At 45.6% G+C, this 71624-nt stretch overlaps 3 protein-coding genes and 1 long non-coding RNA gene across 4 annotated transcripts; 2 read left to right on the forward strand and 2 right to left on the reverse strand.

Moving 5' to 3' along the window:
* Positions 1–5230: 5230 nt before the first annotated feature.
* Positions 5231–11110, forward strand: KCNE2 (potassium voltage-gated channel subfamily E regulatory subunit 2). Its single transcript, XM_046647981.1, has 2 exons — positions 5231–5297; positions 10727–11110. The coding sequence occupies exon 2, from the start codon at positions 10739–10741 to the stop codon at positions 11108–11110; it is 372 nt and encodes a 123-aa protein (XP_046503937.1). The 5' UTR covers positions 5231–5297; positions 10727–10738.
* Positions 11111–17647: 6537 nt separating this feature from the next.
* Positions 17648–18911, forward strand: LOC124231561 (uncharacterized). The gene is made up of 3 exons (XR_006886595.1): positions 17648–18029; positions 18102–18184; positions 18819–18911. It is a non-coding gene; the product is annotated as an uncharacterized LOC124231561 (long non-coding RNA).
* An 18129-nt stretch (positions 18912–37040) lies between these two features.
* On the reverse strand, positions 37041–37772 carry LOC124231299 (uncharacterized protein C21orf140 homolog). Its single transcript, XM_046648010.1, has one exon. The coding sequence runs from the start codon at positions 37770–37772 to the stop codon at positions 37041–37043; it is 732 nt and encodes a 243-aa protein (XP_046503966.1).
* A 14604-nt stretch (positions 37773–52376) lies between these two features.
* Positions 52377–53601, reverse strand: SMIM34 (small integral membrane protein 34). Its single transcript, XM_046648336.1, is given in 2 exon segments — positions 52377–53508; positions 53511–53601. Coding segments are annotated over 2 exon segments (519 nt in total). The 3' UTR covers positions 52377–53080.
* Positions 53602–71624: the final 18023 nt, after the last annotated feature.

The raw sequence follows: 71624 nt of genomic DNA on the forward strand, positions 1-71624 counted from the left end.
TGGTGGCCCCGCACAACTTAGATAATTAAAAATGCTCTGAGGAAAATAAAACACAGTGGCTGGTGACTGGGGTGGACACCAGTGTTACAAATTGAATAGGCAGGAAAAAAACCTTTCTAAGAAGATGTCATTTGAAGTAAAGAAGAAGTGAGTTGTGCTAAGATGTGTAGGAAGAGCATTCCAGGCAGAGGAAACAGCTGATGCAAAGATGCTGTGGTAGCTGAAAAATGGCCCCTCAAAGATGTCCACGTCCTAGTCTGTGGAGCCTATGAATTAAGTTATCTTATGTGGTGAAAGGGACTTTGCAGTTGTGATTAAATTAATAGCCTTGAGATGAGATTATCCTGGGTCATCTGGGCAGGCCATGTACAATCACAAATGTCCTTATAAGAGGAAGGCAAGAGGGTCAGAGTTGTTAGTAAGAAATGTGATGATGACAGCAGAGATTGGAGTGATACAAGGAAGGGGCCATGAGCCAAGGAATACAGGCAGCCTTTAGAACGTGGAAAAGGCAAGGAAACAGGTTCTCCTCTAAGAGTGTCCAGAAGGAACCAACTCTGCTCACACCTTGAATTTAGCCCAGTGAGACCCACTTAAGACTTCTGACCTCCAGAATTTTAAGATAATAAATCTGTGTTGTTTTAAGCCACCAAGTTCACGGTAACTTGTTACAGCAACAATGAGAAACGAATACAGTTGCTAAGGCAGAAAAAAGAGGAGCGGGGAAGCAGGATCAGGCTAGGACCGGAAGATGAGATTAGAGAGGGCACCAGGGGTTACGTCCTGGTGGGCTGCACTAAAAATTCTGGATTTTACTCTGAAGGTGCTGGGAAAGCCATGGGGAGTTTTAAGTAAGGGATTAGCATGTTCTGGCTTATGTTTCTAAAAGATCTTGCTGGTTGCTCTTAGAGGTGGATGAATGGGGACAAAGAGTGGAAAGCTGAAAGCAGTGAGCAAGTCATGACACAGTCCAGCCATGAGCCAGGGTGGTTTGAAGAGAAGCAGACTGAGTTGGGATGTGTTTTGAAGTGTCAAATGAAGACAGAAAACCACCAGAGCAGTCGGAAACAAAGCTGAATTTATTGCTTGCCAGGCGAAAAAGACAAGTCAAAGGGCCTGCCTGTGCAGAAATGGAAAGAACTAGGTTAAGGGCAGCAATGAGAAAGTACAACAAAGAAAAGGCAAGATTCTGAGAACAGGTGTCTAGTTGGCTCATGAGAAGGATTGTAACTCTTCTTTTCAATTGACCATTATGCTAATTTTTGACACAAAAGCGTAGGCACAGTTTTCAAAGAGATTGGGGTAGGTTCTATGGTTCTGGTAGGTTCATTGCCAGTGGGAATGCTCAAGGCTTGGAGAGATTTCTCTTTCATGAGAGGCAGTCAAAAGTATTTTCTAGTGGATTAGATGTGGGTGGTGAGGAAAAGAAAGAAATCAAAGCTAATTCTTAGGGTTTTGGCTTAAGGAACTGGGAGGATGGTGAGGCCACTTTACTGTCACAGAGTACAGAGGAGGAGCAGATTTGGTGGGAGAATTGAGTTCTGTTTGGACTTTTGAAGTTGAGATGTCCATTATACATACAAGTGGAAATGTCAAGTAAGCATTTGGATATTTGAGTCTGAACTTTAGAGGAGAGGACCGGGCTGGAGATGTGAATTTACAAGTCACCTAAATAAACATGGAGTTTTAAGAAATCAACTCTATCGTGGTATAGTTTACATAAAATTACATGTACCCATTTTAAGCACATAGTCCTGACAAATGCATGCCCCCAGGCAACCACCACTAAAATCAAGCTCTAAAACAACTCAGTCACCCCCAAAAAGTTCTCTCTCAATCCTTTGCAGTCAACCTTCCCCTCATCTGGCCCCAGGAAATGACTGATCTGCTTTCTATCATGATAGATTACTTTTGCCTCTCTGGAATTTCTAGAAATGGAATCATGCGGTACGACCTCTTTTCTATCTGACTTCTTTTGCTCAGATAACGTTTTTGAGATTCATCCGTGTTGTTGCACGTATCGTTAGTTTATTCACCTTTATTGTTGAGCAATATTCTATTGTATGGATATACCATAATTTGTTTACCCATTCATCTGTTGAGGGATATTTGGATTAGTCCCAGTTTTCAGCTATTACGAATAAAGCTATGATGAACATTCATGTGTAAGTCTTTGTGTGGACATACTTTTTTCACTTATCTTGGGTAAATACCCAAAAGTGAGATTATTGGGGCCACATAGTGACTTTCTAAGAAACTGCCAAACTGTTCCCACGTGGTTGCACCATTTTACATTTCCACCAGCAAGGCATGAAAGTTTCAGTTACTCCACATTCTCATCAACACTTCGTGTTGTCCGTCTTTTTAAAATTTAGCCATTCTGGTAGGTGTATAGTGGGTATCTCATTGTGGTCGTAAGTTCATTTTCCTAATGACTAGTGATGTTGAACCACTGAGGAATATAGAAAGAGATACCCCCTATCAAAGGTAGCTTTGATGTCTAAGAGATCAAAGGTAGCTAAGCAAAGATGAAATAACTATTCACTCCATGAAAAACAAAAACTTGTATAGGAGAGATGTAATTACAGCTCACTACTTGGGACATCAAAGAACAATATTTCTATCATCATAGAAATGCAAACTCTGAAGTTGGACTGAACCCTAAATGGTGACACAACTATCTGGGAGGGTGTGGAGGAGGGATGAGGATATGGATGTAGCGTCATCAATTCTGTTGACTTACGGTAACAGTAGGTCCGTGGATAGAGCCCATGCGGGGTATCTCGTAGCAGGATTCGCTTGAGGCAGAGAGACCCTAACTGATTTGAAGTTCTCCAAAGGCAATTACCCCCAGTTTCTGCATGCCCCATCATTTATCATTAGCTGCTGTGTTTCAATTAAGGAGTCTCGTTAGCCTGCTGGTTTGTATCCATCGTGGGGCCCTAGGAACAGTTCTGGCAGCTTGAAAGGCAGACTCGATTTTAAACAAAGTCTCCCACAGCTCTTCTCTTTTGAGGGAGTTTTGGTTTTTGTTAGTGCCGGATGTCAGAGTGAATAATATCCAATTTCAATCCAAAGGCAGACTCGGCTCTCTGGGTTTGAAAGACATATGCCACGTGTAGGCAGAGGAGCTCTGAAAAGACGCGGGCTGCAATTCGATTTTCAGAGAGAACATTTGCCTTTATCTACCTTGCTTTCTGGGCAGATACCATTTTACTTTCCTGCTGGGGGCGCTGCAGAGTGAGTCTGAGAGCCTTCTGCAGAGGTCAGGGGGCTGACCCCTGTCAAGGGGAAACGTGAAACAGTCCGTTCCCCCTTCCGTTTTCTTCTCCAGCTGTAACTATACTTGGATCATATGTACACTTGCTTATGCATCCATTTCTTCAGTCCCCATCTCTTTCCACTCATGTGAATTGCGTATCAGGGCATGGGGAAGAGCTATCTAAAAATAAACCATTAAGGACCTACTCTTCACTCGGCGCTAGAACATTCTTTTCCTCGGTGAGGTCTGGTCAAACTCTGCCTCTCACTGCCATGTCCTCTTGCTTATTTCTCTTAAAAATAATAGCAAAAATTAATATGTAGGGGGCACTCACTTCCCTACTATGAGTCAGGTTCTGTAATAAGTGGTTTATATCCATCATCTCATCTAATTTTTATGGCTATCCACTAAGGAGGATTCTTACAGATGAAGGATTCAAAGATCAGAAACGCTAAGTAATTTGCTCACCTGGTTTTTCAGCCTCCAAAGCCGAGCTCTTAGCCTCCAGGACATATCGCTTTCCAATTCTGCCTCTAGTCACCAAAGTGTAGACTTGTGCACTCTTTTGATTCTCCTCACCTTTGCCCTAGGAGAGTTCAAGACGTGAAGTCAAACAGCCAGGGCTACTTGAAGAGTGAGGGAGATGGGCCTCTGTTCCTTGTTTCCACCAGCAGGTGGCATAGTCACCCCAGTAGAACTTCCCACGGAGCCATTTGAATGTCTTCCTTCCATTTCTGAGGAGACACCTTCAGCCCAACTGGACCGTCAAACCATTCCTTTCTTTCCAGTTGGGTTTGCCTTATCTTGTTCAGTGAAGACAATCGACGAGGACAAATGGTGTGGAGTTATAGGGGTCCTTACTTCTTCACATCATACCTACCATGTTAACTACCATAATTTGGAGATAATTTAAAATCCTAGACACCCAGTGTTCTTCAAACCACATTGTTCAGAGCACCACTTAATGAGGAAATCCAATTGTAAAACAAAGTCAACCTTCCTTTACACAGCTTCAAGGTCACGGTCATGGCCAGCCCTACGACCCTCCAGTGATTTTAGAGAACTGTAACTTCTGCAGCCGCCATGCAGGGTTGAATTCAAATCCTGGCTCTACCTCTATCATCCTGAGCTCTTGACCTCTCTGTGCCTGGATTGCCTCCGCTGTCAAGGTTATAGTACCTTCTCCAGCGGGTTGTGGCAATAACTACCTGAGGCTAATACAATAAAAGCATCTGAGAAGGCCCTGGCACGTGGTAATACTCAATAAGTGTTAGCTCTTATTAAGCACCGCTCTGCCAAATTCCAAGGACTTCCACCATGATAGAAAAGGATCTTTTGGTAAGTAGAGTTTGGTTAGCTCTTTTGAGGTGTTTACATACTTTGCTGGACTTGCTTCCATTTCCTCCGTATAGTAGCCAGTTTCTATTTCAAAAGATGATAATGTTCTTATAAAGTCATTTGGAAATTGTCCAAGAGAGGCATATTTAAACAAAATTTGCCTTATGCAGAGGTGGTCAGAACAGGGTCACTTGCCTTGAATCATACTGGCCTTCCTCTCAACCTACGCCAACCACCCAGGGATGCCCACGTTCGTCTCATCTCTCTGGGATGCTTTCTCTCCAAGCAAGTTCTGGCAAGAAATGGTGCTGTCCATTGAGACTTTTCCTGGGAGGGTCAGTCACTGTGCCCAGGCACTGTGCTGGATGGAGCTGGCATTACGGGGCCTGAAGAGGGAACTTGTGCTGCCTCTGCCCAATGCCAGACTCCAAGCAGGCACACCCCATCAGGCTCCAAGGTTAATTCCCAAATGCCGGTCAGTGTTTGACTTTCCACATAAGATTAGATTAAACATTTGGGTTCATAAAAGCCTAGGATTGCCGGCTGCATCTAGCAAGGGCTTAATTGGCTGCGAGTTGAGAGTGCCCAGCCCACTGAGATTTATGCACAATCCTAAGAGCTCGACAACACCAACAAGAAGGTTCAGATCAGCCTAGCTTTGTAGCAAGGAATTTCCCACTGCCCACACACTGCCTCGGTAAGTTTCCATTGCAAATTCTTTATTTTTTGAGGAATTAAGTAATGAAGCTCTCTATTTTCCTTTTCCAGAAAATTATAAAAGGAATGATTTTTGTGGCATAATACCTAGCCCTTCGTTTCTTCCTCCCACTCTCCCCCCTCCTTCCCTCCCTCTCTTTCTTTTTCCTCTTCTTCTTCTTTTTTTTTCAGTAGTATTTCCTTACTCATTCCTTCAGTAATTGCCTTTGGATGAAATTTTGGAAGTTTTTTTATGGGAGTTTCATGGTAAATGTAGATAAGTGTATCTTTTTTCTATTCTTGATATAAAAATGAAAGACTTTGCTGCCTTCTGCAGGCTCAGGTGATGCTAATGATCCACCATGTTTCAAGAAGACAGAACTTTGGATCTGGGGATCAAGTGGGTGTTACTTTCCTCATAGTGTCCAGATTGCCCTTGTTATGAATTACACACACTGTGACAGGCACAGCTGGAATAAGGGAATTATTATGTGTCCAAAGAAAGGGCAGAACTAATTGACGTGCATGAGCTCACCCATGGTCTCGGTCTCATTTCTTTTGCCCAGTTGAGCTCACCAGCCACAGGCGATATAAACAGGGAGTTATTGGAACGTGTGACCTCTGCTAGGACAGAGTGGGTGCTGGGTGCTAGGCTGGGTGACTTGGGTTTCTAGTCCCCAAGTTGCACGTGGCCAACATGCAAACCTTGTGACCTTGGGTCAGTGATTGAAGCTCTGTGGGCTACAGTCACTCCACCTGGCAAGTGAATAGTCCAGCCTAAATAATCTCTTGGGGCCTATCCTGGTTTTTGAGCATGAATTATTTATTGAAAATGCCCCAAAATATAGGACTATATATATTAGGTCAAACTATATGAAGTTGCCAGTATTTGACCATTTTTAACTTATATAAAGAGCAATTTAATATGGTTTAATGGAACATTAATAATAGTTGCCTTCACATTACTGAAGTAAACACCAATTATGGTATTCTCTCTAGAGGAGGGAGAAGTATGTATACCAAATATAGTGAAGGTCTACCAGCTAAACAGTTACTCTGGATATCAGAAATGTAAATTTATTTGAATATGTTTTAGCATAATGTCCACCAATGAAACTGCTTTCACACACTGTGGTTTGTTTTTTCGTGTGCTCCTGGAACAGACAATGGACTGCTCAGTCATGTCTCATGCAACAGAGTTCAAAAACCGAATCCCCCTTGGACTTGACTTTTTCAGCCTGGCCAGGGGTCAGCACTTGGGGACTTAACCCCCTTAGGACCTTTTCGGCTCTGTGATTAAGCCTCTCCTGATCTGCCTAGCAGGGGCCTTTGTCCACGTTAGAAGAGCTAAGAATCAGTGGTATTAGCGCCAACAGGTCGGTGAATGCTACCACACCCGCACCTTCAAACAAACCCAAATGACTCCAGTGGAATTGGGCACTGACGTCCCTCATCTCAGAGAGATTTTTTGCAGAGATTCTGGAGGGGCTTTGGGAGGCTCAGGAGGCCCCTGAAAGTGAATGTAGAGCTTCGTATGTGCATATGTACACTTTTCAAGGGATCTGTGAACTCTTCCTCTCCCCTCCCCTGAAAATGAGTTAAGAATCACTGTTCCCCTAGTTTCCAGTCGAATTCCACAGGACGCGGAGAGAAACACTCATTCATCCACCAAACATTTAGTAAAGGCCACTATGTCCCAACCACGACGTTGGGCCCTGGGATTCAAAGACAAATAAAACAGTCTCAGCCCACCATCAGCTCAGGCTCTCGTGTAATGATGATTCTAATGACTGACGCTCTCTGAACATCAGTTTCCTTGTCTCTAGAGTGGAGGTAATAACCCCAATGTCATGGCGTGGTTCTGAGCATGGCATGAATGAGCACACAATAAACGGGTAATTGAAAACAAGCAAGCAAACATGGCAGTTTGCAGAAGAAGCACAGACAAGGGGTCTCCAACCCAGACTGGGAAGCCAGGGAAAGGCTGGGGGTGAGTTTTCTGAAACTACAAGAGCATACCACTTTCTCGTGCATGTGAGTCAGGAAACATTCAGCTCCTTTGTCCTGGAGAAACTGCATTTCTTTCTTCTTCTGCGGGACAACATAGGCAAAGGCATTGAGAAGGCCAGGGTTACTTCAGTGCTCCCTCCCTTCTCCTTTGGGACCCAATTCCCTCCCCCTCAATATTTAAAGTGCCCCATCCTCATTCTGGCTGTGGACTCTCAGCCTTCCCTTGAGGCACCCCATCCCAGATGGGCTTGCTAAGCATCGAAACATACCTCTCCATGTCCCCATTCCTCAGAGCCCTGAAGGAAGGGGACTAATGACTGAGCACTTCTTATGAGTCAGGCACTGACCTGGGTTTTCCACAGGTGGTGAAAAGCTAACCAGCTGCTTTGATGAAAACATTCGCAGAAGGATGTTGGCAGTGAGTGTGGCCTGTCCTATTGCCCATCCCCTATCACACTGGGACCTTTACTTCCTCCACTCAGAGGAGCCACTGGTGAACTCCAAGCACAGCTCACAAAGGAGACACATGGGAAGCGGGGTGGGGAGAGAAGCTCAAGTCACTTAGGAGCTTGCAGCGCCACCCTCTCTCTGGGGGAGCCCAGATCCAAGGCAGGGCCTCATGAGGCCCAGTGCATACTGGAGTTGCTTCAGAGAAGTGCTATCCAACAAGTGAAAGTAGCTAGAATAATTCCAATATTGACAGGATCTCAGAAAGAACCCTACAAGGGATCTGAGTCTCTACCTGGAAGAGGTTCGTTCTTCCCCTTCTTGGTTTCTTCCTCCTCCACAGTTGTTCAGGACACGCCCCCATACCAGCTTCCCTCAATGCCCATCCCTGTGACTTTCCTCTGCCCCATTACCAGCCCTTTATTTTGTAAACTTAGATCTTCTGGTTCTTTTCCAGTTGTCTCTATGTTCTACCCATTTTCCAATTTGGCTTCACAAAAGGAAACTGAAATCTCTCTGGAGGGTGAGCAGGGGGACAGATAAGCTGGCAAAATCACAATTTGCTTCATCGGATGATGAGGTGGAGAAGGGTTGGCCGAGACGGAAGGTAGGAACGCTCGCAGGTGAAGTCATCCTGCCCCGTCGCGTTTGTAAGACCAGACCCGACACAGCACAGAGGGTGTGGGTAGTTGTCTTTCGATTGATGAAACAAGGGTGAACTCCCCCAAAATGAGTAGACTTTGTCTCTCCAAGGGTTAGGAGCCAGTGGTGAAGTCTTGAGTAGGATTAAAGCCACTTATCTACACTCTTTCAGTGAACTGTATTATTTTAAGTGGGGAAAAGCACGTCTCTATTACATTTCTTGGAATATGAGCTTGGCCTGGCTTTGAGGCAATCATCTACTTGTTAAGTTTCTTTTCAACCCACTAGGCTTTGCGTGGAGGTGAGAAGGAGAGGAAGATCTTAGAGCTCTTTGAATAATAGAACTTAAAACAGACTGAGAAACATATATTATCTTAGTGACAGTAACTCTCAATGTGGGAAGTGTTGGGAAGGCATGTTCTGTGGGAGAAAGACCTGGAAGTTTGTCTGTCCCCCTTTCCAAGGCAGGGAGGTCTGAAACATCTCTTTTCATAGGCGGAAAGGAAGACACATGTTAAAGAGAGGGGACACTCCTTTCAGAACAGTATCAGGCACACCTGTGGTTGGGTCCTTTGGGCTTGTATTGACTGGGTGGACCTGCAGGTCCCAGCCAATCACAGGTTTCCTTCCTGCCTGTAGTCCTTCTGGTTCTGTTCACACCTCCATGCCCATTTATGAACCAGGTTCAGCTCGGTCCTCTGAGCTCCTTTATCACTTGTTCATACCTGTCACAACTCTTGGGACTTCGCATTGTCATCTGTTTGCATCTCTCCCACTACACTGAGCTTCCACAGACAGAATGCTCGTATTCATCATCTCGGCATTTCCAATGTCTAGCATGTCCCTGGCACATTAATTTAGTCATCAGACATTCATTGGGTGCCAACTATGTGTCAGGTTCTGTGACCGACATTGGGCTGGGCCAAGGTAGACAAAGGGGCTTTGAGGCCTGTCCTCATGGAGATGACAGTCAAGAAGGAAAGATGAGACCAGAAGCCAATAATCACACACACGCAGACACAGACACACACCAGTGATTGATATGCACAATTGCCACATATTGCAAAGAGTGCTTTGAGGAAAAATAACAAGATGCTCTTGGAGAAAAGCGGTGGTGGGAACCAACTAAGAGCAGGGCCAAGGAAGTTTCCTTAGAAGTGACAGTTAAGCTAGGACTGTAAGGGGCAGAGGGTAGCAGAGGGACGAACAAGGCAAGAGTATTCTACTTTGAAGGAATAGAATATGCAAATATCCTGAAGCAGGAGAATGTTTATCGACTTGCAGGAAGGAAGGCCCAGTATGACCAGATTGCTGTGAGTGTGGGGTAAATGGGGAGGTGTTCAGGGATCGGCTCAGGTCTGGCCAGGTGCACCCCGATAAGAAATTAGGATTTTATTTTAAGAACAACAGGACGGTGTTGCATTGTTTTAAAAGCAAGGGAATGATACCACCCTATTTCTGTCGTAAAAAGAGCATATTGACTGCTGTGCAGGACAGACGTGCCCCCCATAAGATGGCTTCAGGGAGAGCTGTGTTGGATTGCGTTGTATCATCCCCGTGAGAGATGTTGGCAGCTGGGCAGTGATAGTGAGGATGGAGAGGAGAGCTGGATTTGAGAAATACGAATCATCTCTCAGGTTGTTTCTTTGTATCGCTTACCTAAAATACTTCTTTCAAATTTGGATGTACATACTCATCTCTTTGGGATATTTGGAAAAAGAACTGCCTAGACACAGGAGATGAAACAAACCACAAAATCTGTCAATGCTCTTGCAATCTTCTGCCCCGTAATTCTCTAAAAACACGGGACATACATGAGTCACTGTTTCATTCAACTGGTGTTTGTTGAACGCCTGCTATGAACAAGGCATTGTGCTAGCCGTTGTGAGGTTACTGATCTATTTAAAAACAAAGTAATGCAAGATTAGTGATGAAAATTTGGAACATTAGAAAAGTATAAAAAAGAAAAAGAATTTTCTTTAAACATACCTCCCACTATCAACATTTTGAAACGTTTATTTCCAGTCTTTTCCATTTTCATAGGCATGTACACATTTATTTACGTATATAAATTGGGAGCATACTATATATAGTTTTATCTCTTCCATTAAACTTTTATTGCAAGATGTCAAGTATGCAAAAAATTCATAAAATGCATACGAAACGTTTAAAGGATAACAAACTATGCACTCAATCAATCACCAGCCAGGTTAAGAAGAAATAATATTACTTCCCCCTCGGATGCCCCTCCCTCCATCCCTTAAGGTAGCCAAATGCAGAAAGGATCCGTTTTCTTAACCTTGTTCAACTATCTTATGATTTAAATTGCAGCAGAAGGGCAAGATGCCCACTTTATCCAATTTGACACAGACCCTGGAAGATGTCTTCAAAAAGATTTTTATTACCTATATGAACAATTGGCGCAGGAACACGACAGCTGAGCAAGAGGCCCTGCAAGCTAAAGTGGACGCTGAGAATTTCTACTATGTCATCTTGTACCTTATGGTGATGATTGGAATGTTCTCTTTCATCATTGTAGCCATCCTGGTGAGCACGGTGAAATCCAAGAGACGAGAACACTCCAACGACCCCTACCACCAGTACATCGTAGAGGACTGGCAAGAGAAATACAGGAGTCAAATTTTGAATCTAGAGGAACCAAAGGCCACCATCCACAAGAACATTAGTGCAACCGAGTTCCAGATGTCGCCTTGATAAGCAAGAGAGCCATAAAGCCAACCCGTGACATCCAGGCACGAAGGGATGCCCGTGCCATGGAGCAAATTCAAATTGTCATTGCTCAGAAGACATTAAGTTCCCTGGTCTTTGTTGAGAATTTCCATGGAGATCATGTGGTTGGTCAATTAAGACAGATGACATTTCAATCTCAGTGATTCGTGCTTCTCGGCAGAGCAAAATGTTTGATGCCGAAGACCTCTTTTACTTTCTGTACAATGTAAATGTCATTTTAATCAATGTCAACAGTGAAAATAAAGCCAAATTTGAAGTAAAGTGCCTGGGCAGTGGCAGTGAGGGTAGAAAGGAGAGATTAACAAATCACCGGACGTTCTTTCTCATGAAACATTATTTTGTCTGTGACTAATTCAATTTATAAATAACCCAGATGTATTACCCAGAAGCTGAGGTTCAAAAATCTATCACTTGCTACTGGATTGACACAGGAGCATTTCTTTATTAATTCATGAACGTATATTTTGAAATGATGAATGAACAGAATCATGGGGTTACTTTACGTGTATTGTTTTCCTGGCATTTAGTTTATCTGGAAGTCTGAAGATAGAACAAACATTTCACAAGGGAAAATAGTCCACACCAGAGATGCAGAATCTTTAAGAACTACCCAGTGCAACAGAAACATATTTTTAAACGAATACTTAAAGTTTTAGAGAAAATTAACTTTTAAAAGTTCTCATTATTTTAGAAAAAATATGAAGTTGTAACATTACTTTATAAGCAACCTATTCTTTTCACTCAATTTATTTTCTATTTACAATTACTTATTTCCACTTATGTTTTGAGAGACGAAAGGTATAGAAAGTGTCTAAATTGCTGATGTCTGTTGAAAAGCTAGACAGTATCTTCTTAATATTTTGCACCTTGGGGTTCACGATATCATAGGATGTCAGGGAGGCACCTCATATTCTCATCATATCATTTCATTTATAAATAGGAATCTGCAGTCCAAAGATTAGGTGCCTTCATTCATTAATTCGATAAGCAACATTTAACATCTGTCTACTTGGGTCACCGGCCTAGACCCCAGAAATCTAGAGATGAACGAGACTCCCTGAGCTGGAGGAACACACTGAGTAGAGAGGGAGTCCTATACATAAACACCATGATGACATAACGTGACAAGGTTATGAGAGAGATCAACACAAAGTGGGCAGAGCTATTGCAGGGAAACGAGGGGAGGCCTAATGTGGGTCATGGTCTACTCAGCAGCTGAGAGTAGGAAGTCAATGCAAGACAGAGGTATGTGGCTATAGCTTCGTGCCTCCTAGCTGACCCTTTTCTCCTCCCCCATGTCCTCATCTGCTCAGACAAGGCAGGGCAACCGTGAGCAGGGCCTCAAGTCTTAGGGCACTAAGACAAAATTCAAAATTGGAGCCCTTCTTCAAGGCATGCTTGTAGGACATCTTACATCGACTACAGGCTTTATCTGTTTAGAGTGAGAGATTTACAGTATCTGTTTCCTAAAAACAAACGTGTAATTATACTAACACAAGCATTAAATACAGTGTTAGGGAAAGTCATTCATATTCCAAGAGCAGATATGGCAAGAGTGGCTTCCTTAGATCAGAAACCCAGAAATGCTGTTCCACAGGGAAAATTCATCCCAGTGCGCCCCGAGCAGCAATCCAGGCTAAAAAATCCAGGCCTTGGGTTGGATCCCAGACAGGGATCCGAGGTTTCCACCAGCTGACAAAGACTGTCTTCTTGACCAAACTTAGTCACGCTCCTCTGAGCACTCTTCTCCACTAGGCCTCAACCTTGGCCTATAACAACTGCAGACTCAGGGCTGGCCTGCTGGTGCAGTGGTTAAGTTCGCACGTTCCACTTTGGCGGCCTGGGGTTCGCCAGTTTGGATCCCAGGTGCGGACATGGCATGGCTTGGCAAGCTGTGCTGTGGTAGGCGTCTCACATATAAAGTAGAGGAAGACGAACACGGATGTTAGCTCAGGGCCAGTCTTCCTCAGCAAAAAGAGGAGGATTGGCAGTGGATGTTAGCTCAGGGCTGATCTTCCTCAAAAAAAACAAAACAAAACTGCAGACTCTTGGCACAAATGGTTTCATCCTCCTCCCCACACTAAGAGACTGGAACAAATACTAGCATAGTTTCTAACAGCTCAAGGTTACATCTCTAAGAGGATCCTGCCCCCCTTAGAGTATCTGCCTGAGAAAGCTCCATGCTGCCAGAAGAATTTACAGTTCATTCCAGCCAAAACCTGGTGGTAGGCAAATCAGCCCCCTGAACCCCCTCTTGGAGCAGTTACTTTAGAAAGCTTTCCATTATAAATCCTTTCTCTCCCACTTTTGAGACGTAAATCTTTTATCACCCAGAACCATCTTGTCTCTTCGAAATGCCCACATTCAAGGAGGGAACTCTCCCTGCCCGGTGGGCACCTTGCTCTAACTTGCACCACTGCCTCTGGTCATAAAGACAGAAATTCGTTTCTCCTCCAGGTAAGTGCCTATTAACAAACCCAGATCAGATTGACCAATTCCCCGCTTTTTGTAAGTTTCCACTTCCTTGATTCTGCTCAAGTGCCTCCACTCCCTCAGTCTCTCTTTAAAATTCCCAATTACTTCTGCACAAATCAAAGTCGAGTTTAGTTCATGCTGGACCCTCCTTCCCATTGCAATAGTTCCTGAATAAAGTCTATCCTTAACACTTTAACTCGTGCCTGGCTTTGTTCATCTTTGACACACGAAAACAAATTGAGGGACAAAAATCTAGCTTTTCCCAATTAAGTTCATTTTATTATCATCACTGAAAGCATAGGGAGTGACACAGATGGTAATCAGCCACTTTACTTTTGGGGAATAGGAATTGCTGAATCTTTACAAGCATGTTGGGTATACAGTTGTGGAAACCATCTATCCTAGTTTGCCACTCCAGCATCAATTCCCATCAGACCCAGGCTTGCCACTTTCAACTCGGCCACTAAGGATGCCAATTCAAACAACTTGCTGTTTTTCTTTTCCATCCCGTTTGCTTTCAGAGTTACTCCTGCTTGGTCTACTGGCTCCACAGAACCCGAGTCCTACCTTGTCCTTACAGGGTAGCTCAGAAGCGATTTGACAAAGTGCTCATGGTAGTGGCTGCCCTGATGGAGTCTAGATCCAGATTACTGAGACAGGTCCCAGTTCCAGCACTTGCTGACTTTAAAACCCTGGACAACTCCTTTAATCTCTCTATGTCTCCATCGCCTCACCTGTGAAACGGTCATAATGACATTATGTCCTTTACAGGCTTGTTATGAGACTTCAGTAAGACAAGAGTCTCCAAGCGCTTAGAACAAAGCTATTTTTGTCACTTTCTCCAGGAAAACTTCGCTTGTTGACAGAACTAAACCCCCTACCCCTCGGTCTGTCCTTTCCTTTGCACTCCCTAGCATTTTGTACCTCATCATCACACAATGTCATAACGGGATCGGGAGTTAGACCGCCTGGGTTCAAACCTAGATTCTGTCGCTGCAATTCGCGCGTTGTCTTGTGTCAGCCACTTAACCTCCCTTTGCCTCCGTTTCCTCATCCACAGAAGAGTGAGCCGAGCCGTGGTAAGAGCTCTGTGAACATTCCTGCTCGATCCCTTGTATTTGCGCGTCCAGTTTGCGCTCTCCCCGAGCAGGGACTGAGTATGCTCAAACTCTGCATGCGTTTACGAAACATTTGTTGAATGAATGTATCTGAGAACAGTACCAAGCACCCTGCCGCTATCCCAAAGGAAAATGCATGCATTTTGTCAACGAAGATGAACGCTGTTTGGAAACTTCTGGGGACCCACGTGTGCTCAGACAGCTGCGAGGAGCACTCAGGGAATGAGGGACAGGCGAGGACCGAGGGGCCCCGCGACGCCCCGCCCTCCGCCAGTCCTCCTCCAGCTCGGATAAATTCGGAATGAGAACACACCCCAGGAGCGGGCTCAGGTACCCGACCCACTCCCAGCTGCTCCCCACCGGGCCAATCCCCATCCGCAACCCGCGCCGCAGCTGCATAAAGGCCGCCCAGGCTACTGCGCCGGCGCGGGGTGGTGTGCCTACGAAGGCTGCTGGGCCCACTGCGCCGGCGCAGAGCGGTGCACTTCGGGACTGGTAGTTCCCCGCGGCATTGTGGGAGTCGTGGTTTGTCTGCGGGCCGGGCGCTGGAGCCTCCGCGGCCTGGAGCTGTAAGTGGATGACGCCCGGGTCAGCGGGATCCTGACCCGAAGCAGGACAGCTCTTTGGGGACCTGGGGAGTCCGGCTGGCGGCTCGCGTTCACGCTTTCTCTCCAGGACGCCCGCCAGCTGGCCCCCGGCTGTGGGTGGGGACCTGGGGGTTGACGGCCACCCCGGCCCGCACCCACGGAGCGCCCCTGCCTGGCCGGGTCATCCAGGCGCCGCGAGATCCGCCGACCCGGCGCCGGGGGCGGCGTGTTTAGGCCGGCACGCGGTCCGAGCGGGGCCCAGAGGCAGCCAGAGGGTGTTGGTGTCCGAAGGGTTTTGGGGGACGAGCGAATGTTCCGGACGCCGTGTTCTGTGGAAGGGTGAGGGATGCAGTGGCCGCCCTTGGCCCCCATCCTGGGGTCTGAGCAGGGCAGGTGTTCCTCTCCAAGTGTCGGGCTGAGGCCCAGCCCCTCTGGCCCTGGGAACCCCGGCTGACCGGGCTGTGGGGCTCAGAGGTCCACCAAGTGATGCCCAAGCTTCGCATTGAACCTCCCCTCCCCCAACCAGCCCTACCTCAAATGATCAGGTGAAGAGTTGGGGAGAAAAGGGTAGAGACTGGGAATGAGAACAGCTTCGCAAAGTTCACACTAAGGACACAGCCTAACTAGTGGCTGGAATGAGCTTAGACATCAAGAGACAGACGGATCCTTGAGTTTGTTAGGTGTGCCAAGAAGAAAACATAGTTTGTGGCCAATCCATTCTCCGTATTGCTTTAATCGGCCTAACCAAAATGAGTGAATAAGTTTTTCTGTTTTCTAGGAGAAATCTGGCAAAGGAAAAAATTAGGATATTTTTGCAGTAAATGAAATAGAATGATTTCTATCTAAGCCATTGGTTCTTGAGTTTTAAGCTGATACTGTGGATAGTTCCGGGGAAGTTTAAAATTTGCTACACTTCATAGATTTTATGCCTCACCAAATTGTCCCCATCTTGTTGGTTTTTGCAGTTCAGCCCTCACATGCCAGCTGCCTCCTGTTTCTAATACTGCATCTGGTGTACATATGGCAGCCAAGCAAATAGCCTGCGGATATTTTTAGCTTTCTCAGTTGTCCTCATTTGCTGAAGTCCTGCGGGGTGCTACAGAAATGGCTGAGTTGGAGCATGTAATTGAAGGGAGATGGGGAAAGGTTATAATTTGGAGGCAGTGGGTGGAAATGAGCCAGCTTGCTCTGCCCTCTCGTCTCCTACCCTCACGGGACCCCTTTCACTACTTGCAGGTTGATATTAAATGTTTCTTTCCTGAAGAGCTTGAATTTATTGCTCTAGGTATGACGTCGAGGCAGCTGCCAGTGTATTTTTCCAGTCAGGTTCTGTGATATCAGAGACAGTGGTGACTTAGGAATTTCAGAGTTGTTCTTTGGATTCTGCTTTTAAAAATAAGAACGCTTTGTTTTAAAGAGATTAGTGACTTGCTCCAGGTCACATGCCCTGCCGTTGGTGTCACCAGGAATAGAGTCCGCATCTGCAGTTCTCCGGGTCCACAGGTGGTTCTTGATACCTTGTCCTTTTGTCTTGCAGTGACTGCTGTTTGCCGTGCATGCCCCTCATGTATGTTCCTCAGCTTGGCATGTCCATTAGTGGCAGGAGGGATATTTGTCATAACAATAATGGTTATTTATTTAGTGCTTTCTGTGTGCTGAGTGTATACAATCCACTCTCTGAAGGAGAATTCATAGATGGGGAGCTGAGGCTTAGAGAGGCCCAATGGCTTGTCCAAGGTCACACTAGTAAGCATAGTACATGTTTGCCCAATGGCTGGACCACTGGGTGTTCTTTTAGTTTATTTCCTCCTCTAAGCTTTTTGGACCTATTTGTTGTCCTTGACCTTGGGAATTAATCTCTTACCTACTTCAGTTCGCTAGATATGTAGTTTGGCCCCAGAAAATTTGTCAGGAACAGCCAAACTCAGTTATTGCATTTGTACAAAACTCAAAGTAGAAGTTTTAAAAATAAAATTTCCATGACCTTAAACATTTTATTTTGATTTACAAATGGGTAAACCCTGAGACTATTAGAGATTACTCGAAGTGAAAATTCCAACAGCAGGTTGTAACATGTTAGGAAAGTATTTCTCCAGTGCGCATCAGCATCTGCTGCTACTTAAAGATGAACAGGCCATTTATACACAAAGGTAACAGGCACCTTCAATCGCTGTCGTCACATTCAAACAGGTGTATGGTGTAAATTCCTGTCCTTGGCTTATCTGACTTTGAAAAAGTTATGGGGAAAACCTGGCTATCTCGTGCCACCTGCCAGCTTGTTTTCATGATCGTGTGTGACCTTGAATAGATGAGGTATGACCTTTTTATATTCAGATGCTTTTGTAAGCGAAAGTTTTTCTACAACATCTTTCCTGAAGTTCATCTCATCCCCATTCTAAAGGTCTGTGGAATTTTCTGCTGCTTTTCTGAATTCTAAGTGCATTGAAAGAAGCTCCCTGGTGATTGTTGAATGCAGAGCTCTCTGCCTGCATCAGGTTAAGACTCGGGAGCCGCGTGGATGGGTTCGAATCCCGGTTCCCACCGTGTGACCCTGGATGCATTATGTAATCTTTCTGTTCCCTCGTCTCGGAAGTGGAGACAATAAACTCTCCCTCGTAGGACTGCTGTGAAGGCAGAACGAGTTCATGCATCTGTGCACTTCAGCATGCCCGCACGACAAAGGGAAGCTGTGATTATTGTGCTGTAAGTGCCGAATTTCAGAAAACCTAGGGGCCCTCGAGCCCATCTAGTTGACACCCCTTTCTTCATTTACAGATGGGACCGAGGCCCCCAGAGGGAAGTCACTTTCCAGAGTGTGTAGGTTCTCCATCCAGAGCTCGAGTCTTCTGAGTCTTGGGGTATGTGTCGTATTCTAAAAATGGTGGCATGCAGGGCCTCAGAGCAGATCCTGTGCTCCGCTGTGTCCCTGCCGTGTCACTTCCTGCCTCACCTCCTCCTTGGTCTCCCTCACGTTTTAGAGGGAATCCTAGATAGGAATTTCTTTCTTAGGACAGTTTTTTCCCCCTGTCATTTATTCCCTTCCCTCCAGATGTTTTTTAAAAACCTAGATTAGCTTAATTAACACTCAGAGGACCTGAGCACCAGAAAGGCACTCAGCCATAAACCGGCTCTTAGGGCAGGAGTGGGTGGAGGAACAGATTCTGGACCCGGGCTCTCGTGTCCTCAGATGGATGGGAAGGAGCATGTGTCGCCTTAGGAGCAGCGCTGCCCCGTCCACTTGGGCCCAGGCTCCCAGCCCTGGTGAAGGGCAGCGAGGAGATCTTTCTGCCCAACAAGGGCCAAGGCTGTCTCAGCCCTCACCTGGGCCATCTGCTTTCCACCGGGCTCTGGGTCTTGTGGGAACCCTTAACCCTCCTCTCTACAGAGCTTGCTCTCTTTGCTCATCTGCCCTCTCTCCATCAAAGAGGAGTCTTCCTAAGGTGGTCTGCTCTAGAGAGCCCAGACTGACCTGTTTCTTCTCTTCTCCACCAGAGCAGTGGGTCCTGGTCTTCCAGCTCCCTCTCCTCGTGTGCCTGTCTGCGTGGACCTCATTGATCGGGAGTGAATTCACGGCTGGTCCAACATGAACTGGAAGGTGAGAATAGTTTTAAACACTTAGGGCTTGGGTTTGTTCTTTCTCCTGATTCTAAGAATTCAGAATGATAGTTTTGTAGAGGTAAGTTGATTAAAAAGATTAAAGCAGGAATCATAACATTTAATCTTTTAAGTTAAAACATATAAATGTACATTTGTTCATCAGACTTTTGGAGGCAGGCGAGGCCTTTTCTTTGCCAGGGTGTCCACTGCCTCCAGATCTGCCTTACTTCACTTGCAAAAACCACGCCTTTGAAGTTTCACCTACAGTGTCACATTTTGCTTTCTTTAAAGTGGATTAAGATCTTACAAAGCAATCTGTACACAAAGTCTTTCCAGATTGTAATGCTCTTCCCTAATCTTTTATATTTGTGTTGCCAACAGCATTTTTTTTCCAACTCAAATTAAGCCTTTCAAAGCATTCGGTTAGTTTTCATGGAAACAACTTTTTCTTTTATGTGGTCATATTGCATAAGTATCAATGTTTAAATAAATTATCTGTTATAACATCAGGTACACTTAAACTGACTGGGGAATAAACACCACTGACCCTTGTGAAACATGAGATCAGCTGGTGGGAGCAGAAGTTCAAGGGCAGCTGAAGAGGTTCCCATTAACCATGGGCAGCAGTCTGCGGGTCTTAGAGAGGGAGAGGAGAGTGCCCCGTTAGATCTCTGAAGTAGCGGGGTGAGCTTGGGAAGTTGGCTAACAGAGCAGCCCCTAAAATACGTGTTTATTGTAGATTCTTTGAAAAGTATGAAATCAAATAAAAATCATACATTGTCTCACCATCCAGAGATGGCTGCTGTTAACAATTTTGGTGTATTTTCTTCCAGTATTTTTTTCCATATATATAAGTTTAGTGTGTGTACTTTCAAATTTAGGTTCTTGTTGTACATGTTTTTTCAATTATTATAAGCATTTCCTTGTTCAAAACATCCACCTGCTTTCTGTTGCAAGAACTGGAAAGGTCTGGAAGCAGGATCCGGGAGCTAGGAGAGTACAGACCCTCCCTCCTTCTCCAGCTCCTTGGGGCACGGGCTTGGGGTCCCTGCAGGAGGGCTGTGGGGACTTCTCCAGAAGAGCCTGGTTGAAGTGAAGGAGGCAGAGTGAGGATTCTGTGAAGGGTTGAAAATTAGGCGAATTTGTTAATCAGGTAGTGGGGTTCCAGAGCTCACAGTGAGACGGTGGGAGAGAGAGGGTGTAAGGGGAAGAAGCAGAAGCACTGGGGGTGGGAGTTAGGGCAGGACTTCTGCCCGCTGCAGCGCCGAAAGGACGGCAGGCAGTAACTGTGCTACAGGCCATGTCAGCAAGGTCAGAGCGCTGTGCTTGGTGCCGCAAAGGCTCTCACACTTCAGCATCAAAACCACTGTGTTAATAGGCCTCTTGTGGCTCCCACCCCTGCGTTTCTGATCGCGTAGGCCTGGGGTTAATGAGTTCCCAGCTGATGCTAATGTACACCGGTCTAAAGCAATGCACAGAGGAAGCTTTCTTTTTAATGGTGGAGTGACATCAACCCACTTGACCCCCCAGGCCAGTCCTGCTTGTGGCAAAAGGACTCCTTTCTGTATCAGGAACAAAATCCACCTGGACCTTCCCAGCTTTAGGCAGACACACAGCACCATGGCTGCCAGGGAGCAACGTCATGTTTAAAAAGGGAGCCCTTCCCTTTAGCATCAGAAAGGAGTGGCCTCTCCTTGTGCCCTGACTGCTCGGAGCCCCAGGAGGCTGGAGGATTATGTAGCCCCCGGTGCATTCCCTCTCTGCCTTGGGGGCCTGTGGCCGTCAGTCAGCACTGCCCGTGCATTGGCAACAGAGTGTAGCCTCATTCTTTAAAGGGTCAGCCATTCTCATTATGCAGGTGTTGGGGTTTTGTTTAAAAAAATTGGTGTAGATCTAGTCCACCCCAACAATATTTTACTCATTTACCGCCTTGAGGGTTTGCATGTTTTGAAAGTTAATGTGAGAAGGGGTTTGTTAGAAGGAAATCAAAGGAAGAGATTCAACACCACTGAAGCCTGGTACCCCAGAGGGCAGGACCGGGGCCCCTTAGTACGCAAGAAGGCCCCTTTGCTTCAGCCCTTGTAGCATCCTTGACCTCTCCTGCCTCTGCTCTGGCCCCCTCTCAAACCTGAAACTTCTGCCTCTTGTCACCTCTTCTCCATTACCTTTAAAAAGAAAGTAAATACCAAAACCTCTTAGCTGTGCCCATCTGTGGATGTGTTACCATTTCAGTGGATTTTCTAACTTCTGATTGAGAGAGACATTACTGTAGCTGCTAAAGCTAAGTTTCGTGTTTAGCTCACGCGGGCGACACCCTGGGCTGTGATGTGGGCTCCATCACGGTAGGACTCTCGTGGCTCATCCGTAGATCGAGAGACTTAGAAGATGGTAGCTCTTCCAATATGAACAGGGCTCAGTTAGCCTAGAAAATCCTAGTGAACATAAAAAGAGGTGTATTTCAACAAACTCGTGATTTTTGCCTCCAAAGAGACAAATAACATTTAACATTCTTTTCTTTCATAGCTGATTTATAAACGTGGAGTCAAGCCTCTTCTCTCTAAAATGAGAACCTTCCAGAAAGTAAATGACTTAGAGGATGATTTGGAAGAGGTGGGGAGGTTGGCCATGGGTCTCAGGAGGAAGGACCTGGAAACCAAATCAGCATTCTAAGCTGCTTATGTTTGTCGAGATAGAAAGTTTCACTTATGTAACTTTTTTAGTCTTTTGTATTGTTGCCAGAGTGATCTTTCTGAAGTGCATATGTTCTGTTTATTCTCGACTGTTAAAATGATTTTGTGGTTGAAAACTATTACCTAGTGACTCCGAGTGTTCTTGTGTTCCTATTGTTTTAGTTAAATTAAACCAATTTAAGTATTTGGAGTCCTCCTTTTGATACCTGTTACGTTCCTACTGTGTCACATTACAGCCTTCCTCAAATGTCCGTAAGGAACCCGTTCAGTAACTTCAGAGGTGGTGGTTCCAGCTGCCTTTGGTAGGGTCAGTAGCCACGCCGTCGTTGATTTGCATAATTTACTTGTGAAATTGGTGAGGCTCAGGGAGAGCGGCATGTCTGTTACAGTCGTGTGTGGCGATGACGAGTTCAGGCTTTGGGGCAGTCGGAGCACAGTCAGACCCTCACCTTTCTGGACTTGACGTTCTCTCAGCCGTAAAATGAGGACAGTCTGTCTGCCTCGTGGGGACACTCTGAGGATTAAAGGGAGAAGTCTGTGTGAGGCGCTTAGAGCACAGGAAGCTCCCAGTGGGTGGTAGCTGATGCTATAGCTTCCATATGTGAAATCTTCATCTAGGTCTGAGTCATAAAGAATTAGAATAAAACTATAGGAACATACGTGTACATAATTTCTCATTTCATTAATGCCATTTCATTGAAAATCAGGAATCAGTGGAAAGAAGCCTGGCACGGGGGTTAGAATGTTCTGTCCCAACTCTGGCCTCATCAGGAATTAGCTGTGTGATACTGATTGATGTCTCAACTGCCAGGAGCTTTACTTTCCTTGTTTATAAAACAAGGTGGTAGACTGAGTCATCTTTAAAATCCTTTCCTGCCCTTCAGGTCTGTGAGCATATTGTTCTCAGCTAAAGTTTTCACTAACTAGTTTCAGATTAACTGGAGCTACACTGTTAGGGGGAGGACAAGTGTACTCCCTGTAGTAGAATCTCATTCTATGGGTGTTACATATCATACGTGGTGTTTGGCAATTTAACTAATGATTTCATTAGAATAAGTCCTACCTAGTCCTTTAGAATAATGATCATTCAACAAAAGTGTACCTTTTTGCTTTATTTGGGAAGGTTTTTTTTTTTTTTTGCTTTAGGAAGATTCACCCTGAGCTAACGTCTCTGCCAGTCTTCCTCTATTTTGTATGTGGGCCACCACCACAGCACGGCTGCCAATGAGTGGTGTAGGTCTGTGCCCGGGAACTGAACCCAGGCTGTCAAAGTGGAGTGCACTGAACTTAACCACTAGGCCATAGGGCTGGCCCCAGGTAGGAATTTTTAATCGCACCAAAAACTCATAATTATCCTTCAGGTCATACTAATCATGTTGACAAATCTAGCATAGTTTTTGCCTTGAGATACTATTGTGGTAGATAGAATTTCATAAGAAAGCTCACTCGTGCAAAGAGGAATTCAAATCCCCGCTTGTTCCCCAGACTTCATGTTAGCCAATGGCTTAAAACTTCTCTCCAACAGAAAATTACAGGAACAGTAAATAGTGGCCATGTTTTAATGTTTTAAGTTTTATTGTATTTTATTTTTGTATTTATTTTACATTCAAGTACGAGTGCTCATGGGTAGCTGGAACCAAGAGGAAATTGTGTACTAAAGTAGAAGAATCCAGAAGGAAGGTCTGGTCCAGCCTTCCTTCACAGGTGAAAAGGAAAAAGCTCAGAAAAGTCAAGTGACTGACCCAGGTCGCACAGTCAGTTGGTGGCAGAGTGGAGCTATCACCCAGGCTCCCTGGCTCTGGCTCCTTGCACTGGACCACGTTGCTGCATCAGAAGCAGAGGGCCTGGGTGATGGGCAAAGTACTTGGTCAGGTCACGAGAGACCAGCGTTATGACGTCTGTAGTCTACTGGTGGTCCTCTTGGTGAAGCCAGCAGCCAGGGGGTGATGAAAGGCAGAGCTCAAACCAGACTGTCAGTGATGTGGGGACAGGCACCGTGTCTGTCCTGCTCACCAGTGAAGCCCCAGCACCTGGCCTAGCGCCTGTTACATAAGAGGTGCTCGGTAAATGTTGACTGACGGAACATAAAAGAAACACTCCTTATCAACTGCAGAACGTTGAGAGTGGTTTCTTTCTTCTTTAAGGTGCTTGAGCACGTGCCCCTGCTGCTGTATATCTTGGCAGCGAAAACATTAATTCTCTGCCTGGCATTTGCTGGAGTCAAAGTCTACCAGAGGAAGAGACTGGAAGCAAAACAGCGACAGCTGGAAGCTGAGAAGCAGCAGCAGGCGGAGAAGAAAGACAACTAAAGGGAAATCAGAGGTACTGGGACTTTGCAAGTGTGAACTGTACGGTGGGTCAGGGTGGGCCGTCCTCGGATGTGAGAGCTCAGAGAACCCCACGTCCCTCGGGTCTGGAGGTGGCTGGGGGCTCGGGGCCCCGCCTGTCGTCTGAGGTCGTCGAGCTGCTCTGGATGAGGCGAGTGCAGATCCCAGCCCTTGAGCCAGGGCACATGTGTGATCCGTCCGCGCCTCGGCTCTGAGCCTGCCTGGTTCTCCCTTAGCGGGAGTGCTGGTGCTTTCCAGCTGCTGGGCCACAGCACTCCTGGGAATTTCATGAAAGCGGTGGACCTTCTCCCCGGAGAAGTGCACATACTAGAAATACCTACAAGTGTGTGTAAAATTCCTCCCGGGTCATTTGAAACCCCTGCCTGTGCCTGAGATCAGAAACCCTCTGTCTTCAGGATGAAGTCTGACTCCCGGGTACGGCGTGTAAATCCCTTCCCAGTCCAGGTCACATTTGCGCTTCTGCTGCCCTCTCCCCGTGCTCCTGCAGGCCACTGCTTCACCACAGTAGACTGCCAGGCCCCTCTGCTGCTGCTTGTTGGCTCCCTGGCCTAGAGGGCCCTTCCCAAAGACGACCTCACCAGGCGCGAAGTCTTACTCCTCGTCGTAGCCCAGTGCCCACAGCGCACACAGGGTGCCCGGAACGTGTTTGTTAAGTACATCAAGGCACCAGGAAGTTGTTATTAAGCCCAGTGAGAGAGTTATCATATGACAGTTAGCAGTCTCCTTAATTCTGGTGTGCTGTCCAATTTCTTCATTTATCAGGTTGAATTCTGTGCTTCTCTAAAAGTTAGAGGATTCAAATATCATGGTAGGTGGTTCCAGATCAGTGATTCCCAAACTTGGCTAGCAGTCAGAATTGCCTAGGGTGCTTGCTGAAAATTCAGATTCCGGGGCTGGCCTGGTGGCACAGCAGTTAAGTTCGCACGTTCTGCTTCCGTGGCCCGGGGTTCGTTGGTTCGGATCCCTGGTGCAGACATGGCACCGCTTAGCAAGCCATGCTGTGGCAGGCATCCCACATATAAAGTAGAGGAAGGTGGGCACGGATGTTAGCTCGGAGCCAGTCTTCCTCAGCAAAAAGAGGAGCATTGGCAGCAGATGTTAGCTCAGAGCTAATCTTCCTAAACAAAATAAATAAAATAAAAATGAAAATACAGATTCCCAGGCTCCAGCCTCAGAGAGATTCCTTTTGCCTCTGGTTGGGTCTGGACATCTGTTCTTACGTAGTCCTCTTAGCAACAGGTCACTGTAGGAACCACAGGGCTGGTGACATCCAAAACCCCACCCACGCTGAGCTTCCATGCTTCTGGAAAGGTGACCTCCCTTAGAGTACCTGCAGACTTGTCGAGGGTATGGGCAGACTTGTTAGTCATAATAGTGGTACTTACTGAATGGTTATTCTGTGCTGGCATTTTGCTGAGCGTTTCATACACAGCGGTGTTGTGTCGTATCCTCCTCCTGACAACTCTGTGAGGTCCATGCAGATTGAGAAAGTGGCTCACACTGTACACGGTGAGGAGCAGAACCAGAACTGGCCCAGGTCACACACCCCACCACCGGGCCGCACCCCTGGCTGCACCACCTCGCTGAGCGCAGGGCCGTGAGCTGTGGGAAGGCCCGCGGCTCCCTGGTGCTCCCCTCCTCTGTCACCTGCCCGGCACCACTCCCTGAGCCTCGGGGAGCTGCACACTTCTGCCAGGCAAAGGAGGTTACTGTGGTGGAATCTCGCCTTTTTTTGTTTTTAAGATGTGTTATGGACTGAAACTCAAGAGTAGGCACTAGGGTGATGGAAAAGGGAGCAGTTAGAAATTAAGAAGGGAGAGGGAAGGCGGTTCTATTGAAATCTTGACTGAATTTCCGTTCCAGACATCATTTTGTGTGTTAACCCAAGAAGAGGAACAAAGATTGGGTGTGTGGTCATAAACGCTTCTTCTATCCCACAAACACCCACAGAGGCCTGCAGTGACATGGGGACCATGGCTCACACGGCTGTGCTTGGAGCTGGCCACGGGCTTCACATTCCCTCCCAGGGGGCAGCTCCTCAAAGCCTGGAGCCTTGTTTTAAACAAAAGGATTTCTAGATGGAAGGAAATTAGGACACTAAAAATCTGTTCATTAATAAATGAACTCCAGTGGTTTCTGTTAGTTAATCTAAATGGCTGAACACAGGGGCTAACGCTGAGCAAGTGAAATGTTCACTATTATTTTATTAGACATTTCATGCTATCCCTTTGGTCTTCCTTTCTAGATTTTGTAATTTAAATGTCAGCTTGAGGGGACTCCAGCTGAGAAGAAAGAGAAGAAAGACTTAATTATTGAATCATGGGTCAGATGATAAACTCCCAAACTATAGCTTTAACTTAAAATAATGTGAATTTTTATGTGCTTTTGAAAGAAACAGTATTTTGTTTACTGAAATAAAATACCTTTGTAAAAAAAGGTGTCTCTGGTCTTTGGAATAAATCAAAGTCTGTCTCTCTGTCTGTCTGTGTGTCTCTCTCTCATACACACACCCCCCTCTATGTTGTGAGAGGAGGGACTTCTGCAAACTCACCCTCTTCCAGCATTTTCTCACTGTGGGTCCCAGATCACAGTCCTCCACAGAGGACTGGGCCACAGGAGAAGTGGCGTTGGCCACGGGGGATGGAAGCCTCGGCCTGCTCGCCGTCCCCCACCCCTCCGTCCCTCTAGTCTGCCCCCTGCCATACACCCCTTTTCTTCTCTTCCCTCCCACAAGCACTGTCACCCTTGTGCGCGTGTTTTCATTGTTGGGGTGGAAGGAGTTTGTCCAGGAGCGTTGATGCCTCTGCCGATCTGTGAGGGTCCTTGTATGGAGGATCACCGTGTGCCCATCTGCCACGATGGGTCCCAAGTCTTGAGGGACCCAAGCGCTGAGTCCTGTGGTGAGGGAACAGGCAGAGCCCGTGAGCTTTGTCCTCTTCCCGCCGGTTCGCTTGTTGGGGTTTGCTGAGAAGAGAGGAAGGGTGGACACACCGAGGGGACTTTCAGATCGGAGAGCAGGGGGCCTGATAAGACTTTTTGACTTGGCACCTAACAGACTGAGCTCTCTATTAAGAGGTTCAAGTTCTCTCACTTTTCGAGAGACCAGAGAGGATGGGGAATGAGAAAGCAGTCACCAAAGCTGTGAATGCGGTGGAGCGTTGGGTTCCATTGCCACTGGCCATGTGGAAAATTTGTGTGACTGTGTATTAATAAATGTCTACCGTGTCCCGGCCCAGATTGGTAGAAGGTGGAATTTTAAACGTGAGAAGTAGAGGGAATTTTATCTTAAATTTTCCTGTTTGCTGGATGCTGTTAATCACAATTTAGAGAGCAGGATTCACATGGAGTCAGAATTATGAGTGCAGAATAGACCCTGACTCTACAAACTGCAAATCCCAAAATAGTCAAAAGGGGGCTTTCCGTTAAGCTTGCACCCCAGCCTTCCTGCGAGTCTTTGCCCGGGAGCCTCCGTCCGCCGGGGATCTCGTGGAGTGTGAACGAATGGCCAGAGCAGAGGAGTAATGCCCTTGGGTTTCTGTGACCTGGCCCCCAAGCTTCCCTCACCTACTCAGGTGGGGCCCAGAACGACCCTGGGTCACGGCCGACCCTCCTGTCATCGTCAGAGCGCCCTCTGCAGCCTGGCAGGTGACCTGCCCGCCCTGCTCTAGAGACGCAGCCTCTGCTTCCTCTCTCTGCGGGACTAGGGTGTCACTGGTTGCCAGCACGCCTGGCAGAACCCCCACCTCTGCGTGCCCTTTCCTCCCACTGCGCTCCTGCCCGTGTGCCTCATAAATCCGAGGGGGAGGGGCTGTTGGCTTTTCACGAAGAACCTTAATATGCCTAACCAGTAGATGTTTATGTTTATTTTAAACACAGGTGCTTTTCTAGGCTTTGGGACTTAAAACTCAGTTTTGGAATTTGCGGAACATCTGGCCGTCTTGGAAAATTTGTAGAGGATGACCTAAGAATGGGACTAAACCGTTGACCACATCCGTGGGTTTTCTGTAAACAGTGTGTGGGGGTTTTTTTAGTTACCTTTCTTATACGCTTTTCCACCACTAGGGGGAGGTGATCAGTCACCAGTTGGAGTTATTGATAGCATTCCACTCCATATACATGAAGTCAGTCGATTTGTAGTTGACTTTAAATAATTGGTTGGATACACGCATGCATGGGTGGATGTAGGTGGATAGATAGATGATAAAGCCCACAACTAGGACTCCATCTGGACTGCACCCATCCGGCCACTCTCTGACCATAATCGAGCATAAGTCCACAAGAAGGAGAAGACCCTGGGTGGCTGAAAGGTGTTTCAAAGACATAAACGGAAATCCATGTCCTCCATCCACAAGAGGGGCCTAGGATCCCAGATCCTATTCAATCTTATTGGACACGTTCCTAACACATTTTTTGGATTTTCAAGCTTACAACATACTAGAAATAGAAAGGAAGAAAGGCTGTTGGCAGCAGAAATACCTTAGAGCAAGAGAGACAGTCTTTAAGCAGCAGACTAAGAGAACTCATGGCGTGATTGCCCAGTGCCGGATCAGGAACACCACATATTACGAAGTGACGTTCGTAATGATGAGCTTAGTCATTAAGAAAAAGGTTAGGCTGTGTTTATATACTTTGCTTAACAAGGCAGAGACACATGTAATGTATTTCAGGAACTGAATAGTTCCAACAAAAAATCTGGGGTGCTTTAAAAAGGGTCACCTCCCCCCAAGCTATGTCCAAATTCTCATTCTAGGGAAATGTGGCTGTCTGCAGGACACATTCCTAACGGTTTTCAGGCCAGTCTCCCTGGCTGGATTCCGTGGACGTTGGTTGAGCTCGGCTCTGTGGAGCAGGTCTTGTCCTTGTTGGACTGAAGCCGGGGGTCACAGAGTCTAGAGGGAGAAGAGAGTTGAGGCTGGGGTCTAAGGCGAGCACGCACGAGAGGCTGTCTAAAATGCAGACCCCTGGGCTGGATTCCAGATCCACTGCATCAGAACCTGTCGGGGAGAGACCAGGAATTTGCGATTTGATCACCCCCAGGGGATTCCGACCAGGTGGGCCTTCGACCTCCTTTTGAGGTTTAAACAGAGGGCAGAGGGAGATGAACCAGAAGCTGAGAGCGGGAGAGTGCAGAGCAGGAGAGCGTGAAGGTGGCGTGAATCCTCATTCTGCCCTTGTCCTTCCAATCACTTTATACCTGTACCTCCAACAGTTGCTTCATCCCTTCTCACAAGTAAGGAAACTGAGGCACAGAGAGCTTAGTCACCCTGTCTGTCGTCCCCCAGCTGGCGAGAGAAAGAGAAAAGATGTAGGCCTGGTGGTCCAGCTTTTCACTTCTAAGCACTGAAAGGGAAGACGGGCAGGAGTTCTTGTTCTTCCCAGTTGTGAGTCATCAAGTCTTCAAGATGGCAGCGTGAGGGCCACAAGGACAGAGGCCAGGCTGGGGCGAGCCGAGGACCTGGGAGGACATGAGGAAATGGAAACACTGCCATTTGCGTTATTCAAGAGTGTGTGCATGTGTGTGTGTGTGAGCGCGCGCAAGTGGTCGTGTCTGCAGAGGCAGGAAACAAACTTTTTTTCCTTTATTTTGGTGAGGAAGATTGACCCTGAGCTAATGTCTGTGCCAATCTTCCTTCACTTTGTATGTGGGATATTACCACAGCATGGCTTGACGAGTAGTAGTGGTTCTAAGCCTGGGATCCGAACCTGTGAACCCTGGGCCACTGAAGTGGTGCATGCAAACTTAACCACTATGCCATGGGGCCAGCCCTGAAACAAACTTATTTATTTATTTATTTTTTAAAGATTTTATTTTTTCCTTTTTCTCCCCAAAGCCCCCCAGTACATAGTTGCACATTCTTCGTTGTGGGTCCCTCTAGTTGTGGCATGTGGGACGCTGCCTCAGCGTGGCTTGATGAGCAGTGCCATGTCCGCGCCCAGGATTCGAACCAACGAAACACTGGGCCGCCTGCAGTGGAGCGCGCAAACTTAACCACTCGGCCACGGGGCCAGCCCCGAAACAAACTTATTTTTGAACACTGTGTTAGTTGCAAGTAACTGGTTAGTTTTCAAATGATTGGCTTAATAGTTTCCTTGTGTTTCCAGATGTTTTGGACACTCTAACGTATCAATTGTGCTTTTTTCAGATTCACAATCAGCCTCATTGGATTAAATTTGGAGGTACTTCACCTAGAAACATAACGAGCTGATGATTTGAGAATTGTAGGAGAAGTTATCCTGTTTCCCCACTTTGCAGACGCTGCAAACCTCACAGGAGGGGAGAGACTTTGGTGTCTCAGGGGAAGGCAGGATGGAGGGCAAGGTTTACTCCAGAAGGCGGGAGCTTGAGCAGGATCTTGAGCAGAATCAAGGCTGAAGGCAACAGCAGAGGAAGGGAGACCGGCTGCCGGAGGAAGTGGGGAGGGAACCTGGGGGCCATCTGGGGCCGGGGCACTGAGGCCCCTGATAAGTGCAGGGCAAGGGGAAGTCGAGGGAAGCCGTGCTGGTGGCCTCAGTTTCCCTTTTGGCTTGAGGCAAGGCCTTCTGCTCCAAATGGGAGGGGTGTGGGTGCATTGGGCAGAGCCCCTGGGGCTTGACCAGAGCCTCGAGGAGCCCAGCTTCTGCAACCCCCTCCCCTCTCCCTTCTCCCGTCAGGTGGAGCACCGTCCTCCCAGCCCCCTCCAGTGTCCGGTGTCCCCCCGCTTCCAGGTGCTTATGAGTGTCAGGAGGCTGGCTGAGCTGGGAGAGAGAGAGAGAAAGAGAGCCGAGCCATCAGGTGTCAGAAGGAGCAACAAGCCAAAAACGAGGGTTAAGCCTTTAGCCACTTACTGCCAGGGCACAAGACGGTACAAGCAAGAATCTAAACCCGAGGACACCCCGGCTCTTCCCATCCCACTTCCATGGAACAGCGCACCTGTCCAGGTCAGGGGGCTCCGTGCAGACGGGGGTCATCTCCCTGTTGACTGACTGCAAACAGAAGGCTCTGTTTTACGGACCCTGGCATGGGGGTGGGAGGCAAGGCGGAAGGACTGAGACTGGAAAAGTACTGGGTGCTGAGTCACAGCGGGGCAAAGTGTCTTCCAGGTGTCCCCTCCCCTCTGTGAGGAGGCGTCAGCAGAGGAGCCTGAAGACCCAGCCTCAGATGGAGATCCAGGAAGGAGGGCTCCGGGCTGGGTGTGCAGACGTGTAAGCGCTGGGCCAGCCAGAGGCCTGAGTCCTGAGTGCCCCTCCCATCAGAAACCGCAGGGCCCTGGCTGCCGCCACATCTGCTGGGGGAGGTAGCTTGTGTCCCTGTGGGTCCTGTTCACTGCCTGTGGTCCAGCCTGAAAACTCACCCAGAGGGTTCAACCTGGAGTGGCCTCCTTGTGGGAAGGGCTGTGATTCCACAGCCGAACTGAAGGGGCGTCTTCCTGCTCAACACCCTTTGGGGTTCCTTTCCCTGCAGAAGAAAGCCTGGCCCCCCGCACAGGACGCGCTATCGTTTCCTTTTCCCCTCCCGTCCCTGTCCCACTGCCATTCTTCCTCTCCTTCCGCTTGCCTTTCTCACTCTGCTCCCCACTCTCCAGCTAACACACACACAACGTTCACACAAGGTCACACACACACACACACACCTCTCACAGTCTCACACATGCAGTCTCTCTCACACACACACTCACACGCCTGTGCCCCAGGAAGCGGGGAGACTTGAACGCTTGCACGAGCCCCTGCCTCGAGGGCCCTCCTGTCCCCCTCCTTTGCCCATGATGAAATCCTCGCTCCTCCTCTGACTTCTTCTCCAGTCTCTCTCTTCCTGTGGCTCTGACCCCATCTCCCCAGCACCAGGCGCTAGACTGGGAGCCCTCGCCACCCTGACCTCCAGCCTCCCACTGACCGAGAGATGCCCCGCCCCCCAGACCCTGACCGCTGTGAGGGCCTGAGCTCATCTTCTTTGGTACGTCTGTTCCTGGCACAGTTTACCAGGCAGCTAGAAAGTGCTCAAATGTTTGAGGAGTGGATGAGTGGTAACACCAAAAGGAAGGAGAGCAGGGAGTGTAGCCGAGACTGCCATTGCCACCTAAATATTCCTTCTCCTCTCCTCCCTACTATTAGAACCCTGACTTTTAGCTGGGGTCACACTGCCACCCAAAATAAAAGACTATATTTCCCAGCTTCCCTTGCAACAAAGTCTGGCCAATGAGATTTAAGTGGAAGTGTTGTGTGGGACTTCCTGGAAGTTCCCTTAAAAGGAAAGGAATGAGCCCCTCTTCTTCCCTTTCTCCCTCTCTACTGCCTGGAATGCTAATGCAATGGCTTGTTCAGCAGCCATTTTGGACTATTGAGTGGCTTTGAGGATAGAACCAATTCTAGGACAGTGGAGTAAAAGATAGGACCCTGGGTTCTTGATGAACCTGGATCCATCTCATTAACAGTGAACTGCCACTTTAACACTTCTTGTTTTGGGTCTATTTTGCTTAAATCTCTGTAGTTACATCTCCAGTACTCATAGCCCAACCCAATCGTAACTGCCCATGGAGCCAGCTGGAGAGGGGTGCGAGGGCTTCCCAATAGGAAGTCGTGGATTCTAGCCCTGAGCCACCTGTCAGTACGGGTATGCGTGCCCCAGGTGAATCAGTTATGCCTGGCCTTGTCTTCATCTGTAAAACGAGCTTAAAGGTCACTGCCCTGCCCATGTACAGAGTGGTCGTCTGAACCTAATGAGATCAAGTATGTAACAATGATTTGTATAGCGCTGGCCTGGTGGCGTAGTGGTTGAGTTCGTACACCCAGGGTTCGCTGGTTCAGATCCTGGCCGTAGACCTACACACTGCTCATCAAGCCATGCTGTTGCAGGATCCCACATAGAAGAACTAGAAGGACATACAACAAGGATTACAACTATGTACTGGGGCTTTGGGGAGAAAAAAGAAAAGAGGAAGATTGGCAACAGATATTAGCTCAGGGCCAATCTTCCTCACCAAAACAAAAGCATACCTTGAAAAAAAATGATTTGTATACATAAAACCTTCACAAATAGAAGGAGTGTGAACTGCCTGGATGGGCAGCTCCACCCCCTGCTGGGCCAGATGCGGCTCCATCAACCCCGCTGAGCTTGGACCTTCCTTGGATGGACAAGGCCAGAGCCAGGGGTATCCGGCTTCACTTGACACCTTTGGGCTCTTTCCAGGGCTGCACCATTTTCCAACTCACCACCGACTTCTCAGGAGTCGCCCTGGCCCACGGGAAGAGAGTGGGATGTGGTTGTTGGTGATGGTGAGGACCAGAGAGGGCGGGAGTTCCGTCAGCCAACGTCTCGGGGGAATAGCGCCGCCGACATCGTAAAGTCTCTCCCAGAGGATGTGTCCAGACACGCGGGGTTGCTGGGCACTGTCACCCACTTTTTATTTCATGCAAACGCCACACATGGCTGCTCCCCAAGAGATTCTGGGCTGCACGCGCCATCCTCCCTGTCCACACCACCGGAAGAAACCTCTTATTGTCATTGACTTCCTAACCCATCACAGATGATCTCAGAAGAAATGCCAGAGAATGGAGTTTCCTTTGATCACAGTATCTTAAGATGTGTCTGCTCTTATTATGCCCCTATGATAAGAAGAAGCAAGAATTTTCCTCAAGGAGAGAAAAGGAAATGAAGTCAGCGACGTCAGGTATAATTGTAGCCATACTTGCTGGAACCTGGGGCTGGACAGTAAGAATAGGAGCTTCAGGTTCTTGGGCCCTCAGGAGGCGCCAGACACGATGAGGGGGGTTGGCATGTGCTAAGCATTTTAAAGGCCTCAAGACTAGTTTACCAGTGAGTTAACTGAGCCTGCGGGAAGGAAAGTAACTTGTCCAAAGTCTCATCAACTTGAGATTCCAACTAGGTCCACCCCCTCCCCAAAGCCCAGCGCCCTTTCCGTTACTTTCTGCTGGAAGTTTCCATGCTTAGTATAAAGCAGCATCTCTTAGTTGTGAAGACAATCCAAATTGCACATTAAACATGGTCCTTTTGGTCTCTCTGGTTGTATGGACCTTCTCTCCCCCTACTCGCCTGCCTGACAGTTAAACAAGGCCTCAGAGGGTTGGAACCCTGAATTCGTCTCACTAGATCGTTTCGGTTTTCAAACAACAATAGCTCCAGTTGGTTTATCTTGTTCATCTGAGAACCTAAAGACCTTCCATTGTTTCCTCACCGCCAAGTAACGTGTCTTCAAGAGGTATTCCGCCTCTGGCTCAGTGTCCTGCTAGAATACGTTTCTGTTGTGGTGTCCAGTTGGAGATGGCTGCTTTGCCAGGAGGTCTGGTCTGATGTCAGAGGCGGCCCTTCCCCCGCGTGAACTGTGGGAGTGAGAAGGGAAAAGCTGGCCTTCGATAACTAAGCCAGGCTCGGTAGTTAGGCTCCTGGGCTCTGGAATCTGACTGGCCAAGTGAGCTCCTGACATCTCAGTTTCCTCTCGTAAAATGGGAAGATGGTAGAATCTACCTGATGGGGTTGCAATCAGGATTAAATGAACCGCTTGTTAGTAGAGAGGCAGTGTGAATAATGGCTCTAAGCATGAACTCTGGCCTTGAACCACAGCTCCTCTGCACAGGAGCAAGTTACATAACTCTGTGCCTCAGTTTACCCCATCTGAAAATGGAGAAAACAGTAATTCCTACATCACAGACTATTGCAAAGATTAAATGATTCAGCAAGTGTAGCTGTGAGTGCTTAACTCTGGGTAGGTGTGTGATGAATGTGATGCTGGGGCAAAATGCACTCATGTCCCCAAACCCGGGCCACCCACACTTGGGCCTGCACAGTGCCAGTGCAGTGAAGTCAGCAGGGAGGGTTGAGTCCTCTTTCTTGCTCTCAGGAAACTTGAATTCTGAAACATACGTGACACAGGTGGTGAAAAAGCCCACACAAGTGTCCCACGCGGTGAGGGTTATTTCACCCGGTTAACTGCTGATGGGGAATGTGGTAGTTCAGTTGGGAGGAGAAGACTTTCTTTACCTGTGGTCAGCTGAGAAACGTCCCCAAAGGTACCCAGGTCCTCATCCCTGGGCCCTGTGAATGTGACCTTATGTGGAAAAATCCTCCCCATCTCAAAATCCTCAACTCAATCCCATCTGCAGAGAAGATTCTGGATTATCCAGGTGGGCCCTAAAATGCAATCACGAGTGTCTTCATAAGAGGGAGGTTTGACACAGAAGAGGAGAAAGTAACATGGCCAGGGAAGCAGAGGTCGGAGTGATGTAGCCACAAGCCAAGGAATGCCGGCAGTCACCAGAAACCAGAAGAGGCAAGGAATGGCTTCTCCCTTGGGGCCTCTGGAGGGAGCGTGGCCCTGCCCACACCTTGGTTTTGGCTCAATGGAACTGATTGTAGATTTCAGGCCTCCAGAACTGGGAGATTTCAGGCCTCCAGAACTGGGAGAGAATAAGTTTCGGTTTTTTCGAGCCACCAAGTTTGTGGTAGTTTCTTACAGCAGCCATGGGAAACAAACACAACACCATGGGCTGTAAAGTGGGCTGTGCAACAACTGACATGGCCTGGTTCCATGTGGTCGGCAGTTGTAGGCGCAGTTCATCCCCAGATAAAACGCACAAGGACAAGATGCTACAGAAGTCCACCACTTGGTGGCCGAAAAGCATTGAACATCTATTTTCATTGGACAAGGCGTTTCTGAATAATGCGGGGAGGTTCAGAAAGGAAGCAGGGCAGGAAGACAAGCAAGGAATCTGATGCCTTCTGTGCTGGGCCAGCAGGAGCCCCGCTCACAATCCTGTAAATGGGCAAGTCTGTTAGGAGTTGGGTAGAAATGCTCAGAAGTTACTTTTATTTTTTTAGAGCCTCCCCTTAGATCGTTTATCAACTAGTCACCCTCTAGAAGAGATCTCTGTTTTTTTTTAAAGGTATGCTTTTTCTGTTGCTGAGGAAGATTGGCCCTGACCTAACACCTGTTGCCAATCTTCCTCTTTTTTTTTTCTCCCCAAAGCCCTAGTATAGTTGTACATCCTAGCTGTAAGTACTTCTAGTTCTTCTATGTGGGACACCACCACAGCATGGCCTGACAAACGGTGCTAAGTCCACACCCAGGATCTGAACCAGCAAACCCTGGGCTGCCTCAGCGGAGCGCACGAACTTAACCACTATGCCACCAGGCCAACCCCAGAAGTTACTGGGGAATAATTACACCCCAGAATAATTACTTCCATTGTAAACTTACTATCTGAACAGATATAAACAAGAGTGAACTTCATGATGTGTTTAATAGGAGGCAGGCCTTTTTCTATAAAAGTGAAAAATATCACCATAAATCCTTACAATCTACATCAGCAGCAGCCCCAAACTGGAACAGGGTGCTGCTGCACCAACTGCACGTGGCTTAGCTCTCAGGGCACTGAGATGCGACTCCATGACAAAGTTTTATGACCTCCTGTTGGGATTCTTGGGTTGGGATGGGAGATGAATTGGGTAAGGGGGTTCCACAGACCCCGTTCCCTCTACCTGTTCACCCATCAAGTCCCCCTTGAACCAATCACTGTGATAGCTTTCCAGGTTCTTATTGGGACCACCAAATTGCCTTGGAGCATCTGGATGGGATTTCACCTCCATGGATGCTTCTTGCCTTGCTTTCACGCAATGGGAAGGAGAGAGCCTGTCTGGACCACATCTCCAGCTGCTGGCAAGCTGGCTTCCTGTGGATTACATTGGTGGGCTGAAACTGGTTGGCACACTACTTAATTTCAACTTTTTTGTGATTACGCACTTGGTTCTATTTGTTTCTCAGACCAAAATTTTGAACACACAACCTTTAGCTCTGCTCACTGCCAAGCTGGTTTAGGCTGGATTGCCTCTAATCCTCCCTGTGACATAGCCCTCAGAGAGGCCTTAACGGGATGGAAGTCGAGATCCCTAATTTACCAATGACCTTTAATGAAACCTCCAGTGAACCTAAAGTACTTTGCCAATGCCTTTAGGAGCCTCAGTCCTCACAGCATCCCTGCGAGGTCACTGTTGGAGTGTCTTTGGCTGCAGTGGTCCAGAATCGAGCCCAATGGAGTTGGTAAAGACCATGCCTGTAGCATAGTCCCACCACTTGTTGGAGGAATCACCCTCAAGAAAATTTACCAAGATAGTAGTTTTCCCATCTCCGCACTTTGTTAGTTAGTGTTTTCCATTTGCTTGGGTTTATCCTGTCAATCCCTTTGCTAATTAAATCACTTAAAAGTATATACTGGTAAGAATAGACACTGTCAATGGACTGCAAACAAAACTCCTTTCTGTTATTGATGATAAACCATTTCAGAAAAGACCAGGCTGTGTCTAAAGGGTTCAGGTAATTGTAAAGGGAAGGCAGAGAGAGCAGTTCATGGCCACAGGACTTGGCCACCTCAGGGCAACACACGATGCTCGTTAAGTTAATGACTGACTCTTTATCTTCCTTTGGCCTCATCTCATCCTGCAGCCTTCTCTCTTTGACCACAATGGCGCACCTCCCATAGGCCTTCTTTGCTGCATCACAGAACTCGAAGAAGAGGTTGTCTTCTTGTTTGACGCATAACTCATCTCTTAGGAACATCCGATATTTCCAGGGCACCCATCCTTGACTACCACCGGCATGCACAATACACCAAGTTGGAGTCTGAATGTAATATCCGTCATTAAAATCTTCCCCAGTGACAAGGCTTTCAGGGATTTCAGCTTCCCCCAAATATACGGTCTTAAATCCATCGTATTGCAGCATTCTCAGGGTTTTCAAATACTGCAGGCATTGCTTCCTCTTGGTGGTATCAAATAGATTTCTGCTAATGATGTTTCTCAAAAGAAGGTTTGTGAAGTGAGGCATGATGGCTCCTCAAGGGTCTTTAAAAGCTGGCATGTCTCCCTCCGTGGAGATCTAGCCAGAGTGGAATGATGACCTCACAAAGGGCACTCTTACACTGGGCCAGTCCCATAGATACACTGGATTTCCAAGCATCATGGAACACATACTCGGAACTATTCTCTCATGGCTTATGCCGTATGGGAATGGAAATGCTATCCACATAAAATGTTTCTTTGACATCACTTCTGCAGTAAGTCTGGGATGGAGATTGGCGATTGTATTAGTTTGCTAGAGTTGCCATAACAAAATACCACGGGGTGGGTGACTTGAACAACAGAAATTTATTGTCTCATGGTTCTGGAAGCTGGAAGTCCAAGATGAAGGTGTCAGCAGATGTGGTTTCTTCTGAGGCCTCTCTTCTTGGCTTGTATATAGCTGTCTTCTCTCTGTGTCCTCACGTGGCCTTTCCTCTGTGTCCATGTATGACTCAGCCCTAATCTCCCCTTCTAACAAGGTCACCAGGCCTGTTGGATTAGGGCCAACCCATACGACATCATTTTAGCCTCATCACCTCTTTAAAGCCTCTCTCCAAATACAGTCACATTCCGAGGTACTGGGGGTGGTGGTTAGGGCTTCACCATATGATTTTCGGGGGACACAATCCAGCCCATAACAACAATCTTTTCAGAGTGATGAGCCAAGTTTCTGACTCCTCTCCATGTGGTTCATGAGGATGGAGAGGAATATTTGCATCCATCCATCCAAAATATATTTACTGAGCACTTACTAAGCGCCAGGCATTGTGCCAGGCACCAGAGGTACAGCCATGACATGTCCAATGAGGCCTGAACATGTGTGTGGCATATGTCTGTATGCATGGAGTTCACACCAGCTGTCTGCCCACTCTGACAAGCAAGATAATTTTTCCAGGTGGCAGAAGAAAGTACGGCAAATAGCAAAAGAAAATCAGCCTGCGTACCTACTTTCACTGGGGCTGTGAATTCTTGAGCTAATTCAATACCCCATCTGGAAAGCAGGTTTAATTTCACGTACTCAAGGCCAAATGTCAGTTTGCTTGAAATGCTAGGAGTCTCCTCAATTTCCTTTGTTTGTATTTTCCTGCCCCCTTATGCAAAGTTAATGATGTTTCATAAATGTGCATAATGGATTCCCTCAACTGAAGATGTGGACAAAATGATTGATCAGGTCCTTTGCCCAACTGTTGAATGGATGAGAACTTTTCCTCCCACAAGGGCTTTCTTGGGATTAAGGTTTAGGCAACCCCAGACAGTAGGACTTCTCCAGCACAGCAAAGTTAACACGAGGCCTGTGCTCTCCGAACAGCCTCTCTCGGAGGCCAGGATCAGTGGTTTGGGTTGACAATTGGCTTGTGGCCATTTTGTCTTGGGATTTTTCTTTTGGTAGCAGGAATTATTTTTCAGACCAAATGAGACATGGACGCCAAATATGTAGAACAGAAGTGGCTGCTTCTGTGGCTGCTCTGGCTGGAGTGGTAATGGTGGTCCCAGAGGCCCCCTGTTCAGTCACCCCCTCCTCCCTCTTGCCCCAAGGGACCCTGTGGCCTGGAATGGCAGTGTGAAAACACCATATAATACAACGAAGTCAATTTTTTTGCGTGTGTGTGTGTGTGAGAAAGATTGTCCCTGAGCTAACATCTGTGCCAGTCTTCCTCTATTTTACATGTGGGCTGCTGCCACAGCATGGGTTTGATGAGCAGTGTGTAGGTCCATGCCTGGGATCTGAACCCGTGAACCCCGGGCTGCTGAAGCAGAGCACCTGAACCCAACCACCACACCACCAGGCTGGCCCCAAAGTCAATTTTAAGACAACAGTTTTTTGCTTCTCTCATCCAATTTTTAGTTATGTATTGATATGAGAAACATGTTCAGAAGTATAGAATGGAATGTATAATATGTTATCCTTTGTGTAAATATATATCTGTATGTAAACAATAAATACATATGAAAATTTGCTATATTTTCAAATATAAACAACGGAAGAATAAACCACACATTAATTAAAAATGCTTACCTATAAGAAGAGGGCTAGAACAGGAGAAATGAAAAAAGTAAGAAATCTAGACTTTCTTTTTTTTTTTTTTTTTTTTCAGGAAGATTAGCCCTGAGCTAACATCCACCACCAATCCTACTCTTTTTGCTGAGGAAAACTGGCCCTGAGCTAATGTCTGTGCCCATCTTCCTCTACTTTATATGTAGGATGCCTGCCACAGCAAGGCTTGACAAGCAGTGCATAGGTCTGAGCCCAGGATCCGAACTGCGAATCCTGGGCCATGAAAGTGGACTTCACTGCTGCACCACTGGGCTGGCCTCTCGGCTTTTCTGAACGTATCTTCTTTTACAGTTTTGACCAGAAAATGTAAGAATTTTACATTTTTTTAAAAAAAAAGCAAAACAAGAAAATGGTCTCTAAGATATACAAATAAAACTCAAACTAATGAGCCTAACTGCTTATTGGGTCAGTAACAACAACAACAACAAAAAACCCTCAATCCAGTAGCAATGTACACTCCTACCCACTAGGTTATGGTCTCTAAATATTGTTTCCTACTATAGGAATCAGAGATCCTTTCATTCCAGGTCTAGGGTAGGAAATGTACAAGATGAGGTTGGGACATCAAAGACTACCAGGTCTGTTGAAAGGAACTAAGAGTCAATTAAAGAAGGCTCCCATGGCCAAAGATGGAAGAATTTGAGCACCAATCAATCAACCAATCAATAAACAATGTGATAAATTGAAGCAGAATGTATGTATAAAAATCTTTGCATTCACAATGGTACTCAAACAAACGAATACTCAAAAAACTCAGTGATTGCCTTTGGAGGTGACTATGAAGGGCACCATTGCGTTATTTTGCCAATTAATAAGTAAAAGAATCAAATGCTTGTGTGGCCTTTCCTTGTGTGGATTCCATTTCAGAGTGGGTATCAATGACCTGGAAGAGTGTCCGTGACTTATCGTTAGGTTTACAAAAGCAAGTAGACGCAGAGTATGATTCATTTTTAAAAAATCAAACATCTATTTAAGGATCTATATCTACCTTTGCGGATCCAGATAGACAAGTGTCTGGATGACACAACAATTCTAACAGTGTTCCCTCTGGTAAGTGGAACAGAGGTGTGGATGGAGGAAGAGCCAGTAGCTGGAAATTATTCACAACACACAGGCGTTGTGTTTATACCTTAAAAGGTAATGAGAAAGTTTTTTTTAATTTAAATTCTGACAGGTTAAGAGATCCTCGGTTTCCCACTGCCCGCCCCTTCCCAGCCCTGAAATAGGAGGAAGTACTCTGACCACCCAGGTGCGTGTAGAGGTTTAATTAACAGACCACTTAGCAAACAGGAAGTGTGCAGACAGCATATAAACAGTGTCCCCGTGACCCCACTCTCAATGCCGTTCTCCCACGCAGTCATCGGTTCCTCCTCCTCCTCCTGCTTTGCATTCACGTCTTTGTGTCTCTGTTCAGCCCATCCATCCTGCTCAAGAGAGAAACTTTCGGATTTGCCAGGTGCAGTTCTTCTGGAACCGCTAGGAAAGGCCCTGGCCCCTTTGCATGAAGCATCTTAGTTAATCCTCGCTGGGACCCGTGAGGTTGGAAGGATTGTCGCCCCATTTGCAGGACGAGTTGCTTAGGGAGAGAGGGCAGAGGGGCCCCTTTTGTCTCCTTGCCAAGCAAGAGAAGAGTCCCCAGTCACCTCTTTCTCTGCAAAGGAGATTCTTTTTAAAAAAATCCTTCTAATGTGCTTTCTAGAGCCACGGAGAGTTGACCAGGACAAGGGGGCTTCTCACATTCCTTGACCCTCTCCAGAGCTTCTTTTCCTCACAAGCAAGATGAGAGAATTGGACCAGGCAAGGGCTGAGGTTCATTCACCCTAAAATTGGATTTTTTTCTTTCTCGTGGAACAAAAAAGATATATATATAAGTGTGGATGTAAGTATGTGTTTGTGTGTGCAGACTCATGAGTGTGTGTGTTTGTGTATACGTGTATGGAATGTTGCATATGTGTGTGAGTTTGCATGTTTGTAAAGGGTGCGCAAATGTGTGTGTAAATGTGTGTGTACATATGTGTCTGTATGTGAGTGCATGTGGCCTGTGTTGTGTGTGTGTGCGCGCGTGTGTGCATGTGTGACTTTTGAATACCTGGGACCTGTGGGAGGACATCCCTCTCCAGATGTGCTTCCTGTTTGCTCAGCAGCCGAGCTCCCAGAGAACGCCCTCCTCAGGCCTGGCCTGGAGTGACAGCACTTCCCACTGGGCCCGGAGCTGGAACCATTAGTTGGAGTAATTACCAAATTCTCTTCAGCCTCCTGCGGCTCACTTCTTGCCTTGTTTGGCTGAGCCAAGACTTCCATCTCTGGCTTCTCCTACGGCCCTCCCCTGGGAGGCAAGAATAACACACAGAGCTCAAGACTTCTTCCGGGCTCTGCCTGGGACAGTGGACCCCAGCCCAGGTGCATCCGGGAATTGCATGGGGAGCTTTACCCCATTGCTTGTGTCTGAGCTCCAAGCTCGGGGGTTCTGATTGAATTGGCCTAGGGTGAGGCCTGTGCATCATGGAGATTTTTACAAGCTTCTTCGTGACTCTAGGGTGAAGTCAAGGTGAGAACTGTTGTCTTCAAGCAGGTTCTAATCAGGGCCCGGTGGGGACATGTGGGTACAGGATGTTAGAGCTGCTGGGACCTCAGAGTTAGTCTTAAAAGGAATAGAACACATTCTTCGTGTAAACATATATAGACTTTTTAATATAGAAACATTTGAGTTTTATATAAATAAAGATAGAAGGTAGGGAATGGGGTTGGGCTTCTCCTTGCTCCCTGTGGTGGCCTGAGGAACCTCCATGGAACATGGCGTCTTAGTCCATTCCAGCTGCTGTAAGAAGTTTCCAGAGACTAGGGGAGCTTCAACAACAGACATTTATTTCTCACAGCTCTGGAGGCTGAGAAGTCCGACATCAAAATGCTGGTGGATATAGTATCTGGTGACAGCTGCCTCTCGCGTTTGCGGACAGCCATCTTTTCGTTGTATGCTCGCCTCGGGGAGAGCAGAGGGAGGAGGCAAGCTGTGAGTCTCTTCTTATGAGGGCAAGAATCCCGTCCTGGGGGCTCCACCCTCATGAACCAATTACCCCTCAAAGGCCCCGCCTCCCAACACCATCTCATGGAAGCTGGGATTTCAACATACGAATTTTGGGGAGACACAGACATTCAGTCCATAGCACCTGGTCTGAGAGCCTCACATTTGCTTCAACTCTGGTAGCCATCACTCCTCTGCCCCAGATGTTTTGGCTCTGGGCCTTCCAGGCACATGGTAGGTAGGATGGCTTGTGATGGGAGCAGCCATGGGCTCATTCTAGCCAGTGAGCGGCCAGCGGAAGTGATGGTGTCCCTTCCAGGCTGGAGCATTTAATTATCCGAGTGAGACCCTCCAGAGCTTTGCCCTCTGGCACTGAGACCAGCGATGGTTCCCAGAGTGGCTGCTCCGGAAACCTGGCTCTCAGAGTGCGGACAGCAACGACATGGAGCAGAGCCTCAGCCGACCTGCTGTGTACATGTGGCCTGAGACAGCAATCAACCCAGCCCAAACTTGTAACCTTCCCTCTCCTCACCTTGAATGAAAATAAAAGTATATTTTAGACAAAGACTTAGTGGAAACATCACGTGGACTTGAGAATCTGGTAGACTCAACTTTGAACCTCTTGCCAGCTGTGTGACATTATACAGATTTCTTAACCTCTCTGAGCCTCAATTCCCTAATAGTACCCACCTCGTGGAGCGTATAAGGCGATCACCAGGCTAGTATACTCCAAAGCACTTAGCATTTGGTAGCGTTCATTAAATGTTGGTTTTCTTGCCTTCCTATCGCATTTTTAATGGACATATGTTGCCTACCTACCCTGCTTCCATCGCCCTCCCTCCCTCCTGATGGTATCCTGAGTTTGGTTCAGGTGTTCACCTGTCTCCCATGAAGCTCAGGTTCTCTTGGAGGAAGCCATGACCACTCCAGCTCCAGATTTAAGCTGATCAGCGCATTCCACTGCTGGGCCCACCGCATGGTTTGGGGTGCGCTTGTGACATAAAGAGACCCAGTCAACCTCAGGGTTCTTGCTTGGACTTCTGAGCACTCAGCCTCCAAGAGAGGGGGCCAAACTTACTTCCTTGCCTCTGTCTTTCCCTAGGAGGAGAGCTGCCCTCTGTCCTTCATACAAAAAGCCTCTCCAGCCAACACTTGTTCAGACACATCCAACCCCCGGCAGGGGACACAGCCTGGGTTCCAGCTGGGACCCCTACTTATTTGTTTTCTGCTAATTAAACTTCCTAATATAACTCTGTGCTAAGTGGGTTTGCAAGGCAGGGGGTGTGGGATAAAGGGCCCTGCCTGGCTTGGAGAGGAGGCAGTCCCCTCTGCATTTCGTACTAATAAAGAGACACATGAGTGACAGTACTTGTCTGGGCCATGGTGGCAGCTCCCAGCAGAAGGGACGAAATAATCAGGATTTCAAACAACCAGGAAGACCGTGACTGGGGGTCAGACAGCTCAGCATCTCCCTGGCAAGTAATAATTACAATAATAATCATCTCCAAAGAAGTTTAGGATTTGTGCCCACAGGAAGGCAACGCAGAAATCCATGTCATGGAAATGATGTGGCTTAAGTTGACATTTATGACTTTTATTGAAGACTCATCAACATAATCCCGCTGGTTGGTTTCACTTCATTAAATTTGCCAGTGTGTCGAATTATATTGCTCTGTGCGGATGCTGGATGACATAAATCTCTTTTTCTGCCCTGACCTGCGGTTTATCCATCCATTTTTCAGTACTGTTGTAACATATTGTCCCGAATTTCCAACACTTTATGCATGCTCTTCTTACAAAGAGGTCACAGCCCATGGAAGGTTTTCCTTCTGTCACACACTGAGTGGTCATCCTGCCAGGGCTGGGAGGAGGGGTCTAATTGGAGGGGATGTCCATACGCCACAGGGAACCCAAGAGAGGTCATGACCCCTTCTGAAGGTGATCCACCCTGAATCTCTCCCTTTATAGGAGGTGTTTATCACAGGCCAGGTCCCTGAAGGGCGGTTCTTCTCCTGCAGCCCATCCTTACTTCATCCCCCCACCACACCATATCTGTCCAGGCTCACTGGCCCCCCTCCCTACTCCTACAAGACCCTGGCTCACCTCCAGCTTTGCTCCTTTTGCCCTGCTCTGTAAGTGCTCCCTTGACACTGTCTTCACCAGGAGACTGTGTTTCTCTGCATCTCTGGCCCTAGCACAGTGCCTGGGCCTTTGCGCGCCTGTGGTAGAATAAGGAACGTATATTTAGTCTTTGTCCCCAATTCCTAGCACAGAGTTTCTAAAACCCTTGGAATTTCCGGAGTAGTAGGAGCATCTTTTATTATTCATCACAAGCCCCTTTCAACCATACCCAAGTTTACGCTGATAAGGTGACTCTTGGTGGTCCCCTAGATAGCTGCAGGATGGGGGCTGGTTGCCAGAGGAACGAACCCTGTGATCAGAGTGTTGGAAATTTCACCACCACCCCTCAATCTCCGGGGAGGGGAGAGGGACAGGAGAGCGAGTTAACCAGCAACGGCCAATGATTTAATCAACCATGTGTGCGTAATGAAGCCTCCATGAAAACTCCTAAAACATGGGATTTGGAAAGCTTCTGAGCTCGTGGACACACAGAGGTGCTGGAAGGGTGGTGCCCCAGGAGAGGGCATGGAAGCTCAGTGCCCTTCTCCCATTCCTTGCCCCGTGGGTCTCTTCCCTGTGGCTGTTCCTGAGTTGTGTCCTGTGTAAGAAACCAGTAATCCAGTAAGTCAAGTGTTTTCTGTGAGCCGTTCAAGCAAATTATGGAACCTGAGGAGGAGGTCGTGGGAACCCCCAATTTATAGGTGACAAATAAAAATGGCAAGCAATAGGATATATTGGAGTATATGAGGAAGCCATTTGGTATAAACCTAATTCGGCCTGACCTTGTCTTTCCAAAAGGGCCTGACCGAGGCCCTTGAGCATGCATTGCATATCTGCTTTAGAGATTCCCTATGGCAAGAGCAAAGGCCCTTGAGATAAAGATGCAACTTCCCTCCCCCTGCCAACGTTGGCATCTCCTTAAAGATTAAGCATCTTTCTTTAGGCTGGCAACCGATTGCAGCACTCATCTGTGACCCCCCAGCCGGAGGCAACACACCTGCCACCCTGCAGCGTTCACTGAGACAGCAGACCTATCTGCCATTTCCATCAATTGGTGTGCTGACAGAGCAGCCTCGTGACTATTGTAAAAGGGACATTTCAATCATATGTGAAACACCCTCTTTGAGGATATATAACCACCTTGTGTACCCCCACTTCTTTGGAGTGCTCGGTTCCTTTGTGGAAAGACTCTCCCGGGTTATAATCCTAAGATTTAAGCTCAGAATAAACTCACCCAAATTTTCATTTATAGATTGGTTATGGATTATTTTCGTCGACATAGGCAATTGGACAGAAGTGCAGGTGACAACCTGGGACCTGAGACTGGCATCTGAGGTGGGGGCAGTCTTGTGGGATGAACCCTTGGCTTGTGGGGTCTGCACTCACTCTGGGCAGTCAGTGTCAGAGCAGAATTGAATTGGGGTCTGCAGGGTGGGAGAACTGATTTTTGGTGTGGAAAACCCACACATTTGGTGTCACAAGTGTGAGTAAAAACAGCTCAGAATGTCCTTTGAAAATGTCTGGGGAATCATATGACCTCAGGACAAGAACGTTGTGCACCTTGCCAATATGCAGTGTTACTTTGATAGGTCTGCTACAAAAAGATGAAGTTAAGATGAAGAGCAGAAAAGAGAGGGAAGGAAAGAAAAAGGGGTTATAAGTTGTTGCTTGGGAAGCAGCCTTAACACAATAGATGTGTGGCTTTTCCCCTCCTGACCTCTGAGCACTCACCATCACCCATTTTATAGTTATAAATATGCTGTCACGTAGCACCTCTTGCCTGACTTTTGTATTTGTAGTTAATCTTGTATGATTTATACCCTCCGGGCTTTAACTACGTAAGAGGAAGCTGTCTTAGGCTTTATGTAGCAAAGCGTCATGCACAAAGTAGGTGGTGTGTACATAGCAGCTTATTGGTCGATTTAACTAGAGTAATAGAAAATGAAAAAGAAGTAAAAGGCTCACAAACGTGGAGGCTGTCTCTTGGTTTCCATGACAATGTTTTATTGTCATGGAGCCAGTCCCACACTAAACATTAATCCTTGGCCAAGGTCAATGAAAGAAGTGGCCCATCGTCTGGTTAAGGCTGAAGGATATATTGAAGTCTCCCGGTAACCACGGGGTCCAGAAGCCTGTTGAGCTTCCTTTCGTCCACCATGGCCCAAGTTTGCTTGGCTGTGGACTTTCATTGTTTGTCAGACCTTGTATCACTCTGGGTGCAAAGCCCCTCAATGAGCGGCGAACATTTAATGTATAGAATTACTATTACTAAACAGAGAAGCTATAAAGACGTAAAGAGAACTCTAAAGGTGCCCAGGGCTACGGGAGAGTGCCCAGGGAAGGACAACTCTGAAGCGGGGGGTCCCCACCCCAAGCAGGGGTTCAGACCTGGTTAGAGGAGGTGTGGTTGCAGCCACAGGGTAGAGGAGAAGTTTGTGGGGTTGCCTGGGCCAGAGCTGGGCCACAGTCTTCCGACAGCAGGAAACAATTTCCCAGGGCACAAGAGGGCCAAGCTGGTGGGCGGGGCAGGGATCCCTCCGGGGACGCTGCCGCTGTTTCCCGTGGCCCTCCTGATGGGGAGACCATGCGCCCCAGGCTGCACGGAGCCCTGCCAGCGAGCCGGCTCCTGTGAGCTCCGAACTCCACATGGCACAAAGGATGCCCCTGAACTCTGTGCTAAGAGGCTCGACCAAACCGTAGCCTGGCTTCCACCTGCTCTAGGCACTGTCCATACAGATGACCGCACACCCACGCTGAGTCTTGGCTCAAGAAAACACAATTCTGCGAAACCACGAAATGTACATTGTCCCACAACATACACGTTGTGTACAACCCACCTTGCCAAACCGTTTTCAGTAATTCTCCACCTCCCCCTTCTGGAATCTTCCACTTCCGCCCAGCCCCCAGTCCCTTATTGTGTCTTCTCTGTTCTCCCTTTAAAAACCTCAGCTATTTGTCTCAGTTGGAGTGCAGCTCAGTCTACACCGGCGTCTCCCTCCCCTACTGCCCTCATCTGAACATGATCTGTCTTGCCTCCTTTAACGAGTGTCCAGTGCTGGCTTTTCTTGGACACTCCATCTTCGTCAGCTGGGACTGCCATAACAAATATCACAGACTGGGGGCTTACACAGTAGACGTTTATTTCTCACAGTTCTGGAGGCTGGAAGTCCAAGGTCAAGGTGCGGGCACATTCAGCTTCTGAGGGAGACTCTTCCCGGTTTGCCACCTTCTTGCTGTATCTTCACAGGGTGGAGAGAGCGAGCTCTGGTGTCTTTCTTCCATAAGGACACTAATTCCATCATGGGGGCTCCACCCTCTTGACCTCATGGAAACCTAATACCTCCCAAAGATCTCGCCTCCAAATGCCATCACACTGGGGATAAGGCTCCAACATATGAATTTGGAGGGGCCGTAAACACTCAGTCCACAGAACACTACCAGCCCCTGACCCCTCTACCTGACGTCCACTAGCCTTGCTGGCCTCTGTCCTGGACGGTTGTTTTCCGTAGCCTTTCCATCCTGGGCACAGTGCACACCAGACTATGTATCACCCTGCCAGCAAGTGGGCTTCCTACATCCTGACTCTCTCTGAGCCCCCGCCCACCAGCCTTGGCTCTCCAGGGCCCTGAGAAATTGTTTTCTGCTGCCCCGAGACTGTGGCCCAGCTCTGGCCCAGGCAACCCCATGAACTTCTCCACCAACCAGTGGCTGCAAACAGAACTTCTCTGATGAGGTCTAAACCTCAGCCTTAGGGAGCGGACCCCCTTCCAAGTCTGTCCTCTGGACACTCTCCCTCAGCCCTGGGACATGCTTTAGAGTTCTCTTTACATCCTTGTAGTTTCTTCCCCATCACAATTTAGTAATTCTTTATGTGACACTCCCTCTGTTCAAATGACTGCGTGGTCTGTCTCCAGCTTCATTTGTGGGTGTCACCAAAGACGCAGTGTAGGATATAGGGGTACAGAGGGTGGGCAACAGGCAGCTGAGATAGCGCATGGAGCACACTCGGTGCCTGGCCCTACCAAGTCCTTTCATTTTGGCTTTTATTGTTTTTAAGTGAATTTTTTTTAGCAGATCTGCAGGAGGCTGGGCAACAGAAGTCTTTCTGGAGGAAATGATGTCTGAGGTGCTTTGAAGACAGAGAAGCGAGCTGGGCACGTGGGCGGAAAGGGAGCCGCCAGGGCCAAGGCTGGAAGCTCGCCCACCTGCCAGGGACCGAAGTGAGATAGAAAGATAAATGTACTTTGTAAACATAGAGAGAGACTGTAGACAGTAATAATCCAACTATCTTTGCTTTCTGGAAGTGGACCTTACTCCAACCAATCCCCTTGTTCAAATTCCATGCTTATTATATTTTCTGGGGACTAGACATTTCCACCAGAAAGAAGTGCCTCGTGAAAATCGTTAGGACCTACCATCCCAAATGAAAGAGCACCCACTGGAAACAATTTACTGACGCACTAGTGTCACATCCTTCATTCATTCGGCAAATACCTATTGTGAATTTCGTAAGCAGTGGGTCATGTCAAAATTAATAAGATGTTGTCCTTACTCTTATTCTCTTCCCTGCACCCATTCTACAGATATTTGGTTAAATCTGGTACCATCCTCCCAATGACTTTTGTGACCTTTAGATAGTTTAGCTGAAACTAAACTTAAACTAGACTACAGCATTTCTGTCCCCAACATCCCATGTCTGCCATCTGCTTCAAATTCACTGGCCACTCTAGGAAAGGCTGAGTAAATACTCACAAATGTTTCGTCTCTGAATTCTTTCTTTCAATCTTTTTTTAAAATGTTATGATAATTATATCACACCAGACAACGATAATGCAGCTGAGCCGATTAGAATTTTATTTAGAATAGACGTGTTCCAATCACAGAGGAAGTCTCCAGTAACCTTGACTCGATTTGGTACAAATCCTGGTACCATCAGCCACAAGTCCCCAGAGGAGCCATTCCTGGAAACGGCCAACTGGATCCATTCTGCATTGATCTTAAATAATTTCCATTTCAGAGGAAGGCCTTATCTGACCTGATCCCCTAACCTTGGGGGAAACTTATAGGGACAAAGAAAGAAAAAGTGTCTGGAATGTTGGGAATCAGCTGCCTCTGTTCCTGTCTCCACCAGGGTTGGTGGAACAAGCAAATCTCTCCCCCACTCTATGAACTGAACACATGCTGTGCCCAGGCACCCTCCCCACCAGTCCCACTACATGGGGTTTGCCAAGACAGCGGTTAATTGCTCTGCACCTGAGCATATTAGATTTAAGGGATTTTGCATAAACTATCCATATAACTTGAGATTGCTTCCCACGCGTCTTGCTTAAAATGGAGACTATGCAGATGCAGTTCCCATCCAAGAACACATCTGCCAGGCAAACTCTCAAACTAGCTCCCCAGAAGGTGGGGGAAGTTGGATCAAGCAACAGTTAGGTGACTTGGAAAAATGCCCTTGGATCTCATGTAACTGTCTGGGTGTCAATGGGAAGACAGTGGCTTTTGCTCCTTAGGAAAGACCTTTGGAGTTAGGCCTTGACCACGTGTCTAACATGACAAGCCCTCCTTGGGGTTTCCATAGCAGTTTATTGACAGAGTCAGGGCTTGGGGATTAAAGAGAACAGATTTCGTTGAATGCTTTTTGAGAGGTCAAGCAACAAGAAATCTCATAAGTGATCACTGAGCTGACATAAGAAGCATACGAAATCTATGTTTTCCCTATAAATACTAAAATACTATAAATATGAAAATCTTGATGAAAGAAATATCTCAACTTACCACATCACATAGCTTTTCTTTTCAAATTCCACTCCAGAGCCCATTTTCTTCAGGAAGTTATTTATCCAGTGGTATCATTTAGGATACTCTTGGTTGAGGGGGACAGAAAGCCTGCCTCCAATGGACTTAAGAAAGGGAATTTACTGGCTCACAAACTAAAACAATCCAGTGGTAAATTTAAGGCTGTAGGCACAGTTCGATCAGGACTTTAGTCTCTAAAATTTTCTCAGCTCCCCTCTCTGTGTTGGCCTTTGCCCTCAAATTGGCTTTTCTCATGGTGGCAACATGGTTCCGGCAATTCCAGATCTGTGTTTAACACCATCCAGAGCAAGAGAGTGCTTTTGTGTCCCAGAATTCCCCCTTAAAGTCTTCCAGGTCATTCCTATGGGGTGGGCTTACTTAGGTCATGGGTCTGTCTTGGAGCCGATCAGTGAAGCTGGGAGATGGAACACAGTGATTGGAGTAACCTAGGTCGCTTATTTCAGCCCATGAACTGGGAGTAGTTCCAGCTTCCCTAGAGCCACATGGATCCCCAAACGTAAATTAGAGGCTGTTGGGTTAAAGAAGGTGGAAATGCATACTGGGAAAGCGACCAACAGGAGAGGATCATATCCTTAAATTCACTTAAGTTCTGGCCTTTGACTCCCATTTTAACACATTCTGCATTCTTACTCATTATGGATTACATTTTGTCTATCTTTGTGTCTTCTGTTTTGTCCTACCCTTTAACCAACTCAAACATACGGAGAAAGCCCAGCCATAACCATATAAACAAACCAACACTTTGTTGGAGAACCCGTGAGATGATGATGTAGAAAATATGGAAACAAAGAAAAATACTTGGAAGTCTATCCCACCTTCCAAAAACAAAAGCTTGGGGATTAAGTTTGAACTTTATGAAATCATGGGGCTGGTGTAGACGACTGTCTGCAGGCAGGGAAAAAAATATTTCACTCGTAGGGAACATCCCCAAAAGCCAAACTGGTTGAACTTCACAGAAGTTGGTATAAGATTCAATTTTTCTCTTTGCTTGCTGAAAGCCACTTGTAGAAATTCAGCTAATCCCAATTGCTCTAAGTTAATCAGTCATCTATGCCAGATCTTATTTCTTTTTTTTTAGGCAGAGACATGTATATGAGTAATAGATATTTGTAAAACATTTGAGTGAATCATACTGCGCCTAATGTAACAAACCTAAAAGTGGCTGTTCTGTCTACACGTAAAACTTGAATCTCACGGACTTGATTCAGAGCACAGGTCATCACCTGTTATGCAGATGGGTTCTCCTGTAGGACAAGGGAAGACAGCCATTGCTTACAGACCAATTGCCAGTGGACTAGTTGTTTCCTGTTCCACAGTAGCGTTACCACCGCCACCAACATCAACCATTCCAACACCACCACTGTCAACATCAACCACCACCAACCATCAACTATCACCATCACCAACCATCAACATCAACCACCACCAACACCACCACCATCAATCACTACCAACACCACCACCACTAGCACAACCCAACCTACCATCACCACCAACCCCAATACGCCATCAGCATCAATCATCATCACCTCCACCACAACAAGGCTTATATTTACATATTTATTTTACTTTTCAAAATATATTCATATGCATGATCTCATTAGCTCTTATCTACTTTGTAAGATTGGCAGAACTGGCATCATTATCCTCGCTTTGTCTGTATGGAAACGAAGGTCCAGAGAGGCGAAGTGGTGTGCGCAAGGACACCAAAGTGGTTGACAATCAAACACAGACTAGAGATTGGTTCTTCTGACTGCAAAATGAACGCTTTTTTTCAGTCGACCCCATCCTCCCAATGAAAATGAAGAACTTCTGACTAAATTCTGATATTAACAACTTTGGTTCTATGCTCCAGTCAGAGTCTTTGAATGAAAGGTCATTTGAGACCATATATTGCAGCCCTCATGTGTTCCAGGTGAGCCACTAGCCACTCAAAGTTCATATGACCCCCTAGAAGTTCAGTTTTCATCCAGGGCATTTGACTCCAAACTCAGCCTTCTTTCCACAACAGGAGGCCACCTTCCCATATACCCCTCAGGAGTCTCCTATGTTCCTCTGGGAACACTAAGTGCCCCATGCCCTTCCCTGGAGCACAAGCTTTTCCAGTGAAGAATGAATATGACTGAAAGCTGCTGCCCCTGCTTTCTCTTCCCAAAGTGCCAGAAAGTCTGAGAAGGAAATGGGATGCTGGCTTTCAGTCACATCCCTATCAGCCAGAAGTGCCCACAGCTCAGAGATGCTCTTCCAGCCCCATTCAAGGACCTTGACTCCTCTCTCAATGTTCCCGATAAATCCAAAGCTGTTCCCCGGCAAGAAAGTTGGCCCCTGTAGAGGCCTGCCTGTCTTGACTTTCAGGGGTCCCTTGGAGTTCGGTTTGGGGCCCGCTATTTCCACGCTCTGGCCCCACACTGGGCTGGCTGGGCGGCAGGACAGCTCTGTTGCTAATGGTCAGTGTGGAGCATTTGGCCACCTTGCTCTGGAGCCCTTTCTTTTTGAGTTCAGAGGTCAAATTTGAGTAATGCATATCTTCCAAGCACTTATCATTCTTTCTGAGGATGTCGCTGGCCAACTGGAAGAGGAAAATCACTCCGTAGATGCCAATGATGGTGAGGATGTACCAGGCAGCGCTGGTCCCATCTGGAAGGTTCAGGGCCCTGGTGGAGTTGGTGCTGTTGTTCCCCTCCATGTGGGCCTTCAGCAGGTGCCCAGGACAGTGCTGGTCTGGGTCTGGATGGGGCCTCCCGGAGAGTCCACTTGATCACTGAGAAATAGAGAGGTCTGGATGAGACCCAGCATCCTGGGCTGAGGGCTGCCTGGCTCAGCCAATGCCAGCAGGGCCTCGCAATAGCAGGAAACGTGGGACTGCTTAAAGACACTTTCTCTATTGAATTGGCAGGAACCTAATAATATATATGTTGATAAATTCTTAAAAATCAAGAGTTCAAAACACCAAGCTCTTGAACAGGACATGCAACATCATAAATATGTCAATTGTCCCTAAAATAATCTATGTAACTAACAAAATTGCAATAAAAATAGAGTTGCTTTGTGAAATAGACAAATGATGCATATTGAAAAATCAACCATCAGATTAACTATGAAAACTCTGAAAAAAATAGTGATGAATGGAAATGAGCCAAGCCAAAGATTTAAAACTAGCCAGCTATAAAAATAATTTACAGTTGTCGGAATAAATGAATGCCTTATTTGCCCACAGCCCACCTGTGGCTCATTGGACTTTGCAAAGGGTCTGGGGGCTCTTCAGAACCAGGTACAACTCTCCCTAAAAAGTCTCCCCATAAGACTGCAATAGCTAAAAGAGTGTGATGCTGCTGCATAGACAGGCAGACCAATGGAACAGAGGAAGACACCGTCGGAAAGCTAAGAATTGGAATTGGTGGATAAGAAAGAGGCATTTCTGCCCAGTAGGAAAAAGATGGATTATTCAATAAGTAACATTGGAGCCATATGCTGTTGGATTCACATCTCTCACTTTATGTCCCAAAACAGTCCAGATAAATCAAAGGTTTTAACATAAAAAAATGAAACAATTTAAAGTACTAGAAAAAAGCATGGTAGATTTTTTTCTTTCACCACCTCGGAGTGGGACATCCCTTTCAAAGCATAAACAAAAATTGAGAGGGGGGCACAAAAAAAGAAGGAAGGAAGAAAGAAAAAAAGACAGAAAATGTTAAATTCAACTACATAGACAATTTTAAGGTTATTATATACCATAAAACCAAAAGACAACAAACTGGAGAAAAATTGCAATTTTATCACTAAATTTCTTAATAGCTTTCAAGTCCAAAATCTCAGTAGAAAAGTACGCAAAGGATAATGGACAATTAGGTCAGAGGAAAAAAAGCAAACCTTGAACACAGAAAAAGCTTCTTGTATGATTCACAATAAGATAAACGCAAATTAAAATTACAAGATAAAATTTTGTTATCTGTTGGGTTTGCAAATTCATGATGCTTCAGAATGCACTGTGTGGATGTGTCTGCAGGGCCACCAGGCCTTTGCTAAATTGCTGGCAAGAGTGCAAATTCATGCAACCAATACGGAGGGCAGGTTGACAAAATCTAGCAACATTACCAACTCACTTACCTTTGATCTAGTGATTCCACCTCTAGGAATTGATCCTAAAGATACTCTGAAACGTGTCCAAAACAATGCATGTTTAAGGTTACTCATTGCAGCATTGCTTGTGATGACTAATGCTTGAGAACAGCCTGAATAGCATCAATTGGGAGATGGTTTCAGACATTTTGGAACCTCCATGCGGTGGAATACTATGCAGCCCTAAACAGCAATAAACAGAATTTTGATACTAAATATTAACAAATGAAAAAGTAACCTAACTGTGATATAGTGTGCAATCATATGCATAAATAAAGGAGGGAAGCGTTATTTGCAAAATATTTCTGGGAGAATACACAAGAAATTGGTACCTATGGTTGTTCATGGGGAAGAGAATTGGGGGAGGGAGATGTCCTTTAGTACTTTTCTCTGATGCCCTTTTGTACATGTTGTCCCATGTGTATTTATTTTCAAAAAGAAGTTAATTTAAAAATGAAAGACTACAAGTGGACACTTTTCTGGTCTGCTTGGAAATGTCTCTGGGTAAAGATACTGTGTGACCTTCCAGGACAAGAAGATTAAGATCTTAACTACTGTTTAATTCAAAACTGTTTTCTCTAGTAGGGGAGCCAGTGAAAATGAAATGATAACAGCCGAAGAAGTGGTAAAACTGGGAGACATTTTTAGTTGAGCCTCCCTGGTTCAAATCTCCATTTCTTGTGCTCTGTGAGCACAGCTAGATTAAGACACATCAGGATAAATCCCATAGCTCACTGAGTATACCAAAGGTGCTCCATAAATGCTTTCCATGGGAGATTTGTTTGCTGCTAGTTCATTTTGCTAATGCAAGATTCAGAGAGGCTGGCATTTTTTATCATAGTTAACTGTCAGGATGAGTGAATAATCTTATCACTTTTAGATGAAAAGAGAAACCACTTAAAAAAATAACTCTACAAATCACATGTGACAAAACCCCAATGAACAGATTTAATTATACAAAATTGGTCATGCATAAGAAACAACAAAACAATCACGAATTTTACATCACTGATGGTGCAATGGTTTGAGAACTTCACGTCAGGAAGGGGAAAAAATTCCCATAATTATTAAAAAACAAATCAGCCAACAAGAACGTCATAAACCTTAATGAAGGCAAGAGAACTTGTTTACACTTGAAACACATACCTAAACTCATACACCTTTCTGGAATTGTTATAGAAAGATGTGATATGTTCAAATACGTATAAAATATACCCAACTAAGAACGATAGAACATTGAATTATTTTAAAACCAGTTTATTTTCCACATGAAAAAACTCACTATATTAATTATTGCAATAAATTGTTCTTTACCTTTTTTAAGAAAAATAAGAGTAAATTAGATTATATCTTACTGGATAAACACATCCTGTAGAAGAGACAACCCTTTGTGCCATTTTGCATTTGCCATTTAACAATGTGAAATATACAGGTAATTCCATAACTGCCCGTCCTTGCATCATAGCAGAATATACTCACATTCCACGAGTTGGTCTTTTCCTCAACTCTTGGGGAGGCAAGTTTAAGCGGTTGCCATGGAAAGAGAAAAGGATAAAAGGAGAACTCCTTCTTGCAAATGATCACAGTCCTATTGCATTTGGTCTGCACTGAGGGTCCTGAGCAGGGAGTAACATGATACCCTGAGAATTTTACAGCAGTATCAAATAGACACTTAGCACAGAGGAATTGGACTAATTCTCTCTCATTCAATCAATCAGAGGATCGATGTCAATCTGTCTTGTTGAGAAGTCTGGCTTGTTGAGAAGGTCTGAAGCAAAGGAATTGTTTCAAAAACACTGTCACCAAAGAGACTCCAGCCCTCCCAGGTCCCATCCAGGCCTGTGGTGGTGGAAGCTCTCCCTGAGGCTGGCTCACCAGCTTATAGCCTGGATGGCTCCTGAATTCCCCTGCTCTGCACCTGTTGCAGGTGTGGCAGAGGCCCATTGCCACAGGGCCAGGAAACTCCACGGTCAAGAGTCACCAGTTTCCTCTTGGAATGTTTCCCAGATGAGGAAACCCAGACAGGAAGGAGCAGGCACATGAGGACGCAGCTGAAGGGCTGGAGTTTGCCCTCAGGGATCAGTGGGCAATGGGCTCACAGGCCAGGCTGTGGGGAAAGGTGCTTCTCTTCCCCACAACCCTGAGTCACAGACCTCATTAGAATAAAAGCAGGTTTAACTGGAAATTGCCAGAATAAGAGTCTGGAAGAAAAGAGAACACGGAGAGGAAAGGTTGGAAGACTCTGGCAGGTTCTGTAAGGCAGCCATCCTCTCCAGCCCCACATCTCCTGACTCCTCACTAATATGACCATGACCTGCTAAACTTGTGAGGGCTGTTGGCTTTTAAGATGTAATTTGATCAAATTTCCATCAATGGGGGACTAGATAAGTAATTTATAAAACAAGCTATGTGATGCAGCAATTCCACTCTGAGGCATATACCCAGGAGAAATGGAAACATACATCCAGACAAAAACAAGTATATGAATGTTCACAGCAGCATTATTCATAACAGCCAAAGAGTGGAAATAGTCGGAACGTCCATCAACAGATGAAAGGATAAATAAAATGTGGTAGCTCTATGCAATGGAGTACTATTTGGCAATAAAAAGGAATAAAGTGTTGACACATGATCCAGCATAGATGAACCTTGAAAACATTATGTTAAGTGAAAGAAGCCACTTACAAGGGACAACATATTGTATGATTCCATTTATATGAAATGTCAGGAAGAGACAAATCTATAAAGACAAAAAGTAAATTAGTGGTTGCCTAGGGAGCAACCCTAGGCAGGGAGTTGGAGGGGTCATTACTAAGGGGTACAGGGGGTGGTAAAAGTCTTCTACAATTAATTGTGGTGCTGGTCGCATAACTCTGTGAATACATAAAGGTCTTGAATTATAAACTTTAACGCAGTGAATTTTATGGTATGTGAATTATATCTCAATAATATAATACAGGTATGCAATGGAATACTATGCAGCTGTGAAAAAGAATGAGGATGCTATTTGTGCACTGATGTGTAAAGATCTCCAAGACGTACTGTTGAATGAAAACAGCAGAGATTATTTTACCATCTATGTAAAAAAGTAGGGAGAGAATCAAATGGATCTGGTTTTGCTTGCGTAGGCATTGAAAAGCTGCTTTAAGGACAACAGAGAAGGTAAGAACAGGAGTTCCTTGAAGGAGGAGAGACCTGGGTAGATGGAGAGCTAGAGTGGGAGGGAGAATTCTCACTGTCTATTCTTTATGAATATAAAGAATTTTAACCATGTGTGTGTTGTCTATTCAATGATAAATACATCCATCAATTAAATGTAAGTCTTTGTCCAAATTCTATTTAGGCTCTTGCTGTCTCTTGCTACGGAATGGCTGAACTGTGGCTCTTCCGGCTCTGCCACACAGATGGGGATTTCCAGCAATGACCAGGTGATGTGAGAAGGGGCAGAAGGGAGGCCCTGGGTGATAAAGGGCCAGTGGCAGTGACAGGGCTGGGTAGGAGTCAGGGCTCCGGTCCCAGCTGGGTCCTTGCTGTGTGACCCCAGGCAAGTCCTGTCCCCTCCATGAACCGCAGTTTCCTCACCTGTAAGGTGGAGGAGCGGCAGGATCAGATACCCTCTGGTTCCAGGAAGGCAGGTGGGAAGGCTGGGTGTGGAGGTGGCTTCACGGGAGCGCTGCCAATGCGGCCGCCTCGGCAGAGGGAAGACACGCCCTGGCGGCTCTCGGCCAAGAGGTGGAGGCCTCGGAGAGTGTGTCATCTGTGAGGTCAGCTGTCATCCCTGAAGGTTTCTGCATTCAGCTCAGCAGGATGCTGGTGTGGGATGTGGGGAGTGATAAGCTCCCGAAAAATGGGGGGCTGTTCCCCCTTAAAGATCGGGGGCATCTTCAGGCTCAGAGAATTGACTTGCCCAATGTCACACAGCTTGTAGGTGTCAGAGGTGGGATGTCTGACACCAAAGGCATTCTCCTTCCACATCCTGAATGTCACCTTCAAGCTGCACCCAGGGTCCCATGAATTCTCCCGATTGCTTGTCCTACAGGTGGAACTGTGTACTGTCACTGCTAGGGCATATGCATGACCTTGAAACCCTCTCTGTGGCCAAAATCAAACTATGACATTAAAAGTCAGCATGATGGATGTCCTTCAGCTAAGGGCAAGTGACTAGAGGGGGCAGGAGGGGATCCTCAGGTGCTGGTTGTGTTCCGTTTCATGGTTTGCTCACTTTGGGGCACTTCACAGAGCTGCACACTTAGGCTGTGTTCACTTTTCTGCGTGCATGTTACACTTCAGTGCAAACCTTCTCCTGTTGTTTTCTTAACATGGAGAGCCCTAATAGGCAACAGGAAAAAAAAATTAAGGTTTATATAGAAAAATACAAATGCTATTTTTATAGGATTCTGTATTCTGTCGTGGCTGTGGCCACACGGTACCTTCTAATGAAGAGTGTTCTGTCCCTGGGGGTGGGGGACGGTCAAGCTCATGGTCACAGGGGGTGGGCAGCTGCCTGCCTTTTTATGCAGTGTGGCTGACGCTCACTGTTTGTCATTCCGGAAAGCTTATACAACAGTGAAATGGAACAGCTTGTACCACCACGAAGGCAGATATTTTCTTCCTATGTGTGTATGTCTCCTTAGGCCTTCTGGTTCAGTCCAGACCAATGTTGACCTAAACGCAATCAAGCAAAACCGCTCGCCCAGTAAATATTTGTCTGAGCTACAGCCCTGGGAGAAAGGACTCCGATACCCTTTGGCTCCTCTCACATCAGAGACTAAACTCTCCTGGAGGGCCGTGGACATTTTTCTGTTTTGGGTTCACTGAAGAGCCAGTGGGCTTAGAAGACATCTAAATTGGGAGCAAAGGTGGCCATGATGTGGACTTGACTCTCCAAAAAGACAAAAAAGGAAAAGAAACAAGGCTTTTGCATTTGAGGGTGCCAGAACTGATATTAAAAAAACTGTCAATATAAATGCTCATATCCACAGCTGGCATTCTTTCTAAGGAGTATTTTCTAGAGAGGGCACACCTCACCAGCCAATTCGGACATCCCACCATGCAAAGGAATATGAAAAATGACGGTTCAGGAGCCCTGTGGAGGGCCTGCCCTGCTCCAGCAAAGGGCTCTCAGAGCTCCTCCTGGCCAAGAACACAGATTCTGGATGTTTCTGCCTTTGCAGCGGGTACAACCTTCCAGAGGACATTTCGAAGACGTTTTACATATTTTAAAAATCTTTCACTTATGCGTCATTCTTTCTTTTCCTTTTAACTTCATTGTTGTCGTCTCCAGCATTCAAGGACGTTAACTGTCACTGCTTGTCTCCAGGGAGGGGCAGAGGAAAGCTCACAGCCTTGGGAATGGGAGGACCCAGCTTCCAGTAGGGTTTTATGGCTTGCTAACTGAGGGACTGTGGGCAAGTCCCTCCACTGTTCTGAACCTCAGCTGTAAAAAAAAAAAAAAAAAAAAAAGAGATAAATTGTGACGACATAAGTGACTCCACAAACCCAAGGGGCAAATACAGTTACATCTCATTTCTTCTCCCAACCGATGGCTTGAGCCCCTGGTTGCCTGGTTAACAGGACATCTTATACTTATCTCCCTCTTAAGACCTCCTGCGTTGACCAGGTTTCCCAGGTACTTTGTCCAGAGCCGGCAGGCTGGGTAGTCTGGCTTCCTCCGCGAGGCCCACAGGACCAGTATCTGAATAATCCTCTGCTGCTGTTGCCTCCAGCCGCCACATGGGGCCGCTGTTGAACACCGCCCTTGCCCGCTCTGAGGGATGATGCTGAGGAAATCTACAACGACCTCAAGACAGTGCCCCCAGAAGAAGGCATTAGCTCTAAACGCCTGCCTGTTGCTAGTTTACACTGCAGAAGCGACAAATAAGACTGTTCCGCTCCATTAGCTCTCTCTCACTCCCCTGCTTCAGCCCTGGGGAGGTCAGACACCACGGTTAATCAGTCGAGGGAGTCAAAGCAGAAGAGCAGGGGTGGAAGACAGAAGCACGTGCAGCCGCCACTTTCCCGCTGCAGCTCTCTTGCTCCTGCAGCCTGAGCTGGGAGAAGTGAGGGGTCTCCATCTTAAATCTAGTTCAGAATTTTGATTTTGATCTGGGACTGCATAGTTTAATTACTGAATTAGGACCATTTTCCCCAACCTAACATGACCATAGGGGCAGGGAAAGATCAAACCTTACATGGGTAGAGCCCACAGAGCAGAATGAAAGAATTAAACAAACGGCAGGAGCACAAATAAGGCTGAGTTATTACGACATCCCGTGAGTCTTGTCTGTCACGGTGATGGCTACCATCAGCATGCTCTGGGACGCACATTCAAAATTACACAACAGTTAGCAGAAAGGGAGATTTTATGGGCTCAAGTAAGCAAGAGAGAGGCAGGGTAGAGGTGGCCTAAGGGGCCCAGGGACGAGGACCCATGTCTGTCTTCCATCTTTGCCTCTCTTTGCACCCTGTCCTATGGTAGAAGGATTTTCTCCACATAGTGTAGCATGTGACACTCAGACCCACATCCCAACAGTCTACTACCGAAGGGGGAAGAGGCTGCTTTTCTGCCTGTTTAGCCAGGAAAATCCCAGGGAATGGCTCTGATTGGCTGGAGTCAGATATGTGCTTCGGGAAATCACTGTAGAACTGGGGTTGGGTCCCATGATGGAACCAGTTGGTAGCACATCCTCCAAAAAAGAGAAAAGCTACCTGTCCTACATGGCTTGGGCTGCAGAATAGAGCATGGATCGAAGAGGGACAGGAGCAGAGGCAGAGAAATCAGTCAGGCAGCTGTGGGCATAATCCAGGCAAGAGGGTAGTGAGAGCAAGACTGGAGGGAACTCAATGGGTTCGAGAGATATTTGGGAAGTAGAATGTACAGAACTTGATTAGTTTGTGTAGTGAGTTGAATGATGTTGGCTATGAACTGAACTGTGTCCCTCCAAAATTTGCATGTTGAAGTCCCACCCCCCAAAATGATGGTATTTGGAGATGGGGGCCTTCAAGGGGTAATTAGGATTAGATGAGGTCATGAGGATGGGGCCCCTGTGAAGGGATTAGTGCCCTTATAAGCAGCGAGCAGACAGCTTGCTCTCCCCCACCCCTCACCGTGGAGGACAAGGTGAGAAAGGGGCCATCTGTAAGCCAGGAAGGGAACTCTCACCAGACACCGAATCTGCTGGCACCTGGATCTCAGACTTCCAGCCTCCAGAACTGTGAGAAACACATTTCTGTTGTTTAAACCAAAATACTATGTTGTTTGTTATGGCAGCCTGAACAGACTAAGACAGTGTTGCCCCGAAAGATATGTCCACCTGGAACCTCAGCATGTGACCTTATTTGGAATAATGGCCTTTGTGGAAGTAATTAAGGGAAGGGTCTCAATCATCCTGGATTAGAGCAGATCCTAAGTCCAATGGTGAGTGTCCTTATAAGAGACAGAAGAGGATACACAGTGACACAGGGAAGAAGGTCATGGGGTGACAGAGGCAGAAATTGGAGTCACGCTGCCGCAAGCCAAGGAGTGGCTGGAGCCACCACAGCTGGAAGAGATGAGAAAGGACTCCTCTCTAGAGCCTTCAGAGAGTGTGTGGCCCTGCTGACACTTAGATTTTGGATTTCTGACCCCAGAACTATGAGAAATTAATTTCTGCCACCAAACTTGTGGCAATGTATTGCAGCAGCCCTTGGAAATGAATACAGTTGGATATAAATATGTCCTTATAGCCATCGTTATCATGATTATCATATAGGAAAGCATTGTTTATAAAATTGGACTTCAGTTCACTCATTCAAATATTCAGGGGTCGGCCTAGTGGCATAGTGGTTAAGTTTGTGCACTCTGCTTCGGCAGCCTGGGGTTCACAGGTTAGGGTCCGGGGCGCAGACCTACGCACTGCTTATCAAGCCATGCTGTGGCAGGCATCCCACACATAAAGTAGAAGAAGATGGGCACAGATGTTGGCTCAGGGCCAATCTTCCTTAGCAAAAATAGGAGGATTGGTGGCAGATGTTAGCTCAGGGCTAATCTTCTTCCAAAAAAACCCCAACCCCCCCCAAAACCAAATATTCATTCAAAAATGCTTATTAAGTGCTTACGATATGCCAGCAGACACTGTACTAGATGAGTGCTGGGTGTCCAAAGGAGAGCAAGACAGACAGATCCCACAGATCCCCTGCCTTCAAGGAGCTTATATTTAGTGCAAGGAGAGGCAAAAACAAATAAGCAAATAATAAAAAGTAATATAAACTGGTTTTCGAACCATAAAGGAAACAAGATGCTGAAACAAGGAATGAAGAGATGGAGGAGGAGAGGCTTCTCTAGAAAGAATCACCAGAAAAGGTGGCCAGATGGGCAGCACAATTAGTGGTATTCTAATTTTGTCTTCACCCGTATTGGACAGGCAGTAGATATTGTCTGAGACGTCGAGGATTAACCATATTATAAAAAGTTGTTTAAAAATAACCGTGAGAACAGATGGCTAACAAGCACATGAAAAGATGCTCAACATCATTAGCAATTAGGGAAATGCAAATCAAAACCACAATGAAATAACACTTCACACACACACACACACACACACACACACACACAAAGGAAATGAACTGGTGAGGGTGTGAAGAAATTGGAATCCTCCTACACCCTTCTCATCTGCTGTGGAAAAGAGTATGGTGGTTCCTCAAGAAGCTAATTGTACAGTTGCCATATTATCCACCCCCAGCTATATAACAAATATTCATACACTAATGTTCAGTAGCACTATCCACAATAGCCAAAAGGTGGAAACAACCCAAATATCCACCAATGGATGAATGGATTAAAAAAACATGGTATTTCCACACAATGAAATATTATTCAGCCAGGAAAAGGAGTGAAGTAGGGACACACACTACAACATGGATGAACCTTGAAAACATGCTAAGTGAAATAAGCCAGATGCAAAAGGACAAATATTGTGTGCTTCCACTTATATGAGGCACCGAGACTATTCATAGAAACAGAAAGTAGAATGGTGGTTGCCAGGGGCTGAGGAAGGGGAAACGGGGAGTGACTGCTTAATGGTTATGAGATTTCCTTTGGGGAGATGAAAATGTTTTGGAACTAGATGGAGGTGGTGGTTGCACAACACTGAGAATGTACTAAATGCCATTGAAGTGGACACTTTAAAAAGGTTAATTTTATGTCATGTGAATTTCATGACAATAAAAAATTTAGAAGAATAATAACCACTGGGAGAAACAGAATATAAACATTCCAAATTATCAGAAGGAGCACACAAGAAGCCAAAAAAAAAAAAAAAACCAACCAAATAAGAAAAATTAAAAATTTAGAAAAAGCATTAAAAACAAAAAGCATGCTCTAAAATCAGATGATGAACCAAAGACTAATTAGATTTGTCCTATTCATATATTGTAAATGGAAAAAAAAAGTCATCACAAGCAAAAGCCAACTATACTCTGTATATAGGAGAAACAAAAGGGCTGTGTTTGTTTTTACTTTTAGCAAATATTTAATTGGCACTTGCCATGTGCCAGGCATGTTAGAACAGCTTCCAATTATTAACCAATTTAAATCTCTTAATTATATTGAAAGTATAAAAATGAGCATAAATAAGTAAAAGCAAATATAAACGTAAAGGAACCAGAAATCTCCATGTTAATATCTCTTATGTTGAATTCAATACAGAAAGCTCTAAATGAGATACAAGGAGTCACTTCATATCCACTCTGATTATCTTACATCATGACTCTTTATGCACTAGATAACACAGCATCAAAATTCATCAAGCAGAATTGATAGGACATAAGAGAAGATGACAAAAAAATATTTAGAAGCAGGAAATTTTAATTTACCTCTCAGTCCATAATAGAACAAATAAACAAAATATTTTAAACTAAGGTATTGAAATCAAAATATATAATGGATACATTTAATAAGGCAGAACTAATTTGATATGTATTGAACTCTATGTCCTGAAAATACAGAATACACTTTTTTTTTTTAAAGAACCATGGAATTTTCACACTCACAAAAGATCATATATTTGGTTGTAAAGGATACCTCAGAATATTTTTTTAAAGTAGAAATGTTCTCTACTAACAATTATTAAAAATAGAAATTAATTTTTAAAATTGAAAAATGTCAGTCTTGCTATCTAGAAATTAAGGCTTACAAATTCTTGAGTCAAAAAGAAAATAAAAGCCAAAAGTAAAATGTTATCTAGAAAATAAATTAAAAACAGTACATATCTGAACCAGTGGAATACAGTTAACATTAGTAAACAATAAAAAATAATAAAAATAGGTTTACAAAAAAAAGAGGAAAGGACAGTCTTTTCAACAAATGGTAGTGGAACAATTGGATATTCATTTGCAAAAGCAAAACAAAATAAAACAACAACAAAAAAACTGAGACCCGTCCCTCACACCATATACAAATGTTAACTCAAAATGGACATTTAGCTCAACCTTACTCTAAGACCTAAAACTACAAAACTTCTAGACAAACGCAAAGAAGAAAATCATTGCGACCTTGGATCAAGCAAAAATTTCTTGGATATGACATGGAAAGCACAATTCATAAAAGAAAAAAACCCTGATAAATTGGACTTCACCAAGATGTGAAACTTTTGACCTTCAAGAGACACTATGAAGAAAAGGAAAAGACAAGCCACAAAGATTGGGAGACAATATTTGTAAATCATGTCTTGATAAAGGACTTGCATCCAGAATACATGAAAAAGCCTTACAATTAAATAATAAGACAGACAACTCAGTAAAAAGTCAGAAAAAGATTGGAACAGACACTTCACCAAAGATATACAAGTGGCTAATAAGGAAAAGATGCTCAACATCATTAGTTATTAAGGAAAGACAAATCGAAACCACAGTGATATACCACTACACACCCACTACAATAATAATTTAAAAAGCAGACAATACTGTATGTTGGCAAGGGTGGAGAAACTGGAGCTCTCTCACATTGCTGGTAGGAATGTTAAAGGGTACAGTACTCTGGAAAACACTTTGGCAATTTCTTAAAAAGTTAAACACATACTTAACATATAACCCAGCAACTCCACTCCTAGGTATCTACCCAATAAAAATAAAAATGTATGTCCACACAAAGACTTGTACATAAACTTTCATATCAGCACCATTCATAACAGCCCCAAATTGGAAATAGTCCAAATGCCCATCAACTGGTGAATGGAAACCAAAATGTGGTATATCCTTACGAAGGAATACTATTCAGCAGTAAACTTGCATGCATGCACCTTAAGAGCATTATTCTGAGTGAAAGAAGCCAGACGCGAAAAGTCATGATTCCATTTACATGCAATTTCTAGAAAAAGGAAAATTACAGAGACAGAAAGCAGATGGGTGGTTACCGGGGGCTAGAGGCTGGAGCAGGGACTGATGCAAATTAGGACGAGGGAACTTATGGGGCTGATGGAAATGTTCTAAAAACGGATTGTGGTCATGGTTCACAACTGTATAAATTTGCTAAAAATCATCAAACTGTACCCTTACAATAGGTAGATTTTATGGTATGTAAATTATATCTCAGTAAAGTACCTAATCTTAAATTAAATTAAGCACCTAGTTCCAGACGTTAGGAAAAGAATAACAAAATAATCTTAAAGAAATCAGAGAGAAAAAAACGATGAAAAAGAATGAGAGTAGAATTTAGAAACCAGAAAAACAGTAACACTAATAACACGTCTAAGAGCTGGTTCCTTGGCGGGGGGGAAAGAAATAAAAGAGATAAACCATTAATGACCCTAATAAAAAAATAAAGGAGAAAAAGTAAGAACTGTAAATGAAACAGCAATAGATACAGAGGAAATCAAAGAAATGATTCCTTAATTCCTCTCCTCAATTCTGGGCAAATAAATATGAAAACCTTGACCCAATGAGTAATTTCCTAAGAAAATATGAATGACCAAAACTCACCCTAAAAGAGATCTTAAAAATCAGAAAAATATACTACCATAGAAGATGCTGAAAATCTTGCTAAGGAGTCATCCACCAGAGAAGCATCTGGTTCAGACGGTGTCACCAGTGAATACTGCTAACCCTTTATGGATTAAAGAATGCGGTTTTTAAACTGCCGTAGAGCGTGGAGAAAGAAGAAAACTTCCAAACGTTTCTGATGAAGCCATCAGATCAATAACAACCCAACCTGACAAAAGCACCACAATAAAAGGAAACCACAGACCAACTTCACTTATGGATGGAGATGTAAATATTCTAAATACAATATTTGCCACTAGATCCAGCAGTACATTAAAAAAATAATATGCCACAAACAAATGCAGTCATGCCAATTATGGAAGAGTAGTTCAATATTAGGAAATCCATTAGTGTGATTTACCACATGATTAAGTCTAAATAAAACTTGCTCATCTTCACAGAAGATAGGTAGGTATTTGTTGAATTTCAATTCCATCTTGATTTTTTAAATCTTCATAAATAAAAAGAAAGATACTTCTCTAATGTGTTAAATTAAAAGTATTTCAAGTCAGAAACTAGATTTATGCTTAATGGTGAAACACTAGAAGCTCTCCGATATAGTGAGGAATAAGACACAATCACCCATTATCATGGCTGCCATTTATTATTGTCCTGGAGGAATTATTTGACTCAATTAGACAAGCTGCGCACAGACTGGAAAGGAGGGAGCAAAAATGATCCTTGGTTGTATGACTGGAAAAATGCAGAGAGTCAATTGCAAAACTATCAGCCACAGAAGGATAATTTAAGCTGAGGGGTACAAAATAAACACTAAAAAATCAAGATCCAAGAATTTATGTTAACAGCAATATTTTGTAAATATAATTGAGCAAAATATTCCATTTACAAAGGAACCCAAAAGATAAAACAGCCAGGAGTACCATAAATGCAGAAGATTCATACAAAGAAAAATTTTAAAAACACAGAGACAAAAAGGAAGATTTGACTAAATGCAAGCATTTCCTATTCTTAGATGGAGAGTCACTTGTGTAAAGACGACAGTCCTTTTCAAATTAATCTATAGATTTAGTGTAATTCCAGTGAAAACATCCACAGAGCTTTTTCTTCGTTTTTTATGTCGTCGCTCGTTTGTCTTGTATTCCAGAACGACACTGAATGCCAAATTCTCCATTTGTTAACATCTTATTCTTCTCTTTTCCTTTCCAATGACCTATTTTACGATTGTCAGGCTCATCCTGCTTTCTCTCAGTACCAATGAAGAGAATTCCAGCTTTTAGACTTGAAAAATCACAGCAAAATCGCCACAAAATCAAAGGGAGAAATTATTCCTTCTTCCCTGCAGCTGCAGAGCAGAGCAGAGCAGACAGCATCCTGCACCATAAAACTCTCAACCTGGCAGATGTTATTCCAACAAAGGAATAGGTAAGCCACCTGGATTTCCAAGGTTGCTGCTATGCCCTGAGGAAAAGAAGCTTCCACAAGAGGCTATAATTTGGATTGCTCCTCTTACCTAATTACGTTGGCCCTGGCAGAACTATTTAGATGGATGCCTCGTTTCCTCAAAGGTTACAAGCATTTGTGAACTTTCTTTGTTTGGCTTCCTTCTCTCACAGGAGGCAGGAGATAAATAAACCTGCTAGATTTCTTATTTAAGCGAAGACTTTGAGAGCCTTGCCTCATTCAAATGAAAATAGACCAGCTGAGTCTAAAATTTATATGGAAAATCGAACACGCAAGAAAAGCCAACAAAATTCTAGGGGAAAAAAGTATGGAAATATCCCTGCAAGATGTGAAAACACATTGTACGGTCACAAAGTTCAAAGCTCCTGGTCTTAGAATGGAAACAGGCAGACAGATCCATGGGGCAGAATAAAGTCCAGGAACAGACTTGAAAACACTCAGGAAAATAGTATAAAATAAAGAGGATGTTTCAAATCAGGGGAGAAAAGATGGGTTATCTCATAAATGCACGAGACAATTGGGTAGACATCTGGGAAAGAGTAAAATTGGATCTCTACTTTAATACTCACACCAAAATAAATTCCAGATGGAGCTAAGTTGTAATTTCTTTTAAAAAAGGAAGCCATAAAAGAGCTAGAACAAACATGGGATATTTATATTTATGATCCCAGATTGTGGCAGTCTTTCCAAGCGTGACACAAAAGTCAGAAATGACAAAAGACTGATAAATCCGACTACATAAGAATTAAAAATGTCTTTGTGGCAGAAACAAAATCCTCTCATCAGAGTTCAAGACATAAATAAATGATAAACTGCGGGGAAGCATTTGCAACACATATAAAAAATGTCAAAATTTTTAATATTCAAAAAGCTTTTAACATTAAGGTCGGCAACTCAATGGAAGGATGGTCAAAAGCCATGGACAATGAGTCACAGAAAAAGAAGCACAAATGTCTTTTTAAACAGATAAAAATATGCTCATTCTCACTCATAATAATATAAATATACATAAAATTATAACGAGATCTCGTTTAATACAAAATGGTCTCTCCACGGTGCCTTTGCCGTGGTTTAGTTAATACATCCAAAGCTGTCAGCACGTCTCACACACAGTGACAGCTCATAGAAGTCAGTTATTATTATCATTACTAGGGATAACGGGCATTACTGAAATTTGATAACATACATCCCTTCTGAGCACTCAGTTGTCTTCTAGGAATTTTGGGACTTACGTGTGAGTGTATTTCCGGGACATATGTACAGGTCTAGTCATTGCCCCATGGTAACAGCAAAGATTGGAAACCATTTAAATGTCCATCAAGAGAGAGCTGGTTAAAGACAGCAAGGAATTCCATCCAACGGGATCCTGTGCAAAAGTAAAAAGAGTGAGGCTGATGTCTATGCACTGGTGAGGAACAATCTTCAATATATTGCTAAGTAGGAAAAAAAGTAAGCATGGTGCAGATTGGCAAGTGTCGTATATCATTTGTATATAAAAGCTGGATATTTTTGTATGTGTATAGAACATCTCTGAAGGAGATGTAAGAAGCCTTTTATGGCCTCTGGACAGCATCCTTTGAAATGACTTTTTTTTTTTTTTTTTTAACCATGTGTCTATTATCAATTGAAAAGGCAAATCCATTTTTTTAAGAGTGAAGCGTTTGCAAAGAACATTAACTCTTTGCAGGGAATCAGCCGTTTCTATCCTAGTATGTTTGAAATTCTGGCTTTCAGTCATTTTAAAGCCGATCCCCTAGACTTCTGTCTGGGCCCCTGGGTTGCATCTTCTTGTAGAAATGTTCCGCTGTGTAAGAGAAATAGCCTGCTTCACAGTAGAACCAAATGAGGCGTGAAAACTGCAGTCGGGGTCTCTCTGACGAACCAAAAAAGCCCGTTGACATTCAGTAATTCGTTCTGCCTCTGATCCAGCGCTGCCGGTAATGACTTGATTCAGTAATTCAGGGGAGGCTGTCCTGAGGCTAACACCAGTAGCCCTGCTCCCTGCAAGTGCGCTCCAGGAGCCACGTGAAGCCGACTCCCGGGATTCCGGGATTCTTGAGCCGCCGGGCTCAGTGGTACCCGGGGATGCTCTGCTCCCCTGTGGCAAGAGGCCGCTATAACAACCAGGCCGCCCCGGGGCGGTTTCCCTGCGTGTCCAGCTCAAGGGCTTTCCATAGAGGGCGCTGATGAGACACGCATGTTCACCCGCGGGAGGTGCGCGTGTTTTCCAGCACAACAATGGTTAAGTATGTGGATTTTCCACATACACGTACAAAAGCACCAAAAAAAACTGTAAAGTGCATAATTATGGGCCTAATGATAGTTACTAATTCTTTTAAATCCAAATTCGAGAATTCTATATTTAGCAGACAAAACTCCTGCAAAGCTTTGGAATATGGTCAGCCTGGGCCCGCCTCAGTTTGACTTCAGAGAGCGACCACAGTGTCTCTCACGTGTGGCTCTTGTGGTTGCATGCTCCGGAATGTGCAGCCATGGGTCGTAAGGACCAACTTTTCCAAGCTTGGCCACACAATCAAGAAATTCAAGATGGTTCTAGAACAGGGGTCAGCACACTTTTTTTTCTGTAAAGGGCTAGATAGTCAACTTTTTTTTGATTTGTGAGCCATATGATCTCTGTCACGAGGACTCCCCTCTGCCTCTGGAGCATGAACACAGTCTTAGGCAGCATGTAAATGAATGTGTGATTGTGTTCCAATAAAACTTTATTTATAAACACAGAGGGCAGGGTGGATGCAGCCTCTGGGCCATACTCGGGTCTAGAATGTTCATCCCTGTCTCCAAAATCCACTGATACTGTCCCTTGTTGGCAGTGTGATGTTTTTCGGTCTGCTCTCACAGAGCTGAGGGCAGGCCAGCAGTGGGACATGCACAGTCGATGGCTTCTCTTTGCTCAGTTAGCACGTCCACTTTGAGTCTGTTCCAAGTTCAGTACGTCCAGACAGCTTGTGACCTAAGTAAATGTACAACCTTTATGAGCTTTGGGAATTGACACATTGAATGTCTCAGGGCTGTTTGTTTAAGGCCCCAAAGTCTTTGATCCAGGAAATTGGCTCAAAAAACGCAGTCATCAAATGTTCTCATCCTTGTCTGTCTACGTCAAAACAGAATATTTCCACACTTGCTTCAGGTTCTCCCAAAGATCCTGCGACCACACGCACACAAAGATGATGCATCTTCTGCCTCATTTCCTCCTCGCCCTGCGTGGGGCTCCCGCATCCCCTTTGACCTAATTACGCCATGGT

The sequence above is a fragment of the Equus quagga genome, chromosome 21, assembly GCF_021613505.1.
Source record: "Equus quagga isolate Etosha38 chromosome 21, UCLA_HA_Equagga_1.0, whole genome shotgun sequence".
Taxonomy (NCBI): domain Eukaryota; kingdom Metazoa; phylum Chordata; class Mammalia; order Perissodactyla; family Equidae; genus Equus; species Equus quagga.

Bases quoted from the DNA above. Each gene is read 5' to 3' on its own strand.
- KCNE2 (XM_046647981.1), top strand. From the start codon at position 10,739: ATGCCCACTTTATCCAATTTGACACAGACCCTGGAAGATGTCTTCAAA.
- LOC124231299 (XM_046648010.1), bottom strand. From the start codon at position 37,772: ATGCCTCACTTCACAAACCTTCTTTTGAGAAACATCATTAGCAGAAAT.